At 31.6% G+C, this 60,948-nt stretch overlaps 1 protein-coding gene and 3 long non-coding RNA genes across 12 annotated transcripts; 1 reads left to right on the top strand and 3 right to left on the bottom strand.

Annotated features, from left to right (window-relative positions):
* Positions 1 to 3,086: 3,086 nt before the first annotated feature.
* LOC136070435 (uncharacterized) lies at positions 3,087 to 4,726 on the bottom strand. Its single transcript, XR_010631670.1, has 3 exons — positions 4,533 to 4,726; positions 4,365 to 4,417; positions 3,087 to 3,629 (listed from the first exon to the last, which is right to left on the bottom strand). It is a non-coding gene; the product is annotated as an uncharacterized LOC136070435 (long non-coding RNA).
* A 2,352-nt stretch (positions 4,727 to 7,078) lies between these two features.
* LOC111990203 (uncharacterized) lies at positions 7,079 to 9,409 on the bottom strand. The gene is made up of 3 exons (XR_002880618.2): positions 9,084 to 9,409; positions 8,872 to 8,924; positions 7,079 to 8,101 (listed from the first exon to the last, which is right to left on the bottom strand). It is a non-coding gene; the product is annotated as an uncharacterized LOC111990203 (long non-coding RNA).
* Positions 9,410 to 11,811: 2,402 nt separating this feature from the next.
* Positions 11,812 to 34,175, bottom strand: LOC111990202 (uncharacterized). 8 transcript variants are annotated; one of them, XR_010631363.1, is made up of 13 exons: positions 33,768 to 34,175; positions 33,555 to 33,607; positions 30,224 to 32,735; positions 29,865 to 30,022; positions 28,991 to 29,070; positions 25,444 to 25,619; positions 24,512 to 24,752; positions 22,589 to 22,741; positions 19,006 to 19,058; positions 17,782 to 18,159; positions 15,458 to 15,561; positions 12,639 to 12,711; positions 11,812 to 12,493 (listed from the first exon to the last, which is right to left on the bottom strand). It is a non-coding gene; the product is annotated as an uncharacterized LOC111990202 (long non-coding RNA). The 8 variants fall into 8 exon arrangements; XR_010631366.1 differs by lacking the exon at positions 28,991 to 29,070 and adding an exon at positions 12,864 to 12,964; XR_010631362.1 differs by lacking the exon at positions 28,991 to 29,070 and having other exon boundaries at positions 29,865 to 30,047.
* An 8,965-nt stretch (positions 34,176 to 43,140) lies between these two features.
* Positions 43,141 to 53,119, top strand: LOC111990211 (cell division cycle protein 27 homolog B). 2 transcript variants are annotated; one of them, XM_065779555.1, is made up of 15 exons: positions 43,141 to 43,230; positions 43,349 to 43,464; positions 43,660 to 43,706; positions 44,488 to 44,585; positions 45,350 to 45,672; positions 46,002 to 46,157; positions 48,762 to 48,975; positions 49,321 to 49,547; positions 49,728 to 49,793; positions 50,027 to 50,146; positions 50,447 to 50,523; positions 51,210 to 51,329; positions 51,477 to 51,696; positions 51,794 to 52,075; positions 52,649 to 53,119. In XM_065779555.1, the coding sequence occupies exons 2-15, from the start codon at positions 43,357 to 43,359 to the stop codon at positions 52,733 to 52,735; spliced, it is 2,145 nt and encodes a 714-aa protein (XP_065635627.1). In that variant the 5' UTR covers positions 43,141 to 43,230; positions 43,349 to 43,356; the 3' UTR covers positions 52,736 to 53,119. The 2 variants fall into 2 exon arrangements, with proteins under 2 accessions (XP_065635627.1, XP_065635631.1); XM_065779559.1 differs by having other exon boundaries at positions 52,575 to 53,039.
* The last annotated feature ends 7,829 nt before the right edge of the window (positions 53,120 to 60,948 follow it).

The following is a 60,948-nucleotide window of genomic DNA, read 5'->3' as shown; positions in this document are numbered from 1 at the left end:
ATTTGCTTTTTATGGTTCAATACACAGCTATATTAGATTTCATTTCGTTATACTAATAATTTGTTTTTTATTGTTTAATTTGGTTATTTGGTGTCCTAGAAATTGTGGGAAAATGAAAAAGAAAAAGAGTAAAGTTTGAATCTTTTTTCTTTTTCTTTTTTTTTTTTTTTTTTTTTTTTTGTGTATGGAACTTGGGATGTAATAGTTTAAATTTTTTTTATCTTAATATTTTAAAGGAAACTCTAATTCTTCAAAGCACATCAGCTTAAGTAGATTGTTGTATTGTGGCTAGAATTTTTGTGTTTGGGACCTAAGTTGGCCTGTTTGGTTGACAAATAACTTTGGGGATTATTTAGCTTATGAGAAATTTTTTGGTATTTTAGGAGTGAGGAAATTCAAAAAATTGAGTTATTTTTAAATTCCATTAGTACCTAGCTTTATGCTAACTGTTGTGAGGATAGAAAAATTAATTGGTTCTTGATTTTTGAATACCTATCTTTAATACTGTGTACATTAACATTAATTGGATTTTTAGTTTTAGATTTTGAATTATGCTATTTTTTCAACAACTTGATTTTCTTTTTTTGAATATCTAGAATACTATGTACATGAGTTTTAGACAAATCTTAACAATACTATTTCTTTTGGATTTTACTATTTTTTTCCTTATTAAACACAATATGATATAGTTGATGTGTTCCAATGAAGGTAGAAGCAATTGCTATTTTTGGGCATAGCAACTGATACAATTTTAATAGACATCTTCTCCGAGGTAAGAACAATTGGCCGAGTTAGCAAGTTTACAATTCGTATACGCTCTATTTTTGATTTTCTATGGGAATTCAAAACAATAATAATTGAGTGATTTGTATAGGGACACATTGATAAATGTCTGTAGTAGACATGGGTGGAATCAATGGCATATCACTATTTGACAATTTGGTGGTCTTTGATGGAAATTGATATAAGTGAGATCTATTAAATTTGATCATTTTGCTGAAGTAAGGTTTGTTTAATATGTATTTTATTTATATACCTTATTGTAAATAAGTTTTTGTACGTGATGATTCTAACCTATAAAACTTCACTTTACTTTTCTTTTTCTTTTTTTTGTGATCTTATTCTTTTTTGTTGGCAACTAACTAGACATCACTTTTGGGAATGAAGGATTTAGCAATTGGTACGAAGGTTGCACCTCAAAATTTAGAAGAATTAAAATATAATACAATCTCATCATGGGAAGAAAAATAGAAATCTAATGTTGTGTTGGCATGTCCCTCCATTATTGGTTTTCAAATATCATATCTATAAAATTAAAAAAAATAAAATAAAAAACCAAAATAATAGAATGATATATTTGTAAAGATAGAGAGTTGGAAAATAATTTTAGAAATAGGTCAAGTTTTTAGGAGAAAACTATCTTCAATAAATTTTAGAAAATAAATTATGAATTGTATCATATTACAAAATATATATTCCCACGCATCGCGTGGGTCTGTGACTAGTCTATATATTACTAAAAGCTGAAGCGTAGTGTTTAATGTTGCTACGCTCACATTGAGCCACATCATCAGCCACGTCATCATTTTTTATTTCCAATTTTTGTTATATATATTTCTTAAACATTTTCTCATTTAAGATGACTTAAAAACTCCATTATTGAAAATTTTAAATATCTTTTAACCATTATTTTTATTATTAATTTTCCGAAACTCTCCCTCCCTTTTACCTCTTCATCTCCCCACTACTTTCTTCCTTAATGTCATTCTTTCTCTACCTTTTTGTTTTCCTTTATTTTGACTCTTCTTATTCTCAGCATCTTACTATAAATTTGACATTTCTCTTTTCATTCTATGCATAGTTTTCTACACAAAAAAGGTTACCTCTCTCTCTCTCTCTCTCTCTCTCTCTCTCTCTCTCAATTTGTTTTTCATTTTTTGTTTGATTTTTTTTATATTTTATTTTCATTGCATCAATCCTTTAGGTTGATGAATTTTTGTGTTAATTAGAATTCTATTTTGGGTTCATGCAATTTAGTTTTGTATTTTAAGATGTTATCTTTTATATTCTATTTGATTAAATATTATCCTACTCATTATACATATAGTACTATATAATAATATAATGTTATTATATTACATAGAATAACTTGGATAATTTGATTAAGGTTGCACCTCAAAATTTAGAAGAATTAAAATATAATACAATCTCATCATGGGAAGAAAAATAGAAATCTAATGTTGTGTTGGCATGTCCCTCCATTATTGGTTTTCAAATATCATATCTATAAAATTTAAAAAAAATAAAATAAAATAAAAAACCAAAATAATATAATGATATATTTGTAGAGATAGAGAGTTGGAAAATAATTTTAGAAATAGTTCAAGTTTTTAGGAGAAAACTATCTTCAATAAATTTTAGAGAATAAATTATGAATTGTATTATATTACAAAATATATATTCCCACGCATCGCGTGGGTCTACGACTAGTATAAATAAAACTCTACGCATTCTACGGGAGTGAAAAAATGTTATGATATGGAAATGAAGCATTTTCCAAAGCTTTAGAGTTCTATTTTTTTTTTTGTCCCTGAAATATCATACAAGATTTCGATAAATAAAGCCTTCTAGCAGTCAAGCTCCAAACCTACTTCTATTTTACATTGAAATAAAGCAGTGTCCAAAGCTCTAAAATCCCATTTACTATCAGAAAACGCTTATTGAATTTGAAAATGCTCTGATATATAGAAAGTTACAATCTGAGTGACTAATATCAAAATTATTTGACTCAGCCAAATGTTTCATGATTCAGTGACTTCAAATGTCCAATTAGCCTCACAACAACAGGAAACCGAAGTAATTCAAGCACGATAGGGTTTAAAACGAAACTACCAATTAGTAGTTAAATTAAGATTAGAATTTAGTAAAAATGTATCTATTCAACTCTATTACTGAACGAATATTGTAACAAACTTACCAAAATTTGTTGTAAGTAAAATCAATGCTGTTGTGATTAAGCAGGATCTATTTTTTCAACTCTCCACATGCAATAACAATTCCATAAAATCCAGGCTTTGACATTCATGATCTTACTTTCTTAATACACTGTGTTTTTCATTTCATAATAATAAGTAAAGAGATAGTAAAACCATACATTGTAATGAAAAATATTTACAGACATCTGGTAAATCACTGATCTGACTTGTATGAGACAACTAACATGTACAATCAATGGTTTGAGGCTAGTATAATCCATAGTAATTAAGCGTACTGTACGCATTATCTGACAGTGATATTGATCGCCACACAAACACAAAAACAACTGCAACAACAAAAAGATAGTGACATTGTTCACCGGCTTCGTGTGGCTCACTGGAAGAAATAGATGGTCAGTAATTTTCCTTGTGTCTGACAGGCACTAGGAATCTTCTTGGGATATCTTGAGCATGTGAACGAGCAAGCAGTGGTCAAGCTAAAAGCAAGCATCATTACCAACCGTTCTGATCAAAGACGCTGAACTGTTTTTCTTTCGAGAAGCAAAGTTCAAGCTCTTTGACGCTATGCTCAAGCCAAAGTTAACCAATGCTTTCATGTCGATTCCTTAATTGCATCTCGTAATCAACACAAAGCTGATAAAGAAAAAATATGTAAGCACATCCTGAATACATCATACTTATATATTTCATATAGGTATAGACTATGAAGTACTATCTAGATAGATCTAGTAGATTGTAATTAAGATTTTTTTTTTTTTTAAATGTTGCTTTAACAGATCTAGTAGAATTTTGTGAAAATTATGTTGTTTGCCATCATTTATATATATATATATAAATTAGCTTATTTGCCTATCAAAATTTTTATAGCCTCGATTTAACGGTATTTTAACTAACTTTCAGCAAATAAACAATTAAAAATAACAAAAGATACATTGAATCACACATAATTCCTAAAGTTGCAGTCTTTAGTCACTGAAATTAAACAACATTAAGTAAAAGAAAAAAAATTCCAAAACTTTATCGGCAATGAAAACGTGTCAAATGATTTTATTTGGCATAAAATACACTACCGATCTATAATTAAAAAAAATAGTAGATTTGGAAATTGTAGTTGGTTGTTCATATTAATTATATGCTAATTATGTGCAGATCTAACTTCTAAGGTAACAACCACCTGGAAAGCCAAAGCATAATTCAATAAATTGAAAAATATCAAAATAATCTAGGGTTTATGTACCACAAGATGGATTTATTAAATTGATTTATAGATTTACATAGAAGAAAAAAAAAACGTTTTTTTCAGAAATTAATATATCACAAGCTTTAGAATAATGGAACCAAAAGAGAAAGGTTACGATAGATCTATACCACTGGTTATACAATCCCACCCCATCTGGCTGCATCCACGAATGTTATAGGGACTGAAACCAAAGTTCAAAAACACGTAACATCAGAAAATTATAGCAACATATATGAAACCATTTGTGCGCATTAAGATACGTGTTTGTGATAGCTAGGAAGCAAGAGATTACTTACTTTGAAGATGAGCCATAATGTGGAAATCTGGTAATTCGCTGATTCGCTGTGAGCACAAACTTTTCTGTTCATGCTGCTGTTTGATTCTCTTCTTGTTTGAGAATATGAGAATTTCTCCATTCTCCTCCATTGGAGTTTACCTACAGATATCTATATACTACTCTCTGTGATCACAATGGTTTCTATGAGAGTTGAGAAGTGAAGAAGAGTGAAGCATGGTGAGGCTATTTTATAGCGTGTTTGGTCTGTAACGCATACTTCTCATACTTCGAGAAACTACGGTAATTTCTAGGCCAACCCCCAATTGTACTTATCTTTTTGAGGGTTCGATAGTACAAGAGGAAAATTTGAACCCTCTTTGGACCAATATTATACTAATCTTACCCCTTAAAATAATAAAAATTATCTTAACTCTTTTTTTTAAAGAATCAATTCTCAAAAAAGAAAAAAAAATGTCCTACCTCTAAATGTGCTGCTGGATACTTGACATAATCAGGGCATATTGTAAAACGGCATTAAGCATTTTTTTACATATAATCAAAATATATTATAAAACTGCATTAAGCATTTTTTACGTATGTTACGTGAATTAAAATTTTAAATGATACGTGAACATTGTTTTTTGTAAAAGGTAAATTTTAGGTTTATAGTATTAGGTTGGCAAATTGTGAGCAAACTTGTGTCACTTTTGTCCTGTAAGTTTATTTGAAGTTCAATACGTGTACCTATGACTGCATGAGAGGTTTCATAATTGTTGGAATCTCTATGTTTGGTATATCGATTGAGATTTTGACACATAACTTACTAAATTGATCCGTTGAGATAATAATCCAATTATAATCTTGAAATAGCCTAATCAATTGACACAACTCTTTAGGGTTTTGTGGATTCCAAGTTAAGGTATAAAAAAGACTTAGATGATGTGATTTCAAACTTTGGAAAACTGTGTATTGCACAACTAAGGTGAGGGTTAATCAAGTTCTCACAAAAGCATCACCTAGTAATCAAGGAATTATTCAAGATTTTATGATCAAGTTGAAATTGTTAATGAGTAAACAAAAGAAGCTTCAAGAGGATTCTAAAAGGTGTGAGTAGGTGTTCACGTTAGAACAAAGTCTATGATAGAGTAGTCCTTGGTTTTGGAGCTATATTGGAGCTATATGGTCACACCAGTAAGTCTGCTTGAGTACGTTAACAATATATTTACCGTTAAATATGTTGTAATCTTCCATCATTTTATAGTATTTGTTACCTTGAGGTTGGTGGATAAATTCTTGAAAAGTTTTTCTTATCTAATAGTGAAAATTAAAATTTTTGATTGAAAATCATAAGGTAGGGCAAAATCATCATTTCACAAGTCTAGGGTTAAGGGAAAAAAAAAAACCCCCATTTTACAACATGGCATAATTCAAAACTTGACCAAACACCAAATTCAAGATGAATTGAACTTCCAAAGGAAAAATTGTTATTTTTCACACAAAAAATTGGGAACTTTATTCTGTAAATATCAAAGCATAAATTCTCATTAGTTGAAAAGTAATCATAAAGTAGTAATGAGAATAAAATAAAACTTAGGTACAATTGTTATGTGCCGTACATTAAGTGTCCAAAAGACTTATCTTGAAGCATTGCTTCATTACATAGAAGTTCCTTAGTTTATAAGCAAAAATTATTTCCCCGAATTCCTTGTGTGAATTAATTAATTAATACAGTAGCACAATAAAACCTAATTTGGTTATGTTTCCCAATTTGGTTTCTTGGAAACACACCAAATTTGTCTTCTACTTTTTGAGCAAGTTCTTCACTCTCAATCTTTTCGACCTGTCATCCAATCTTTTCATTCCTAGATAAAAGTTTCAAATTCATATCTCTGACCACATCTTCCCACTATTATTTTTTCTTATTTTAGAGCTCCTTACATCATATTTTAAACAAAGAAAAGTAGGGATATTGTTAGGAATTTAGTGAAAATCGTGACAAAAATATATGATGAAATCAAAATTTCGTCAGGATTAATGATGCACAAGATGAACTAAAAGATCTGAAAGTAGATTTGAATATTGGAAGCGTAATTTCAATTTATTGGATTGTTTTGGTTGTAATTGATTACTAATACAATATTTATTTAAAAAAATTTCCTTGTATGCCTTTAACATTTTTTGAAGAGCAGTTTAGAATATTCTTACTCCTCATCTACCACGGATTGCCCATGTAAAAGAACGTTACATTCTGTTTGTTTCAGCAATGATGTTTTCTAAAAAATGAGTCATTTTCCAAAAAACATTTTCCATAAAACTATCTCAATTTCCTATGTTTGGTAGTAACCTTTAATGAGTTGAAAAACAATATCATAACTTCCCGTATTTAACTTGCTATGAGATATAGTTGTTTTCTAAAAAAAATTAGTAGAAAACGATCTCTTAAAATAAGCCACACTTTTTATGTTGACTAAAGATAGTTTTCTTTTGACTAATTTATTCTAATGTTACCAAACACTGAAAAATACGAAAAACTACACATTGTAATGAAAAATAATAACAGACATCTGGTAAATCACTGATCTGACTTGTATGAGACAACTAACATGTACAATCAATGGATTGAGGCTAGTATAATCCATAGTAATTAAGCGTACTGTACGCATTCTCTGATAGTGATATAAATCACCACAGAAAACAACAACAACAATAACAAAAAGATAGCGATATTGTTCACCCACTTCATATGGCCCACTGGAAGAAATAGATGGTCAGTAGTTTTCTTTTATTTCTGCACTAGACATCTTCTTGGGATATCTTAAGCATGTGAACGTGCAAGCATCACTACCAACTGATAGTACATTTTAAATTAAATATGTTGAAACTCAAAAAAACTAAAGAAGAATAAAGAGATGAGTTAGAATAAAATTTGTTAAAGAAAGAGTTACTTGTATGGAAGTTAGATTAAATAAATTAAGAGAATTTTTTTAAAAAATTAATAAATAACATGTAGGTTATGTGAAGGATTGGAAGACTATATATACAGCTATGCTATGGACTAAGTTCATATCAAGAGTGAACAAAGAAAATAGTTAAAAGCAAAGAGTGTTGTGTGAGAGAGTGAATTCAATAATATTCCTAACTACCTGAGAAATTTTGGGCCAAAGAAATGTGTTCTTCTGGTGGAGCTTTGGGTTTGAACACTTTGTGCAGAAGCTATTCTAGCCATACAACATTTGTTGGGCTGTTGTATCCTGGAGGAGACAAGTCAGAGAAGGTCTGCACCGATTACAAAGTTTAGCCAACCAAGGGCTTGAATCTCCTTAAAGAGAGCGAGTGCCGTGTCTCAGTCCAAATAGCGTTATGTAATTTCTCTCTTTAAATTAATAATATTCAACGTACTATTCAGTTTCTCTTAGTGTTGTTTCCATTATTATTGTGTTTGCACCAACACCAACCATTCTGATCAAAGATGCTGAATTGTTTTCCTTTTGAGAAGCAGAGTTCAAGCTCTTTGACCCTATCTTCAAGCCAATGTTAACCAATGCTTTCATGTTGTTTCCTTAATTGCATCTCTTAATCAACACAAAGCTGAAAAAGAAAATATATTTAAGCACATCCTGAATATTTGGTACTTTCATATTTCATATATAGGTAAAGGAAAATTTATGTGATAATTGAGACTATTGAGTAGTTAATGAGGAAGTATTAGACATTATGAAGTACTGTCTAGATAGATCTAGACATCTAGTAGATTATAATTCAGATTTTTTTTTTTTTTAATGTTGCTTTAACAGATGCAAGCCTTGTAAGAAATTTTAAGAATTATTGAAAAATATGTTGTTAGCCATCAATTTTTTATATTAAAAAAATAGCTTATTTGCCTATGAAAGTTTTTCATAGTCTCAATGTTCTTTAGGCACAACGGTATTTTAACTTACTTTCAGCAAATAAAACAATAAAAAAAAATTTACAAAAGGTACATCGAATCACATGAAATTCCTAAAGTTGTAGTCTTTAATAACTGAAATTAAACAACATTACATAAAAGAAAAAAGAAAAAAACAAAACTTTATCAGCATTGAAAAGGTGTCAAAACATTTTATTCGGCATAAAATACACGACCGATCTAAAAAATAAAAAATATTATAATGCAGATCTAAGGAAACAACCACCCGAAAAGCCAAAGCAAAATTCAAAACAGTGAAAAATATCAAAATAATCTAGGGTTTATCATTGATGTACCATTAAATTGAATTATAGATTTACATAGATGGAAAAAAAAATACTTTAAAAAAAAATTTTAATATATCATAAGCTTTAGAATAATGGAACCAAAAGAGAAAGGGTAAGATCTATACCATTGGTTACATAATCCCACCTCATCTGGCTGCATCCATGAATGTTCTAGGAACTGAAACCAAAATTCAAAAGCACATAACATCAGAAAATTATACCAACATTCATGTACATATGATATCCCATCGCATATATATTGAAACCATTTGTGCGTATAAAGATATGTGTTTGTGTTTGTGTTTGTGTTTGTGATAAGAAGAAAGAGATTGCTTACTATAAAGGTGAGTCATAATGTGGAAATCTGGTAATTCGCTGATTCGCTGTGAGCACAAACTTTTCTGTCCATGCTGCTGTTTGATTCTCTTCTTGTTTGAGAATTTAAGAATTTCTCTATTCTCCTCCATTGGAGTAATGTACCTACAGATATCTATATTGCTCACTCGCTCTTTGATCACAAGGGTTTATATGAGAATTGAGAAGTGAAGAAGACTGAAGCATGGTGAGGCTATTTATTGTGTGTTTGCTTTGTAACTTACGCTTAGCTTTGTAACGTATGCTTCTCATACTTCGAGAACGCACGATAATTTCTAGGCCAACCAACCACCAATTGTAGTTATCTTTTTGAGAATTCAAGATTTGAACCCTCTTGGGACCAATAGTACTTTTAAAATTTTCTTTAAAAAATTTTCTTATAATTTTTAAAAATAATAATCAATTATATTACTTTTTTTCTTCTCAAATAAAATATAAATTATATATATATATATATATATGTCCGTGTGTGTATGTTTCCTTTTAGATGTACAATTCATGTGCTATTGGATAAGTAACATAATAAAAAATTATATTACCTTTTATATAGGACAAAGCATACGGACAACACTTTAGTGTTGTTCCTTAAGTTTTTCACTTAAGATTGAGTTATGTGGCTACTTAATAAAAAAATACAATTCCATTTCATGAGAAAAAATCCACATGACAAAATCTTAAGAGATAAATCTAAGGATCATCACTTAAGTACTGTACCTAAGTTTTGCCCCTTATATATATATATATATATATCATGTAATTTAAGATTTTAAATAATATGTAAACATCGTATTTTGTAAAAGGTAAATGTTAGGTACATAGTATTACGTTGGCAAACCGTGAGCAACCTTGTGTCAAGTTTATTTGAAGTCCATGAAATGTGCACATGTCTACACAAGAGGTTGCAAGTTATGAAATCTTGACACATAGTAGATCAATTGAGATCTCGACACATAGTTTACTAAAGTCAAGCTATTGAGAGAATCATGCTGTCAAAATCTTGATTTTGCCAAATCAAGATTTTTAAGGTTTGAAGCTTTCAATGTTTCATGGATTCCAATTTAAGTTATAAAAGGAAACCTAGAGAACAGGATATGAGACTTTTGAGAGATGTGTATTGCACACTTAAGGTGAGGGTTAACCAAGTTCTCACAAAGCATCACTCTATGATGAAGGTTTTAAGATTATTCAAGATTAGTTGATCAAGTTGAAGTTGTTGCAATGAGTCCATAGACAAGTTGCTACGAAAAAGCTTCAAAAGGGTTCTTAAAGGTGTGAGCACATTCACATTCAAATAAAGTCCATAAACGGTCTCTGGTTTGGAATTGTGTGTGGTCACATCAGTAAGTTTACTTGAGTTAGAAATAGATTTAGGATTAAATGTGTTATAATCTCGATTCCTAAAAAAAAAAAATTGATGTAATCTTCTTCTTTTTTATTTTATTTTATTTTGTACAGTTGATTTGTTTCCTTTAGGCTTGTGGATAAATCATTAGAGATCTTTAGGTTTATGGATTAAATGTGTTATAATCTCGGTTCCTCAACCAAAAAAAAAAAAGATATAATCTTATTCTTCTTCTTCTTTTTTTACAATTAATTTGTTTCCTTTAGGTTTGCAGATAAATCATTAGAGACTTTTTCTCCTCTAGTGTTTTCTCTTCATCACCATATCACGTGCCTCATTTAATTTCCACTATGTTTACTTTTTTTTTTTTTTTTTTTACAATATGGTTATGCGATTGTTTAGCCAAGGTTTGAATCACTTTATCATAATTGGTTAACTAAATATTCTTGGCTTTGAAATTGGTTACTTGGTACAACTAGGTTCTAAATCCCCAACTATAAAAATTCAGTTTTCTGATTGAAAATCCCTAGGTAGGGGCAAAACCATCATTTCACAAGTCTAGGGTTAAAAAAGTGATTTTACAACATGGCATAATTCAAAACTTGACCTAACACAAAATTCAAGTTGAATTGAACTTTCAAGGGCAAATTTTTTATTTTTTGCATAAAATTTGGGAACTTTATTTTATAAATATCAAAGCTTAATTATCATTGGTTGAAAAATACTCATAAAGTAGTATTAAGTATAAAATAAAACTTAGGTAAAAATTTTATGTGCCATACATTAAGTGTCTAGAAGACTTAAATTGAAGCATTGGTTCAATACACAAAAGTTCTTAAGTTTATATGCAAAAATTATTTTCCCGAATTCTTTGTGTGAATTAATTAATTAATATGGCAACATAATAAAACCTAATTGGGTTATATTTTTCAATTTGGTTTCTTGGAAACACACCAAATTTGCCTTCTACTATTTGAGCAAGTTCCTCACTCTCAATCTTTTTGACTTGTCATCATGTCTCTTTCCATTCCAAGATAAAAGTTTCAAATTCACATCTCTGACTCCACCTTCCAACTATTTTAAACAAAAAAAAAGTAGGGATATTATTAGGAAATTTAGTGAAAATCATGAATAAATATACGATGAAGTCAAAATTTAGTTGGGTAGATTTGAATATTGGATACAGTATAATTTTTTGGGATTGTTTTGGTTGTAATTAATTTCTAATACAATATTTTTTTTTTTAAATTTCCTTATATGCCTTTAAGATTTTTCGAAGAGTTGTTTAGAATATTCTTACTCCTTGTCTACCACAAACTGCCCATGTGCAATTGCTTTCAATGACGAATTGAGAGTTAAAAAATATTATAAAAACATAGAAGTTAAAAGTTAAAAAGTAAAAACTTTTTGTAAGAGGTGAATGAGGTAATTGCACTAGGGTAATGTCCATTACACACACCCACTTACACAGTTACACATACCATACACACACCACTTATGCACAAAAATTGGACTTTATGTCCCAATTTTAATTCAAAAAAAGTGCGTGTGCGTGTGTGTGTGTGTGTGTGTAAGTCATTGGTTCCAACTCATCCTCTTGGGTCATACAAAGTAGCAGAATAAGTATGAACTCTAAATACCATACACTCTTCAAAAACTTTAACCACTGCATCATGCTGCTTCCTGTATGGCTATGAATGACCCAAAGAAAAACACTAGCAAGATGACTAGCCGATAGTTAGTCAATTATCTGTCTAGAAGACTTAAATAAAAGCCTTACTTCATTACAGAGGATAGTTCCTCATGGCTAAGCATATGACAAAATTGCTGGGCATCTTCTTTGGGGCTTCGTATGCAGGTACATGATGTTCCAGCCAGGTATGCAGGTACATAATGTTCCAGCAGGATATTTGGAGAGATCGTTGTTTTTTTCTGCAAGCACAACCACCAACCTCAGCCTGAAGTGACACTCTGCCATGCAAACATGGGGGCAAAGTGTTCCATGCGGCAAGCGTGATGGATCATATTCCCTGAAATTAACTCAATAAGTCAAATAAAAGCTATGATGTTGTATTCATCTTTCTAGTGCTCAAATACATTTCTATGGTGTGATTGATATTCCAAACCAACTAGACATTGATTGAAATAGCTCTAAAAATCATGGTTGATCCCTGCCTCTATGTCTTGCAATGTCTTGTTGCCACCAGCTCTCTCTATCTATCATTATGCCAAAAAGCATGGCTCAACCCTGCAAGATATGGGAAATCAAATAGGGAGAGAACTAGGGGAAAGGTCACAGGCACTCAAAGTAATCTGTGCGACTTAATCAAAATATTCATAAGGAAACTAACTAGCCAAAATAATAATAGCAATGCACTATTACTTGGTCATGAACTTTACCTAGTCATAGCTCTATCGAATAAGATCCTATGGCAAGTTGTTTATATTTTGTTTGGGCGGATTGTTTTGAGATAATGAAGGCTCTGATACCATTTCTGTGCCTGTACTCAATTTTAGAGGTGTCATGTGGAAAAGAAATAGAAAAGTAGAATAAATAATTGCATATGGACCACAAAGATTTACATGGTTTAACTTTAGACCTACATCCACAGGTGATGGTGTTGAATAGAAAGTTTAACAGAGAAATAAGAAAAAGGAAAGAGTGGTGCAAAACACTTACAAAACCTAAACCTCAAACATACGCAATGTGATATTTTTTGCCAAATTACTAAGACTGGCTCACAGAGAAAACATAGAGCTGGTTAACAGATTTGAGTCGTTTGGATACCGCTTATTTTGCTGAAAATTGAAAACAATGTAGCAAAATAATTTTTAAATGTGTGAATAGTATCATGGGGCCCATTTTTAATGAAAGTTTTGGTGAAAAAAGAGGTTTGTAGGTTCCGTAAACAGTGCACGAGACCCACTGAAAGTACTAAATGTGCTTCTCAATGAAGAAAAAAAAACGTGAAATGCTAGAAAACGCAGACGCACTCAATATAATCAGTACCCAAAGGGGTACTTTCTGTGGAGACAACTCAAACCAAATAGGACTAGGTGACTATTGGCTTTGTATTACAAGACAAGAAAGCTAACTGTCTATCAATGGGTTATACTTCCATGTGGTACACGTAAGGCTAGTTCAAGCCAAGCATAAACTTGATTTATTATAAAATCAGTAGTCATCATCAATCCAACACAAAATCATAAGCAAAAAAAAAAAAGGCAATCACGTTGGATTTAGAAGTTATATGTATGCCTCTCACCAATAACACTCTAATTACTATATCCAACTTATTTTATGGAAATTCATCTTAGAAACTAGCAAACACAGTTTTAAGACAATCTTTCTATTATATAGAATATCAACATTAACTTTCATATTTACTGAATTAGTGAATCTTAAATCCTGCTAAGACTACAAAGAGTTGTCACCAATGATTACATTGATTTGTTATATTGAAATTGCGAATATAAGAATTTTAACTTGATATTAATAGCGTATAACATATCTAATGAATAATTCTTTCAATTTTTTCAACTTCTTTGTTGCAAATGTGTGCCAAGACTTTCACATGTGTATTTATTTTACAATGTTTTCTATATTTGTTTTATTATTTTGATTATGAATGTTGAGTCGTCCTTATTAAGATTTATTAAGTTGAAAACTGCTTTGGGGAGATTAACAAGTGTTTGAGCAAAAATAGCATGATTTTATGAGAGGCTAATCGGAGAATGAAATAGGTGACTACATTGAAGCCTCAATTCGAAGACACTTAAATCCAATATATATATATCTCTCTCTCTCTCTCTCCCTGACCTTACTTTAGCTTTCCCAGCATACCTAACTGACACCAATACAAGATATTCTGTTTTTCATTTTTGATAAATAAACCAATTACAAGAATTACATTCTTAATCCAAAAGTATGACAAGTTAAAAGTTAAAGCTGCCCAACTTTCAGAACCAGATGCGACTTAATCTTTCTACTTTGTCTAGTTGGGAAAATGAATTCCTTTGGTAAGTTTTATGCACAAGCTTTATTTAAAAAGCTAGTGATAGAATAAATTTCTGGTATAAACAACAGCAATGGCATACACATGAGATTAGTACTTCTTAGAGGCTTGCACCCTCTTAACATTCCAAAACATATATATGGGGGGAGGAACTATCCATGGCATGCTCCAGATCTAAGATATAATTATTCTTAAGTTGAATTTATTACAAGTTCCGGCTACAATCCTACAACATTGATAGAAATTCTTGCACAAACCAATATAAAACAAAAAACAAAATTAGGGAGTTATACCCTCTCTAATCTACCCAATTTTTTTATTACCTAGAGGAATAGGTTTTCCCTTAAGAATCAATACAGAGGTCTATCTTTTATCTTTTCTTCTTTTTTTCCCTAACAAAAAATATTATATTTAGTATTCTGACGCCAATAATAATTTAATATATAAAAATTCACTCCCTAAATGGAAAATTTTCAGATTACACAATAACTCACCAAAAGAGTCCTTGCAAACAATAAGGAGATGTGAATATAATAAAAAATATAAGAAATAAAAATCTCAATTACTCAGTCAAACAAAGTTGAAATGATCTTGGATTTAAACTGCTAAATAAATTAAGAAGGATGCCCAATCTAGAATATGGCATTATCCTACTTTGGAACTCATTCTCAAAAGCAAGCACTGATATTGTAGTATGCCATGTTGTGTACAAGATTGATGTATTAATTGACTTGTAATGGATACAAGACTGCAAGAAGAGTACAGAAAGGGCACGACATGTTCAGGTTTCTATAGGAAAACATGAAGAAGTAAAGTGAAATACAACAATGAAGATGATATTGCAAAGTATATCCAATATATATTAATTACTCTAGTGTTAGCCAATCCTATATATAAGAAGTGCAAAAATAAAGGGGGGTGAGTACTTGAGGCATGCATGCAAGATAAATTTTATTAATGTCAAAATTGATTACTCACCAGAGCCATGCATATCACATGTTTAGGCAAACACGATCTCTTTGAAACTGATTTTACCATGTTTCGTCTTACTGATCTTTCTGCACCAATTACCCCCCGATCTACTGTCAGCATCATTATGCACGCCAGAAAGATTAAAGAAACAAAGAGGCCAACATGAGTTTCAGTTGTTATAGTATGCTAAAATAGGAAGATTATATGTCATTTGTAATGATGGGTTATAAACTTATAATTATAGTCCAAATCAGTCCCAATAATGCAAAAGGTAATATCATTACAGAGAACTATCCATAACTGTTGTACCGAGCAAATATGTTCTTCATAAAAAAGCAAAAATACACTTGAATCTGATAAAATAAACCAAGGTTCCATATAATCAATATCTTTATTCTGCTTTCGGTGCATGCAATAATATACAGTTCTTCAAGTTAAGGCACAATTTTCACTAGGAAGATGATTGTAGATTACTAAATTACACAGCATATATAGTTTCAATTAATGTGCACTTCTCGCTTTATAGAAATGCATGAAACTATAAATGAACACTAGGTGTTCAAATTAATACATAATATAAGTACCATAAGATTCCTTCTTCTTTTTTGCCAAGAATTTGATTTCATTTGACAGTGCCAATCATTGCATTCCAGAAATTCAAATAATGAGACAGAGAGAGATTTTCATTAACTAATCAAATAAATTAAAACTTCCATTTGACGTCAAAGAAAAAAAGAACATTATCTCCCGAATACAGGTGTACAAAATTGTTCACCAATTTAACAGTGATGTTGTTTCCTAAACCTGCACATGTTTATTCACCGAGACAATCTCCTGGTGTCAAGCAATTGCTGGCACCAGCAGCCATTTTATCAAAACTAATACTATAGTTACAAACTATTTTACAACATTTTTACAAACTATTAATGTAGCAAATTCTTATTAGTTTTAATATGGGTCCACTACTAACATCACATTTATGTTTATCAATGATTATTTGAAAATTACTAAAGCCATATCAGCAGTTTGTAAAAATGTTGTAAAATAGTTTGTGTCTGTAGCATTCCTCTTTTACCAAATTATATTAAAACCATTATGGAATTAAAAAATAGCCAGCATTAAAGAACAAACGAAAAATTGGGAGAAAAAAATCTGACTTTTGTGAAACTTTAGCACCAACAGCCATTTTACCAAAACTATATCCAAACCATTATGAAATGTCATTATAGAAAATTCGAAAACTTGAAGAAGAAAAATTGATTACTTTTGTGAAACTTGGAAAGACTAAGCTCAAAACTGCCAACATGCTATGTAAAGTTGCAGGTTAACCACCATAACCACATCGAATGACTAGGTTCAACCAGTGTACCACAAGATGTGTAAACCACACTACCAGTGACACCATATGTGAAATATTTGGACCAATTAAGTGAACCTTGTATGACAAAAGTAGTTCTAGAACCTCTCTAGCACCCTTCTCCCTGCTACACAAGCTACTTTAAAAACCTTCACTTGGGTCCTTTTAGAAATGAGAGGAAATAATTTTTATTTTTATCTTCTTTCTAATGCTTCACTACAAATAGCATTTTTTTTTTTTGGGGGTAAACCAGCACTACAAATAATGAATAAACTTGACTCATTCCTGGAATGAAAAATGTTATGATATGGAAATGAAGCATTTTCCAAAGCTTTAGGTTCTATTTTTGTCCCTGAAATATCATACAAGATTTTGATAATTAAAGCCTTCTAGCCCCAAACCTACTTCTATTTTTCATTGAAATAAAGTGTTGTCCGAATCTCTAAAATCCCATTTATTTACTATCAGAATGAAATGAGGATTGAATTTAAAAATGCATTGATATAGAAAGTTACAATCTGAGTGACTAGTATCAAAATTATTTGACTCAGCCTAAAGTTTCATCATTCAGTGACTTCAAATGTCCAATTAGCCTCACAACAACAGGAAACCAAAGTAATTTAAGTACGATAGCATTTAAAAAGAAACTACCAATTAGTAGTTAAATTAAGATTAGAATTTAGTAAAAATATATCCATTCAAATCTATACTAAATCAATCTTGTAACAAACTTACCAAAATATGTTGCAAGTAAAATCAATGCTGTTACGATTAAGCAGGATCTATTTTTTCAACTTTCCACATACAATATCAATTTCATAAAATTCAGGCTTTGACATTCATGATCTTCCTTTCTAAATACAATGTTTTGTTCATTTCATAATAATAAATAAAGAGATAGTAAAACTACACATTGCAGCGAAAAATAATAGCAGACATCTGGTAAATTACTGATCTGACTTCTAAGTGGCACCTAACATGTTCAATCAATGGTTTGAAGGTAGTACTATCCATAGTAATTAAGCGTACTGTACACATTATCTGATAGTGATATTGTTCACCCGCTTCATATGGCCTACTGGAAGATATCGGCAAGTTGGTCAGTAGTTTTCGTTGCGTCTGACAACCTTCTTGGGATATCTTGAGCATATGAACATGCGATCATCACCACAAACGTTTCTGATCAAAGAAGCTGAACTGTTTTCCTTTTGAGAAGCAGAGTTCAAGCTCTTTGATTTCATGTGCAGGCCAAAGTGAACCAATGCTTTCATGTTATTTCCTTAATTACATCTAATCCTTTTCCTTTTTGTTTCTTGGATGTCATTAAGGACAGATCTTAAACAACGCAAAGCTGATAAAAGAAAAAATATGTAAGCACATCCTGAATATTTGATACTTTCATATATAAGTAAAGGAAAATTTATGTGATAGTTGAGACTATTAGGTTGTTAATGGGGATGTACTAGACATTATGAAGTACCATCTAGATAGATCAAGTAGATTACAATTAAGATTTTTTTTTTCCTTTTTTCTTTTTTTAATGTTGCTTTAACAGATACAAGTCTTATAAGACATTTGAGAATTTTGAAAAATATGTTGTTTACCATCAGTTTAAAAAAAAAAAAAAAATTAGCTTAAGTGCCTTTGAAAGTTTTTTATATCCTCAATGTTCTTTACGTACAACGGTATTTTAACTAACTTTCAACAAATAAACAATAAAAAATTAACATTTTTGTATAACGGTATTTTAACTAATTTTTAGCAAATAAACAATAAAAAAAATTAACAAAAGGTACATCGAATCCCATGAAATTTTTAAAGTTGTAGTCTTTAGTAACTGAAATTAAACAACATTAAGTAAAAGAAAAAAAAATTCCAAAACTTTATCAGCATTGAAAACTTGTCAAAAGATTTTGTTTGGCATAAAATAAAATAGTAGATTTAGATTTTGTAGTTGGTTGTTCATATTAATTATATTCTAATTAAGTGCAGATATAAGGAGACAACCACCCGAAAAGCCAAAGCATAATTCAAAACAGTGAAAAACAATTAAAATGAATTGTAGATTTACATAGATGAGAAACACAATTAAAATGAATTATAGATTTACATAGATGAAAAAAAAATTAAATTAATATATCATAAGCTTTAGAATAAAGGAACCAAAAAAGAATAAGAAAAAGGGTAAGATCTATACCATTGGTTACAGACTCCCACCTCATCTGGCTGCACTCATGAATGTTCTAGGAACTGCATCCAAAGTTACAAAGCACATACCATCAGAAAATTATAGCAACATGCATGTACATGTATATATATATATGATATATTCCATATTTCCATCACATATATGAAACCATTTGTATAAAGATATGTGTTTGTGATTGTGATTGGAGGAAAGATATTGCTTACTTTGAAGGTGAGTCATACGGTGGAAATCTGGTAATTCGCTGATTCGTTGTGAGCACAAACTTTTCTGTTCATGCTGCTGTTTGATTCTCTTTTTGTTTGAGAATATGAGAATTTCTTTATTCTCCTCCATCGGAATTTACCTACAGATTTCTATATAGGACTATTGTATTTTTCACTCCCTCTTTGATCACAAGGGTTTCTATGAGAATTGAGATGTGAAGAAGACTAAAGCATGGTGAGGCAACTTATAGTGTGGTAGGTTTGTAACGTATACTTGGGTATGTAACGTATGCTTCTCATACTTCGAGAAACTACGATAATTTCTAGGCCAAACCCCCAATTGTACTTATCTTTTTGAGAATTCGGTAGTACAAGATTTAAAAATAGTACTTTCAAAAGTTTTTTAAAGAAACACTTCTTACAATTTTAAAAAAATAATAATCAATTATCTTACTTTTTTTTTCTTCTCAAAAATAAATAAATATATATATATATGTGTGTGTGAGAGAGAGAGAGAGAGAGAGAGAGAGAATCTCACCTTTTTTTTTTTGAAAATACTAAATATTTTTAACACACACGGAAATATGAGAGAAGGTTTTTAAAGAAACTTACAGTAGTGTATCTCACATTTTAGATATACAGTTCATGTGCTACTAGATACATGACATAATAAAAAATTATGTCACATTGTATACATATATCATGTAATTTAAGATTTTAAATAATAAGGAAATTTTGTATTTTGTAAAAGGTAAATGTTAGGTTCATAGTATTAGGCTGGAAAATCGTGAGCAACCTTGTGTCTTGTAAGTTTATTTGAAGTCCCAGACATGTGCCCATGTCTGCACACAAGAGGTTGCAAGTTATGAAATCTTGACACATAGTAGATCGATTGAGATCTCGACACATAGTTTACTAAAGTTGAGCCATCGAGAGAATCATGCTGTCAAAATCCTGATTCAGCCTAATCAAGATATTTTTAAGATTTGAAGCTTTTAAGGTTTCATGGATCCCAATTTAAGTTATAAAAGGAAACCTAGAGGATAGGATATGAGACTTTTGAGAGATGTGTATTGCACACTTAAGGTGAGGGTCAACCAAGTTCTCGCAAAGCATCACTCTGTGAACGAGGTTTTAAGATTATTAAAGATTAGTTGATCAAGTTGAAGTTGTTGCAATGAGTAAACAGACAAGCTGCTACGGAAAAGTTACAAAAGGGTTCTTAAAGGTGTGAGCACATTCACATTCAAATAAAGTCCATAAAGAGTCCCTGGTTTTGGAATTGTGTGTGGTCACAACAATAAGTTTACTTGAGTTAGCAATAGATTTAGGGATAAATATGTTGTAATCTTGGTTCCTAAAAAAAAAAAAATTTGATGTAATCTTCTTTCTTTTTATTTTATTTTATTTTATACAGTTAATCTATTTCCTTTAGGTTTGTGGATAAATCATTAGAGATCTTTTCTCATCTAGCTTTTTCTCTTTGTCACCGTATGCCAAATTTAATTTCCACTATGTTTACTTTTTTTTTTCTTTCTTTTTTTTCTTTTTTGCAATATGTTTATGTAATTGTTTAGCCAAGGTTTAAATCACTTTATCATAATTGCAGTGGTGGAGCCATATTGGGATTGAAGGGGGCCTTCCCCAACCCCCCCCCCCTCCAATTTTTTTTTAAAAGTCAGTAGATACTATATATATATATATATAAGAGTTATCTCTTCTTAAAAAAAAAAAAGTAATACCATCATACACCTTTAATGCGATGGTCACTTCACAAGTATAAGTGTTTATGGGGTGTTGAGGGCAAGTGGGGATTCAAGTCTCTAAGAGGGAGTTCACACACATATACACATAGATTAAATAGAGTAAATTTATAAAAAAAAAAAAAAAAAAAACAAAAAAAAAGTATAATAGTTATCCATTATTATGCCCCCTTCCAGTTAACTTTTTTAATATATTTATGAATACATTTTAGATTCATTTAAATAGGACTACAATTATGTACAATTTATCACTAAGTTAATTAATTGGACAATCAAACACTGATGATAAACACAAGATTGTTTTAACAATCGAGAAGTAAAAAGAGAATTAAAAAAAATCTATTTTTTTGCTCTAACCTCATTGAAAAACGACTTACTTTGGAGTTTGACAGAAAGGTCTCCTTCTTTGTACTCAATAAATTTCATGGTTTTATAGTCACACAATCACACCACCAGAGAAGGTTGTTCCCCTTTTTATTTTTTGCACACTGTTTTGCTTTCTCTCTCACCTTCTAGAGAGCTCCACCACTCTCAGTGGTTTTCTACCGGCGGCGCCAGAACCTCTTCCCCAAATTGCTCCCTTTAACTCCTCTGCATTTTATACCTTAATTTCTATCTACCAACCACCTTTTCTAACCAATGCATGCCATTGGCATCCGCTAAAACTTAAACTTCCAGTCTTATCACCAACCACTCCCCATCTTTACTTTCTCCTTCTGTACTTTTGTACCCATTCTTACCTACACCTAGTACAAACTTCCTTCTCATATCTCCAGTTTGGTCCCCACTTCTTCTAGATTTCTGTCTCCTTACTATCACTTTCTTTATTCCTTATTCTTCTTTCTCCCGGTTAGTGATCTAAGACTTTTTTTTAAACCTTTTGTCTTGCTCCCTGCTTGGTGCATGCCCTACTATGGTCGGCATAGCCAGGAATTTTTATATAGGGGGCTGATTCGAATCATGAAGGTTGAAATTAACGACGATGAGTATTATTGTTTTATGGATAGTCTATATTTTTAGATTGATATGGACCTTTTTTTGAGATAAACTCGTCGGATTTTATCTTGTTTATTGATAGAGAATTCACATATTTATTTACGTGATCTTAGATCACGATCTATCTCTTCAAATTGAATTCTTAAACATTTGGAGAGGTTAGGGTGTTCATCATGCATTGAAGTATCAACATTTGTTTCTATAGTCATAGATGCCCTAATTTCTAAATTACTAACATCTTTTTTCTTAAAGAATTCATCAATTATTTTTCGTTTGCTCATAACTCTTTTAACTTTAAGAATATGACTCAAAAATTAACCTGAAAAGAAGTTTAAAAAATAAAATTTTAATTAGAAATTTTTACTTAGTTATATAGATGTTGTTCATACTCAAGAAAAAAAAAATTTACATTATAATTTAAACATACAACCCATTTTTAATACAATTTTAATTAATAATAACCCCTCAAATAAAAACAAAAATTAAATACACAAGTATTGGTACACAACATAAACCAAACAATTTAACAATAGTCATAGCCACAGCCACATCCACAGCCACATGATATTTAACTAATCAAAAATAGGTAATAAATCAAAACAATTTTACCTTAGAAACTTTATCTTCACAAATTGCAAAAATGGGTCACCCATGTGGCAATGCCTACTGCCTCTACCTAACTGCCTCCAACTTTAGATCTTCCCTTCAAGTCTCATCACAAACAATCTCTCCATGCCTTCAATCATGTATTTCTCTAAAAATCTATGAAAATATAAAGAGCATGTGAATATTTAGGTGTAGATAGTTGAGAAAATAAAAAAAATACACTAAAAAGAGATGAATGTCTAATGCTTAAGAAAGAGAAGAAAACTCACTAGTAACCAAGTAGTCACCAAGTTTCAAAACTAAAACTGATGAAGAAAGAAAAAATTGGTCAGTATTTTTTTTGTTTTTTTTCGAACTATGAGTATAGAGAACTGGAGTTTTGGGGGTTGGTAGATAGGCAACGGTACCAGTGCAATTGAAAGTGTATCAAAGAAAACAAAACAAAAGAATAAGAAGTAAAAAAAAAAGAGATTTCGTGGGTCAGTGAGTGGATTTTTTGAAATGAAGAGAAAGTGAAGTTTTGTTTTTAGTGTTTGGACTTAAGCGGGTCAGCTTGTTTTATTTGGAGTACATAAAGTGATAAAACCTAAAACTAAAGCTGGGATTGGGAGAATATTTGAACTGGGTTTGGGAGAATAGTTGAGAATTGAGCATGGGAGGCGGGCTGTCCAATATTGGGAGGGCCCAATTTTTTTTTCTACCTACTCTAATAGAAATTTTTTTTTTTTTTTTTAAGCAGGGGCCGGGGCCCCCCAAGCCACTGTGTGGCTCCGCCCCTGACTTTGGCAGACATGTATGCACCCAATGAAGGGGAAGACTTCATCTCAACTAGAGAGTTCGGCTGGACAGATGGTAGTAGCTCAGAACTAAGTTTGGAAGATCTTGATGGGGAACTAAATCAAGATATCTTTGAGGATCCAGAAACCCCCATCGCAAGACATGGCCCTATCAATATATGGAAACCCAATAATACACTTTGGAAGCACAACCTAATAACCAAAATTCGGGGGAAACAATTATACATATCTCAGCCCAAAGCCCAAGCCCGAATCCTAACGACCCAAGTTTTATGGAAGCAAACCAACCCACCCTTAACACACCTGACCAAAACACTACTCAATCACACTCTGACCCAAACTCTACCCAACCGAATCTATCTCACATTACTTCAACCCTCGCCCCCTCAAACCGTACACTCAACATTATATTTTAAACCAAAAAAATAAAAATAAAAAAGGGAAATTATTAGGAAATTTAGTGAAAAATCGTGACTAAAATATACGATGAAGTCAAAATTTAGTTGGGTAGATTTGAATATTAGACGTGGTATTTCAATTTTCTGGGATTGTGTTGGTTGTAATTGATTTCTAAATGCAATATTTTTCTTAAAAAAAATATCTTCATATGCCTTTAAGATATTTTGAAGAGTAGTTTAAAATATTCTTACTCCTTTTCTACCATGGATTGCCCATGTGCGATTGCTCTCAATGGCTGAGATTGAGAGTTAAAAAAGATTATAAAAACATAAAAGTTAAAAGTTAAAAAGTGAAGAAGAAAAAAATTAAAAACTTTTTGTAAGAGGTCAATGAGGTAATTGCACTAGGGTAATGTCCATTACACACACCCACTTACACATATCATACACACACCACTTATGCACAAAAATCATGACTTGAAATCACAATTTTAGTTCAAAAAAGTGTGTGTGTGCACGCGCGTGCGTGTGTAAATCACTGATTCCTACTCATCCTCCTGAGGCATACAATGTAGCTGAATAAGTATGAACTCTAAATACCATACACTCTTCAGAAAGTTTGACCACTGCATCATGCTTCCTGTATGGCTATAAATTACCCAAAGAAAAATACTATCAAGATGACTAGAGGATAGTTTATAATTTCTAGAAGACTTAAATAGAAGCCTTACTTCTTTACAGAGGATAGTTCCTCATGGTTAAGCTTATAACAAAATTGCTGGGCATCTTCTTTGGGGCTTCGTATGCAGGTACATGATGTTCCAGCCAGGAATGCAGGTACATGATGTGAGATTGTTGTTTTTTTTTTTGCAAGCAATACCACCAATCCCTCCCTTGGCTTGAGAGACACTATGTACCATGGAAACATGGGGGAAAAGTGTTCCATGCGGCAAGCGCGATGGATCATATTCCCTGAAATTAACTCAATAAAGTCAAATAGCTATGATTGTGTATAATGTCAAATTTGGCTACATGTTGGCAGTTGTCAGCATACTGGAACAATTCTTTTATCCTAAGGGAAATTTAGGGAGATGTGATAGATTCTGCCATCAGAAGAACAAGATGTTTATGACTAACACATCTGAAAAGAGACACATATGGCTGCATATAACCTTACTGTTCGTTGTTGTTTAATTTATGAATCAAGCCAAAAGTAAATATGTAAAGCATAGATGTAAGACCTGAAGACAGTGCACACGCTTGTTTGTTTAAGGTCTAGTACATCACTGTTTGGATAAGATAGGAGGTCATTGTGATACAAAAGTCTCTTGAACACAGACATTTTTAATGATTCTTTCTCTCTCTTTCTCTAAAAACATTTCTTGGAGTCTCCATCTGCCACCCACAAGGACTTCGGTATGAAATAAGAAATATAAGGAAATGAAAGGAAACCCTTTATTTCATGCTGGATATCTCACAGAGGACTAATGTATTTATAGCAATGCTATTTGAGTTGCCTCATGGCTTTCCCAAGCGCTAGCAAAATTGTTAGGTCAACCAGCCATTTAAGGATGATCACATATTGTACGGACCATAAAATTTCTTACTGAAAAATAAGGTGAAGAATTCCTTAATGGAAAAGAAATAAATAATATAGTTATACCAGTTGTAATGCATGGTATTCCAGCTGAATTCCACAATTAGATGTGGCTGAAAAGGAGACTGCAATATCCTCTAGGAATCAATTTGTCGAGTACAAATTACATCCTTTTCACCTTCCATGTACACTGCACTGCACCAGCTGTCCCGTCACTGGCAAGTTTTATATTCATGGCCTGCCTGTAAAACAAATAGATTCCAAAAGACTATTCGTCACCCTCATTCTTCAGCATGGCCTAAATTCTATCACTCTTCAAAATTATATAATCAATCATGGTAAACAAATAAATGAATTTGGATATAAAATTGTTTTGTGACAAATTGAAAGCAAGAAATTTCTTTAAATATCAATAACACTAGATTGAACATTCATATGTAGCATCTTACTATATGTGGCACCACAGTTGACACAAGGTAATTTTTAAGTTTCCAATATTGTCCACAGTGAAATTTTTGGTATTTATTTAGTTTCCAAATTCAAAAACACTAGTTGAAATCTATGGAATATGATTGATTGAACTTTATATGACAAAGGCAAAAACCTACCTGAACTCTTAGATTATCAACCTTAAGCTTAGTACAGAAAGCTATAATGGTGGGTACTGGTCTCATTTTATATATACAAGAGACATAAAGGTCATGGATCTACTTTTTTTCCTCTTTAAAAGAAATTAAAGTTGTAGCTTCAAGGGAAAACATTCTCTTTTTTCTCCCCATTCTGTTCAACTGAACTCAGTCCATAAACTTGCATTTTTTCACCAAGGATGGAGGATTTGTTTAATTAAAGTTATTTTATACATTCTCCCCCAAAAAAAAAAAAAACACTCAAATAAATTGGCACATATCAACTTATCATCCAAATTGGTCTGAACACATGTAGTGTAGACTTGTGACTGAGAAAATAAGTGTTAGAAGTATATCTATCATTTAACCATGAAAGACACCAATACTCACTAAAGTTGGATAGCCTTGAATACGTCCATTTGATTAGAATGAAGAATGGGGTTTCTGAAATTGGCAACATACTTCTATAACAGTTTTCTTAGATATAGTAATGCAGTCCATAGAGATAGATATTAAAAACATATTCCACAATTTTTTATAGTATAAATTATATTGAGAACATATTCCACAATGAATTAAGGTTTGAGCATGAGTTCAACAACCTCTAGAACAAATCAAGAAATCAACTCCCATGGTTATAAAATTATAAATGCATCCCAACGCCTTTCCAACACTTTGATGAATGGAAATAGACATCATACCTCTGCAAGAAAGATAAAAAAAAAACTACTACGTTCCATGCAAGCAAGTCTGCTGTGGAGCAATCGACACATGGCATAATAGTTTAAAAAATTAACATAGTAACCAGAGTATATTACAAAGGACTTATAGAGCTCACTAACATTGGGCTGCAGTACACTTTACAATTCAACAAAACAGGACACATGCACTAGAATCTATTCAAAGAATATTCAGCTAGAAGCAAGATGTAAAGGTCTACTTTTTGCGAAATTTCACAGGACACATTCTTCATGCTTCCCTCACTCACAACTATGACCTTTCAACTATGCAAAGAAAATACAAAATTAGTGTTTACAAAACCTATTAAGTTTCAAAACTTTCTTATTTGAAGAGATATATAGTGCTTAATGAATCTGCGACTTGAGTACTGGAATATATATGAGATCATGGACAACAAAGAGATTACAATGAACCGAATATTAAGCGCGGGTGGTTTTACATACCTGTATGCTTTGACAGAGATTTAAGCAAAGAAGCAGAAAGTTTCCTTCTTAAATTTCTTTGATATCTTACCCTAAATACTTCCCATATAAGTCTCTCTTCTCTCTCTCTCTCTCTCTCTCTCTATATATATATATATATAAATATAGATGGCCAATTTTTATAGTTTAGCAATCTGCATTTGGTTAGTTGAGTGGGCCAAGTTAGAAGATAATATGGCCAACTGCAAAGCATTCATCAAAACATTTTTTTGAGAGGTGCATAGCATTTATCAAAACATGGGTTCCTTTGATGCTGTAGTCATCTTTTAAGTGCTCAAATACATTTCTATGGTGCGATTGATATTCCAAACCAACTAGACATTGATTGACATAGCTCCACAAATGATGGCTGACCCCTGCCCCTATGTCCTGCAATGTCCGGTTGGTTACTGTTGCTATGCAATATGCACATGATTTTTAATGCCTGTGACTTTTTGCCACCAGCTCTCTCTATGTATTATTATGCCAAAATCCATGGCTCAACCCTATGTGATATGGGAAATCAAACAGGGAGAGAACAGGGGGGAAAAGGTCATAAGCACTCAAAATAATCTATTGCGACTTAATCAAAATATTCAAAAGAAACTAACTAGCCAAAATAATAATAGCAATGCACTATTACTTGGTCATGAACTTTACTTGGACATAGCTCTATCGAATAATATCCTATGGCATGTTTTTTAAATTTTGTTTGGGAAGATTGTTTTGAGATAATGAAGGCTCTGATACCATTTCTGTGAGTGTAATCAATTTTAGAGGTGTCATGTGCGAAAAATAAATAGAAACGTAGAATAAAAAATTGCATATGAACCACAAAGATTTACATGGTTTGACTTTAGACCTATGTCCACAGGCGACTGTGTTGAATATAAAGTTTCATAGAGAAATAAGGAAAAGGAAAGAGTTGTGCAAAACTCTTACAAAACCTAAACTTCAAATACACGCAATGTGATATCTTTTGCCAAATTACAAAGACTGGCTCACAGAGAAAACATAAAGCTGGTTAGGAGATATTCTGTGGAGACAACTCAAACCAAATAGGACTAGGTGATACTATTGGCTTTGTATTACAAGACAAGAAAGCTAACTGACTATCAATGGGTTATACTTCCATGTGGTACGCATAAGTTATTCAAGCCAAGCATAAACTTGATTTATAATAAAATCAATGGTCATCAACAATCCAACACAAAATCATAGGCAAAAATAAAGGCAATCAGGTTGGATTTAGAAGTTATATGTATGCCTCTCTCACCAATAACACACTAATTATTATATCCTAATTATTTGATGGAAAATCACCTTAGAAACTAGAAAACACAGTTTTAAGACAATCTTTCTATTATATAGAATATCAACATTAATTTTCATATTTACTGAATTAGTGAATCTTTAAATCCTGCTAAGGCTACAAAGAGTTGTCACCAATGATTACATTGATTTGTTATATTGAAATCGCGAATATAAGAATTTTAACTTAATATTAATAGCGTATAACATATCTAATAAATCATTCTCTCACTTTTTTCAACTTCTTTGTTGCAAATGTGTGCCAAGACTTTCACATGTGTATTTATTTTACAATGTTTTCTATATTTGTTTCATTATTTTGATTATGAATGTTGTGCGCTTACTAAGACTTTAGTAAGGTTGAAAACTACTTTGGGGAGATTGACAAGTGTATGAGCACAAATAGCATAATTTTATGAGATGTTAATCAGAGAATGAAACAGGTGACTACATTGAAGCAACTGCTGAACATACCTCAATTCGAAAACACTAAAATACAAAATCTCTCTCTCTCTCTCTCTCCAACCTTACTTTAGCTTGCCCAGCATACCTAACTGACACCAATACAAGATATTCTGTTTTTCATATTTGATAAACAAACCAATTACAAAAATTACATTCATAATCCAAAAGTATGACAAGTTAAAAGTTAAAGCTGCTCCACTTTCAGAACCAGATGTGACTTAATCTTTCTACATTGTCTCATTGGGAAAATGAACTCCTTTTGTCAGTTTCATGCCCAAGCTTTATTTAAAAAACTAGTGACAGTTAGAATAAATTTCTGGTATAAACAACAGCAATGCCATACACATGAGATTAGTACTTCCTAGGGGCTTGCCCCCTCTTAACATTCCAAAACATACCTATGGTGGGAGGAACTATCCACGGCAAATCCAGATCTAAGGTATAATTATTCTTATGTTGAATTTATTACAAGTTCCAGCTACAACATTGACAGAAATTCTTGCACAGACCAATATAAAACAAAAAACAAAATTAGGAAGTTATACCCTCTTTACTCTACCCAATTTTTTAGTTACCTAAAGGAATAGGTTTTCCCTAAAGAATCAATGCAGAAATTTATCTTTTTCTTTTCTTTTCCTTTTTCCTAACTAAAAATATTATATTTGGTATTCTGACACCAATAATAATTGAATATATAAAAACTCACTCCCTAAATGGAATATTTTCAGATTACACAATAACTCACCAAAAGATTCCATGCAAACAATAAAGAGATGTGAATATAATAAAAAATATAAGAAATAAAAATCTCAATTACTCAGTCAAATAAAGTTGAAATGATCATGGATTTAAACTGCTAAATAAATTAAGAAGGATGCCCAACCTAGAATATGGCATTATCCATTTGGAACTCATTCTCAAGAGCAAGCACTGATATTGTAGTATGCCATGTTGCGAACAAGGTTGGTGTATGCTTTATTGACTTGTAACGGACACAAGACAGCAAGAAGAGGACAGAAAGGGCACGATATGTTCAGGTTTCTACAGGAGAACATGAAGAAGTAAACTGCAATTCAACAATGAAGCTGATACTGAAAATTATTACCAATATATATTACTCTTATGCTAGCCAATCCTATATAAGAAGTGCAAAAAAAAATGGGGGGGGGGGGGGGGGGTGGTGTGGGTACTTGAGGCATGCATGCAAGAGAAATTATATTAATCTCAAAATTGATAACTCACCAGAGCCATGCAAATCGCATGTTTTCAGGCAAACATGATCTCTTTGAAACTGATTTTATCATGTTTCTTTAGAACAACAATATGGTCTTGTCTTACTGATCTTTCTGCATCAATTAACCCCTGATCTACTGTCAGCATCATTATGCATACCCGAAAGATTAAAGAAACAAAGAGGTCAGCATGAGTTTCAGTTGTTATAGTATGCTAAAATAGGAAAATTATATGTCATTTGTAATGATGGGTTATAAACTTATAATTATAGTCCTAATCAGTCACAATAATGCAGAATGTAAAATCATTACAGAGAACTATCCATAACTGTTTTACCAAGTCAAATATGTTCTTCATAAAAAAGCAAAAATACACTTGAATCTGATAAAATAAACCAAGGTTCCATATAATCGATATGTTTATTCTGCTTTCGGTGCATGCAATAATATACAGTTCTTCAAATAAGGCACAATTTTCAAGTGTATTTTTTGCACAGCATAGTTTAAATTAATGTGCACTTCACACTTTATAGAAATGCATGAAACTATAAATGAACACTAGGTGTTCACAATAATACAAAATACAAGTGCCATAATATTCCTTCTTCTTTTTTGCCGATAATAAGACTTCATTTGACATTGCCAATCATTGCATTCCAGACATTCAAATAATGAGAGAGTGATTTTCATTAACTAATCAAATAAGTTAAAACTTCCATTTGTCGTCAAAGCAAAAAAGAACATTATCTCCCGAACACACGTGTACAAAATTGTTCACCAATTTAACAACGACATTGTTTACTAAACCCGCATGTGTTTATTCACCGAGACAATCTCCTGGTGTCAAGAAATTGTTGGCACCAGCTGCCATTTTACCAAACTATATTAAAACCATTATGGCATAAAAAATAGCCAGCATTTTAGAACAAGCAAAAAATTGGGAGAAAAAAACCTCTGACTTTTGTGAAACTTTGGCACCAGCAGCCATTTTACCAAAACTATATCCAAACCATTATGAAATGTCATTATAGAGAATTCGAAAATTGAAGAAGAAAAATTGATTGCTTTCGTGAAACTTGGAAAGATTATGCTCAAAACTGCCAACATGCTATGTAAAGTTGCAGGTTAACCACCATAACCACATCCAATGACTAGGTTCAAGCAGTGTACCACAAGATGTGTAAACCACACTACTAGTGTGACCATATTTGAAATATTTGGACCAAGTGATCCTTGTAGCACAAAAGTACTTCTAGGACCTCTCAAGCATCTATCTCTCTGCCACACAAGCTACTTTAAAAACCTTCCCTTGGGGTCCTTTTAGAAATGACAAGCAATAATTGTTATTTTTATCTTCTTTCTAAGTTTGGCAAGGTCTTTTGATTACATATCTTCTTTTATTTTCTTTTGGGGGAAAACAGCACTACAAATAGGCAGTATATATAAACTCAACTCATTCTACTGGAATGGAAAATGTTATGATATGGAAATTAAGCATTTTCCAAAGCTTTAGATTCTATTTTTGTCCCCAAAATATCATCCTAGATTTTGATAAATAAAGTCTTCTAGCTCCAAACCTACTTCTATTTTTCATTGAAATAAAGCATTGTCTGAAGCTCTAAAATCCCATATATTTATTATCAGACTGAAATGAAGATTGAATTTAAAATGCTTTGATATAGAAAGTAAAATCTGAGTTAATAGTATCAAAATTATTTGATTCAGCCAAAAGTTTCATGATTACTTCAAATGTCCAATTAGCCTCACAACAACAGTAAACCAAAGCAATTCAAGTACGATAGGGTTTAAGAAGAAACTACAGAGTAGTTAAATTGAGATTAGAATTTAATAAAAATGTATCTATTCAATTCTATTACTGAATGAAACTATAACAACTTAACAAAATTTGTTGTATGTAAAATCAATGCTGTTGTGATTAAGCAGGATCTATTTTTTCAACTCTCCACATGCAATATCAGTTCCATAAAATTCAGGCTTTGACATTCATGATCTTACTTTCTAAATACAATGTGTTGTTCATTTCATAATAATAAATAAAGAGATAGTAAAACTACACAATGCTATGAAAAATAATAACAGAGATCTGGTAATCACTGATCTGACTTGTATGAGACAACTAACATGTACAATCAATGGTTTGAGGCTCCTATAATCCACAGTAATTAAGCGTACTGTACACATTATCTGATAGTGATATTGTTCACCACACAAAAACAACTGCAACCACAAAAAGATAGTGATATTGTTCACCCGCTTCATGTGGCCCACTGGAAGAAACAGATATATGGTCAGTAGTTATCTTTTATTTCTGCACTAGACATCTTCTTGGGATATCTTTAGCATCTGAACGTGCAAGCATCACTACCAACCATTCTGATCAAAGATGCTGAACCGTTTCCTTTCGAGAAGCAGAGTTCAAGCTCTTTGACGCTATGTTCAATCCAGTGTTAACCAATGCTTTCATGTTGATTCCTTAATTGCATCTCGTAATCAACACAAAGCTGATAAAGAAAACATATGTAAGCACATCCGGAATATTTGATACTTTCATATTTCATATATAGGTAAAAGAAAATTTATGTGATAATTGAGACTGAGTAGTTAATGAGGATGTATTAGACATTATGAAGTAGTATCTAGATAGATCTAGTAGATTATAATTATGTTTTTTTTTTTTTTTAAATGTTGTTTAAACAGATATATGTCTTGTAAGACATTTTAAAGAATTATTGAAAAAAATGTTGTTGCCATCAATTTTTTATATTTAAAAAATAGCTTATTTGCCTATGAGAGTTTTTTATAGCCTAATGTTCTTTAGGTACAACGGTATTTTAACTTTCAGCAAATAAATAATAATAAAAATTAACACAAAAAGTACATCGAATCACATGAAATTTTTAAAGTTGTAGTCTTTAGTAACTGAAATTAAACAACTTTACTTAAAATAATATAATAATAATAATAATCCAAAACTTTATCAGCATTGAAAACATGTCGAAAGATTTTATTTGGCATAAAATACATGACCGATCTAAAAGAATAAAAAGTAGTAGAAGGTTGTTCATATTATATGCTTATGTTAATTATGTGCAGATCTAAGGAAACAACCACCCAAAAAGCCAAAGCATAATTCAAAACAGTGAAAAAATTCAAAATAATCTAGGGTTTATCATTTATGTACCATAAGATCAATTTATTAAATTGAATTATAGATTTACATAGATGGAAAAAAAAAAAAACTTTTTTATTAAAATTAATATATCATAAGCTTTAGAATAATGGAATCAAAAGAGATTAATAAAAAAGAGTAAGATCTATACCACTGGTTATACCATCCCACCTCATCTGGCTGCATCCATGAATGTCCTAGGAACTGAAACCAAAATTCAAAAGCACATAACATCAGAAAATTATAGCTACATTCATGCACATATGATATGCCATCACATATATATATATATATATATATGAAACCATTTGTGCGTATAAAGATATGTGTTTGTTTTTGTGATAAGAAGAAAGAAATTGCTTACTTTGAAGGTGAGTCATAATGTGGAAATCTGGTAATTCGCTGATTCGCTGTGAGCACAAACTTTTCTGTTCATAATGCTGTTTGATTCTCTTCTTGTTTGAGAATATGAGAATTTCTCTATTCTCCTCCATTGGAGTTTACCTACAGATTTCTATATTTCTCGCTCTCTCTTTGATCACAATGGTTTCTATGAGAATTGAGAAGTGAAGAAGACTGAAGCATGGTGAGGCTATTTATTGTGTGTTTGCTTTGTAACGTACGCTAATTAGCTTTGTAACGCATGCTTCTCTCATACTTCGAGAACGAACGATAATTTCCAGGCCAACAACCCCTAATCGTACTTAACTACAACCCCCAATCGTTCTTATCCTTTTGAGGGTTCGGTAGTACGACAGTACAAGACGAAAATTTGAAAATGAGAGAAATTATTATAAGGAATTATAACATCCACACGGTGAATAAATGATGTGGTTTATTATTCTATTAAAAAATTATCATTTATTTAAAATTGTTGTTAGAAAATTTTTTTAAACATAAATTAATTATTGACTCAACAATTTTAAACAAGTCAAAATTTTTTAATGAAATGGTGGACAAGTGATATGGTCTACCAGAAGACTATAATTTCTCAATTAGTAAGCTGGAGGATTGTTAAAGTGGTCATAGACATACTAGTATCTATGCAAATCTGTAAGTGAGTTTTCTAATAAGTACAAAAAAAAAATTAAAAAAAAATTACCAGGTAATGTCGCTTTACATAATCTAGTATGTAACTCATGCTTACGCACATGATTAATGATTTGTAGTAGTGCTATTAATGTTAGTTTGAGTTATTAAATATATATAACATTAGTTTGACTAGGATATTTAGAGGTACTAAAATGATTTTTCCTTACAATTTTAATGAAATTGGTTACAGCAAGTTTCCCATTACACTATTGTTATGTATATAATTTTGAAAATCACTATTGGATACTACATATATACGCTCGGTTTGTTTTGACAATAATGTTTTCTAGAAAATGAGTCATTTTTCAAAAAGTGTTTTCTATAAAACTATTTCATTTTCTTATGTTTGGTAGTAATCTTAAATGAGTTGAAAATTTTTTTTCCTAGTTTCTCTTATTTAGCTTGCTGTGAGATGGAGTTGTTTTCCAAAAAAAAAAAAAAAATTAGTGAAAAAAAATCTCTTAAAATAAGCTGTACTTTTTATGCTAATCAAAGATTGTTTTTCTTTTACTCATTTTTTATAATACTACCAAACACTGAAAAACACGAAAAATTATCTTTATACATTGTTTTCCGTCAAATCAAACGGAGTAATATCAATCCATTATCACTGTTTGTGAAATTTTACTAAATAAAACACAAAATAAAAAAAAAAAAATTGGTTCAATAGTTTCTCCTAAATTAAATGAAGATAGGTACATAGAATTGTTTAACTCAATTACAGTTTATTATATTCAAGAACTTCACATACAAAATATCGAAATAGAAAAAGCATAAAAAAAATATACTCATTAGTTCAAAAAAAAAAAATCTAAACAATTTAATTTGTATGAAAAGCTAACAAAGGCAAAATCTAATTTTGATTTTAATTAAGTTTTCTCTAAGTTTTTGTTTTTATATATATATATATATATAAGCTAGGTTTATTTATATTGGACTCCTCGTTTTCTTCACTAAATTAACTCACTTAGCACAAAAATTTAAAAATACATATATTAGATGGGACATATGGCGCAAAATTAAACTATAATTTAAATCTAATTTTAACACTAAATTAATTCACTTAGCACAAAAATTTTAAAAATTAGATTAGATGAAACACATGGCAGAAAATTAGACTCTAATTGAATTCCAATTTGAAGTCTAGTTGGATTTTCCCTCAGTTTTCACTATTAATACATACTAGTATGTAACCCCATGCTTACACACCTTTTATATATATATATATATATAAGCTAGGTTTATTTATATTGGACTCCTCGTTTTCTTCACTAAATTAACTCACTTAGCACAAAAATTTAAAAATACATATATTAGATGGGACATATGGCGCAAAATTAAACTATAATTTAAATCTAATTTTAACACTAAATTAATTCACTTAGCACAAAAATTTTAAAAATTAGATTAGATGAAACACATGGCAGAAAATTAGACTCTAATTGAATTCCAATTTGAAGTCTAGTTGGATTTTCCCTCAGTTTTCACTATTAATACATACTAGTATGTAACCCCATGCTTACACACCATGACTTGTCTATTGTAGTGGTGGTGTGAGTTATTAAACATGTAGAACATTAGTTAATGTAATTTAATTATGACATTGACATATTCAAGATTTTATCATTTTAAAACTACTCATACATATTTTTCTTTTTTTGGAATTCAATTAGATTGTTGGACGGTTCATATTAATGGTGATTGTTGGAGTTGCTCTCTATATGTTTGTCATAATGTTTCTATAATTGATTATTTACCACAATTTGATATTTTGGTTTTGGCCTTCGTATCATGGTAAGAGCTTATTGTTTTGTCAGTTTCTTGCACTTCGTTTAAACATACGACCATTAAATGAAAGATATTGAAAATTTGAATAGTTAAACTAAAATTGGAAATGGTTAAGGATTTAGATTAGATACTTTTGAAGAAAGTTTCAAAGCAATTTTTTGAATTATTTTTTCTGCTTCTTTATCAAAAAGTACAAAAGAAGTTGTCATCTTTCTCTTGGATTTAACTGAATATAATAATGAAAGAAATAAAAAATGTAATAAACTTATTTTTCATCTATAATTAAAGCAATTATCATTTTGGTTTCCTATGCAATCATTTTCATAGCTATATAATATAAGTAATGATTAATTTGGTCTCTTAGCACACAAAAACATATTATTTTACCGCTTTACTTTTCATTTGCAAAGCTGACATGAGGTATAATTCCACCCAATTTCTACTTCTATGTTTACAATATTAGCGTAGCAACTAAGAAACCTTTCATGCAAAATCATTTATTGGATTAGTTTTAGTTTACATAATAAAGATGTATTTGAAATAATTCAAGATAAAGAAAACATTTACTCCTTAGGAGCCTTCCAATGGTTTAATTTCTACCAATGACAACGCAGTTTGCATTATCAATCTAATTCAGATTTTGGTTTTTTGTCACATGCTAGAAAATGTTGAACAACATTATCTTCTTTATCCTCAACAACTTTATATTTGAACATTGTAAGAGATGAATTAAAAAAAAAAAAAAATACATTGGTAATCCATCATATATAGATAACTAGCTTGTAACCTCATACATATGCATGGATATACTTAAACATATATGTTGGGGGAACCACAATTTAACTTCCTACAACTACTCTAAAAACAGGCTCGCGTGGTGTGATATCAAATGCCATAAAAGATTTGAGTGTATCTTCCTTATCACCAATTGATTTTGAGACAGTATGACACAGGTCACGGTCTCATAAATGGTATCAGAGCCAAGGTCATGGGTTCGAGTAACGGGAGTGTCATTGTAAGGGAGGGATTGTTGGGGGGACCATAATTTGACTCCCTACAACTACTTTAAAAACAGGCTTGCGTGGTGTAATGTCAAATGTCATAAAAGATTTGAGTATGTTTTTCTCATCACCAATTGGTTTTAAGGTGGAATAACATAGCTCACGGTCCGACAATATACAATAAGATGCATAATATAATTCCTATATATAATTTAAATACTATTGATAGTCATTTTTATATTTTGTTAACTCTTAAAAAAATTTTGTATGGATATTATTAGGTATCAAATGTAAATTATCCATTTTTTTTTATTCATTTATTCTAGACTCTTTGTTTTTTGTATTTAATAACTCACTTGAATTAATATTTATAATGTGGTCCCACATTTTATTCTAAAATTAAAAAATAAAACTCTTTAAAAATAAATAATTTAGAACATATGGTGCAAAATTGGAACTCTAATTTGGAATTCTAGTTTAAGTTTTTCTCAACTTTACCTATTATTATATATATAGATATTATTAAAGTAAATGTCTATTAACCTATCAATAAGCTCAGAAATCTCTATAATTTTGATTAATTAAAATGGAAAAGAGGTGAAGTAAAATATTTGGGATTTACTATAATGCTTTATATATATGAAGTGGTTATTTGATGAGCCAGGAGAAAGGTACTGATCTTTAGAGTTGTGAGAATGCCTTGCAAATAAAAAAAATATATATTTTAAAGATGTTAACAGCACTATAGAAAGTGAAATAAATTTTTTTTTTAAAAATTGTTATTACAAAAGATCACAAATTTTCCAATTATTACGTTTAAAGATAACAAAAGGAAAAACACCCACAAATACAAACCCAGCAAAATTAAAGCACTTAAAAGTATATAGAGTAAGAAGCAACAACGTAAAAAAAGAAAAATAAAATTACAATCAAGTCCATGGTTGTGGAGGAGGAGGACCTATGTGAGATCATGTGCGGCACTAAAGTGTGTCCAATCAACTATTAGACAACCATTGCAGGAGTGAAAGAAAAAGGGTTTGAAGGAGGGGTAGACCATAGAGGGAGGCTAAGAGATGGGCTTTTGTTGAGCTTGAATGTGATTAAAGCACATTTAATTGGGAACAAAAAAAAAATCAAACCTAATTTAATAAAAATTTGTTTATTATTGGATTACTTTATCATGAATCCATATTAATTTAAGTGAACATAATTTAGGAACGTGTATAATTTTTAAAACCACGTTAACATTATTTTTTACATAAATAATATAGATTTCTAAAATTTATGTTTATGTGTAGAAGAAAACATAAAATCAAAGGCATATATTTTATTGTATTTTACTAATCACATGCTTGCATGATAGGCGGCAATTTCTTGTTAATCACAACATGAAACTCTTGTGCACAATTGCAATGTAATACCGATGTTTTAGATTAATCCTCCTATCATTTAGTGGAAGTCATGCAAGAGGTTAGAAGATGAGCAAAACATATTTTTCACATAGAGGTTTGTTCTAGAGGATTTTGATGATTTGTACCCAAGTGTTACAAATACAAATACATGAATAATACACAAATATAAAGAATATAATAGTAACTAAAGTCAAAGTACAAAAACTTTTACCTTGACAAAATAATGAGCTTCAAATTTCTATTTACCATAACAGGAACAATCGATGAACCTACAAAACCCACCGAATTTAATACCTAAAAAAATTCACCTTCCCCAAAAAATAACACTACCACAGTGAAATCAAAAAGATCTAATTAAAAAGTAAAACATGAAGATCCTACCTCGTATTGGACATTGTGTTTCTTAGAATCCTTGAAAGGAACATAGAACTTAGCAAGATGGGTCTTTCCTTGCTTGTCTTGTAATAGTATCATACTATTAGTATGAATCTTATATGCCAAAACCAAAGATTTTGTTATTGAAAAATAAAAAATAAAAATGAATGTTATAAGTGGAATACAATTCTTGAATATAGTAATAATAAACCAAATAAAGGAATAGAGCATATGGTAATAAAATTTAAAAAAAAAATGATATAGAGCAAAAATCCAAGTTACAACACAAATTCTAATGGCAGGTTGAAGTCTTTGTGAGAAAGGAGATGAAAAGCAATGAGTTTGAGTTAGTTTGGTGATTACGTTTGAATGTTAGTAATGTGATCCTTGGAATTCGTTTTTGGCACAAGATGGAAGAAGTAGATAAGTTGAATGAGGGTTGTGACTTGTGAGTGGAAAATTGAAAGAGAGAGAGAGTGAAGGGGGATGTAGTTGCATTTTATTCTATCAAGAACATCTTAACCATAGATATTGTATCAAGATTGAAGCAGATGACTAAAAAATTTCATTCATTGAATCAAAATTGTTTATTCAAAATAAATACTTTGATGGATATTTATGGTGTGGTCCCCACATTTGGCACCAAAAAAAAAAAATGGAAATCTTTAGGATAATTATGGTGTGATTCTTGCATAAATCTAGACACATGGCGTAAAATTAGAACTCTAATTTGGAATTTTAATTTGACTTTCTCTCAGCTTTACTTATTATTTTATATATATATATATATATATATAGATAACTGCATTTTATTGGTTGGGAGGTCAAAGAGGACCGTTTCAACAATTCTCCCCATGGACCTAATAATATCTCCCTCTTAGGTTAGGACCAATAGTATACTAGTCTTATCCCTTTAAAAAAAATTTATCTTACTACTTATTTTTTTTTTTTAAAGAATAAATTGCCTTACCTTTAAGATTCTAAAAAAAAAAAAAACATAAAAATTGTTTTACCCTTAAGATGTAAGGTTCATGCGTTGTTGGATACTTGATATAATTGAAACATGTTATAGAACTGCATTAAGCATTTTTTGCATATGTTATGTTATTTAAAATTTTAAATGATACATGAACATTATTTTTTTGTAAAAGGTAAATTTCGGGTTTATAATATTAGGTTGGCAAATAGTGAGCAAACTTGTGTATTGTAAGTTAATTTGAAGTCCAACAAGAGGTTTCACAATTTTTGAAATCTCTACATATAATATATCGATTGAGATCTCGAAACATAACTTACTAAAGTTGATCCATTGTGATAATAATGAAGTTATAATTTTGAATCAGTCTAATCAGTCGTTACAACTTTTTAGGATTTCATGGATTCCAAGATAAGGTATAAAAGAGACTTAGAAGATGTGATTTTATATTTTCAAAAACTGTGTATTGTGCATCTAAGGTGAGGGTTAACCAAGTTCTCACAAAAGTATTACCTAGTAATCAAGGATTGAAGATTATTCAAGATTTTATGATCATGTTGAAATTGCTATAATGAATAAACAAAGAGGCTTCAAGAGGATTCTAGAAGGCGTGAGTACATGTTCACGTTCCAACAAAGTCATTGGTCTTGGAGCTGTGTGATCACGTCAATAAGTCCACCTAAGTTGACAATATATTTAGCATTAAATATGTTGTAATCTTGCATTATTTTATGGTAGATTTGTTTCCTTGAGGCTGGTGAATAAATTCTTGTAGCATTTTCTATGTCACCATATCACACGCTTCATTTAATTTCTGTTGTTTTTTTTTTTTTTTTTGGTTGCAATATTGGTGTGTGATAATTTAATAAAGGTTTGAATCACTTGAGCTTATTTGGTTCATTAAATACTCTAGACTTTAAAATTGTTTAATTTGCGCAAATGGGTCTAAATCTCTAATGGTAAAGATACAATTATTTGATTGAAAATCATAAGGTAGAGGCAAAATCATAATTTCACAAGTCTAGGTTAAAAAAAAAAAATTCCAACAAGAGGTTTCACAATTTTTGAAATCTCTACATATAATATATCGATTGAGATCTCGAAACATAACTTACTAAAGTTGATCCATTGTGATAATAATGAAGTTATAATTTTGAATCAGTCTAATCAGTCGTTACAACTTTTTAGGATTTCATGGATTCCAAGATAAGGTATAAAAGAGACTTAGAAGATGTGATTTTATATTTTCAAAAACTGTGTATTGTGCATCTAAGGTGAGGGTTAACCAAGTTCTCACAAAAGTATTACCTAGTAATCAAGGATTGAAGATTATTCAAGATTTTATGATCATGTTGAAATTGCTATAATGAATAAACAAAGAGGCTTCAAGAGGATTCTAGAAGGCGTGAGTACATGTTCACGTTCCAACAAAGTCATTGGTCTTGGAGCTGTGTGATCACGTCAATAAGTCCACCTAAGTTGACAATATATTTAGCATTAAATATGTTGTAATCTTGCATTATTTTATGGTAGATTTGTTTCCTTGAGGCTGGTGAATAAATTCTTGTAGCATTTTCTATGTCACCATATCACACGCTTCATTTAATTTCTGTTGTTTTTTTTTTTTTTTTTGGTTGCAATATTGGTGTGTGATAATTTAATAAAGGTTTGAATCACTTGAGCTTATTTGGTTCATTAAATACTCTAGACTTTAAAATTGTTTAATTTGCGCAAATGGGTCTAAATCTCTAATGGTAAAGATACAATTATTTGATTGAAAATCATAAGGTAGAGGCAAAATCATAATTTCACAAGTCTAGGTTAAAAAAAAAAAACATTTTACAACATGGCATAATTCAAAACTTGGCCTAACACCGAATTCAAGTTAAATTGTACTTTCAAGGGCAAATTGTTATTTTTAGCACAAAATTTGGGAACTTTATTCTATAAATATTGAAGCTTAGTTCTCATTGGTTGAAAAGTGCTCAGAAAGTAGTATTGAGCATAAAACAAAACTGAGGTACGGTTGCTAGGTGCCGTACACTGTTGTCCTGAAGACTTAAATTGAAGCATTGCATCATTACATAGAAGTTCCTAAATTAAATACAAAGATTTGATAATATAATGACAAACGAAACCCTTTTTCCCAAAATTCTTGGTGTAAATTAATTAATTAATACGACAGCACAATGAAATCCAATTTGGTTTCTAGTGAACACACCAAATTTGCCTTCTACTATTTGAGCAAGTTCCTCATTCTTAATCTTTTCGACATGTTGCCTTTCAGTTTAAGATAAAATCTTCAAATTCATAACTCTGAACTTACCTTCCCACCATTTTATTTCTTCTTATTTTAGAGCCTTTTACATCATAGTTTGAACAAATAAAAAAGGTTGGGATATTGTTGGGAAAAACCACAAAAATAAATGTGGATATTTTTGTTTTGAAAAATAAACCACTCATACTAGTGTAATAGTGAATAAAATATACGGAGAAGAATTTAAGTCGGGATTAATGATGTAGAAGGTGAACTGAAAGATTTGAATGTGGGATGTGGTATTTCAATTTTTTTGGAATGTAATTAATTTCTAATACAATATATATTTTTAAATTTCTCTATATGCCTCTAAGAATTGTTTCAATGGGCTCGCAAGCCCAGCAGGCTTTAAAAAAAGATTTGGACTATCAATCTCAGTCAGCCTAAACAAAACACTATATATAAATAAACAAAGGGCCCATACAAACATCCAGGCCCCCAAATAATATTTTATGATTGAGCCCTAACAAATTTCCCTCATTGCTCTTTCCCAAAATTTCGAATTTTGAACACCTTCACACTCTCACTCTCGGACACAGACACAGAACACAGAGAGAGAGCGAGAGAGACGTTGTTTCTTGCCGTTGATGTTGGGCAAAAATCAAAATCCCACATCGGATTTATACGTTAAATTTGGTGTTTTTTTTTTTTTTTTTTTTTTTTTTTTTTTTTTTTTTTTTTTCATGAAAAACCCTTTTGTCATTAGCAAAAAATATTGGTGAAAAAATTGAATAAAAAAAAAAAAGAGAAACAAAAACTGACTTCTTTGACATCTGGGTTGTGAAAATTGCAGACAAATTTGCAATTGTTAGCTGGGTGTTATTTGAACAACAATCAATCTTATTCTGCGTATCACATTTTAAAAGGTATGTATGTATGTATGTGGTTTTTTGATTCTTATTAATTAATTGATTAAGAATGTTTTTGTTTTTTTATTTTTCAATAAGTTTCTTATTATGTGGTTTTATTCTTATGTGAATGAAGGAACACAAATGGCTCAATCCCGGTACTTGTTTGCGATATCATGCTTTCAGATGGATCTTCTTAATGAGGCCGAAGCCGCGTTATGTCCTCCTGCCAATGACCCTAATGCTGCCGAGGTTGTATTTTTAATTTTACAACCACAAATCAATAATATTCTTAATCATTGCATATGTTTTCTTCAAAATTTGGGGTGGGTTCGATCAAAATGTAATGCTTTGGACCCATTAATTTTGCTATGTTTGTAGTTGTTTGCTTCGCTTCTGATGATGACTTACTTGCTCATTTTTGTCTGTCTTCTTTTCTTTTTGCAGATTCCAAATGGTGCAGCTGGTCATTACCTTCTTGGGCTTATTTACAGGTTGCTCTTTTTTAGTTTTTGTTTTGATAAGTAGGTTGGGCTTTTGTTTTCCCGCATGTCAGTCTTTTTGTGAACTTCCAGAGTTCTTTTGCTTGGTAGAGAGACAAGGAATAAGTCAGTTTGAGACAGACATTGTTTACTTATCAAAAATGAAAAGAGAAAAAAGAATGAATGGGACATAGGACACCCTTAAAGCTTGTTGGTTTCTCTCATATGGTTTTTTGAAGTGGATTGTCTATGAAGTTTGCTTAAACTTATTATAAAATTCACCAGTCTATTAATGTTTCGCATGACAGAATATCAAGTGAAAGACATATTTAATTAAAGTTTTCTTCTTGCTGCCCTAAGATATGGACTCACAACTGACTATAAGTAGTTGGAATACAATGACACATTCTCTTATTTTGGTTGGCTTCTATTCTTTAATTTATTTTAATTCACTGGCATCTCTAGCTTATTTAAAGTCTTGGATCGAAGTAGTGCTTAGACAATGTAAACAGGGTTGTTAACCCCCAGTTAATTGAATTTCATTGCCATATTATCTTTTAACCTCCGTGATCCATATGAGTAATATTTCCTTCATCTTACAACTAGAATAGTGAGACTGAATTTCATTCAATTCTCATCTTTGAATTTCCAAATTAACATAAATTCTGTTGATGGTTAGTTTTTATTCATGCATAGACTGCATGAATATGTCCATTTATATTTACTTCAATTTTACGAAAGTTCTTAGTTTAGCATATTGGCTGCTTACTATTGGGATTTTATTTTGTTTTAGGTATACTGATAGAAGGAAAAGTGCTGTGCATCACTTCAAGCAGGCATTATCTATAGATCCTCTAATGTGGGCTGCATATGAGGAGCTTTGTGTATTAGGTTTGTACAAAAAATACCTGCATGGTTTCAAGTTCTTTAACTGCTGTGCTACTGGCATAATATATAACTTCACGCAGAAACCAATCGGTTAACTCTAAAGGCTTAGAAACTTATTTTTAGGAATTTCAGCTAATTTGAACTCAGTGAAAAAGAAATTTAAGGTCATTATGGTTGGTGAAGTTCCATATCATCAAAAGAAAAAGAGAGTTATGTAAAATATCATGGTTGGACTGCTGCCCTTGGTAAGATTCTTACTAATGATAATCTTTGCCACCGTAAGGTCTGTGTGATCAAGTGGTGTTACATGTGTAAGAAGGCTGGGTAGGCGGTTGATCATCTTTTCCTCCAGTAAGTATGCTAGTGATCTGTGGTCCCTGATTTTTGTTTATTTGGGGTTCAGTGGGTTTGCCTCATCGAATCATTGAAGTGTTGGCCTGCAGGAAGGGGAGATTGTTAGGTGGGGTGTTCTGCTTGGTGTGCAGTACCTTTGTCTCTTCTTTGGATGGTTTGAAGGGAATGTAACTGTATAGAGCATTTGGAGGTTTAGAAAGGCCTTCAATGGAGTTGAAACTTTTCCTTCTGTGTCCTTTGCATGAGTGGATTGCTGTATCCAATCATTCATCTCACACGTTGCTTGTTTTGATTGATAGTTGATGTTCATATAATTGAGAGATGTAGTAGTGTTATCTCAGTAACCTTTGATGTTTGCTCTCATACTTTTGATCCATATTTAATTCAGGGCCTTTCTCCTTTGATTGTTTTAGGTGCTGCTGCTGAAGAAGCAACTGCAGTTTTTGGTGAAGCAGCTGCTCTTTGCATACAAAAGCAGTACTTACATCATGGATCAGCTTCCCAAAGCTTGCACATCTCAAATGAGGATCGTAACTTAGTTTCTGGCAGGAACTTTGGCCAAGGAGCTGATGATGCCAGTCCAAGGCAATTGAAACACATGCAAGGAAATAGCCTAAGAGATATTCCTGGCAATTATCATGGAGCAGCTGCATTGGGAGGAGCTGCTAGTCAGCCTTCAAATGGAAGTTCATCAAACATATCATTCTATAATACTCCTTCACCAATGGCCTCACAGGTATAAAAATGGAAATTACACCTCATAATGTTATAGCTATGTGTAAGGTTTTACATCCCTTTTTATTTTGTGTATTAAAGATTTAATCACTACTATGGTTAATTCCTTGAAACTTTAAATGAAGTTAAAGTGTTTGTTTTCCTTATAAAAGAATAACTCTCTTCCTTCCAAAAAATAATTGTTTTTGATGCTGCTTGTTATAACTCATGGTACTGAAGAAGTGGACTTTTTTTCTCTTGTTTCTTTAGCTAATATATTGTGTTTCTTTACATCTTCATTACTTTGTATCTCCTTTTTCTGTAAAGATTAATCAGCCCTATATTTCACAGTTGTCAGGTGTTGCTCCACCGCCTTTGTGTAGAAATGCGCAGCCAAACGGCCCAAACCCAAGCATTCTCAATGCTGATAGCTCTCCAAGGTCAACTGTAAACTCTACTATTCAAGCCCCTCGAAGAAAGTTTGTGGACGAAGGAAAATTACGAAAGGTTATTGATTTGAATATTCATTTATTTATTTATTTTTTAAATTGTCACTCAGTTTTCATTTATATAAAAAAGTAATTATGTATTTCACTGCTTTCATATGTCATCTCCTTTACTTAGAATATAGTGATAATTAAATTAGCAGTAATTCTTTATTATAAATTATAGTCTAAATTATGAATTTTCATGTATACATTTTTGAAGAACTTTTTTGTAATAAATAAATTCAATAAATTATTTGGTCAGATTTCCAGAGTGCATTTATTGTGCATGAAACTAGGAATTTTATAGGGTTCATTAGTAACATGTCACGAAGTTACTTATCAAAAAAAATTAGTAACATGTCAGGAAGTTAAAATTGGGCAGGGGGAGTCTTATCAGCCATGGACTTTACACATTATCTAGAAAAGCTTGGTTCAAGTTTTTTAAGGTATTAGTTTTTTGAATTTGTGAAGTTGTGAGGTGTGAGCTTTTGTATATTAATTTACCCACCAAGATCATTTTGTTACTTGGTTTTGCCTTTATAAATTTTGTTAGAATAGTGGTTTAGGTGATTAAATTTACCCTTTCTTATTAGTTTATGCTTTTGGGATAAGTGGCAATTTTTTATGGTATTAATGTAGGCAGTAGTAAGTCTGATTGTTGCCTCCTTTTAATCCCCATTCAAATGTTCGAAAATTCCACGTGTTGGACTCCACTTATTGAGCGAGAGTCTAGACCCACACGTGAGAGTGTTAGAATGATGGTTATCCACCCTTTCCTATCAACTTAAGCTTTTAGGGGTAGGTGGCATTTGATCATCTTCATGTATTTTGAGGTTATTCAGTTGTTTCAGTATTTATTGCTTTTCCTTGCCTTTTAGGTATGGAATTTGAGCTCATAGTAGTTAATTTTGCCTTTTGGGTTGATACAGTCCTCAATTCATTACATAGGTTGCACCATTGTACTTTAATATGTTGGCTTAACTTGTCTATACATCTTATGGCATCTTTCTGCCTTATGTTATCAAATTAGTGGGTATGGTTGTCTTCTTTGTATTTTGGTTGACATTTTCTTTTTGTTCGTCATACACTATATTAGGATGGGGAAAGAGGAGAGGGGGGGAGTATCTATATTAGGATGGGGAAAGAGGAGAAGGGGGGAGTACAGGGGAAGGGGGTGGGGGGTTTAAATTTTCCTGTTTGAAAGTTTTATAAAGGGAATAAGAGAGGATTTGAAAGGGTTTTAATGGATATCTTACCCCTTCAAACCTCTTATTTTTAATTCCCCCACATTGGGGGAATTTGGAGGAGGGTTCCAGTTTTATTAAAAAATTTCAAATTTCCAATTTTATACCTAGTGTTTTATCAAATTACTAACTATATCAACCATCTACACGATCAAAATTCTCTCTTTCTTCCCTCGCATTTAAAGTCCTCCCTTGGTTCTCAAATGTCTTAAATATTATACCTATCTAAGAACAATGTCGTTGACCAGTTTTGTGCCCTCTCAATTGTCTTTTAGCCATTAAGAGTTACTCACACTGCAGTGTAGTAACAAACTTCACTTTTTCAAGGACAATTATTTCAATTTATACCCTGGAAGAAAATCATTGGTCTGTCTCAAACCATCTTAAGCAAACATCTGCCCTTTTTTTGGATAGAAAGTTCAAGAGAAGACAGGAGCACAAAAACATGTAACATAACAATTTGAAGGACAAAAAACGAAGTAGTAGTAGTTTGCTTCTTGAGAATTATAGGAACAAAAGTTATGAACCAATGCATATGTGTCCCATCCAGTTATTAAGTCTTTTATAAAAAAAAAGGGACAGAATAAAATTTAGTTAATAAAAAAAGTAACTTTAATAGAAATGGAAAAAAAAGACTTTTTTCTTTTGTTTTGTTTTCTCCAGCTGTGTTATCTTAATTCAAGAGTCTCACATTGGACAGTAAATAAGCTCTTGTTACTTTGTGCCAAATGGAAGGTCCTAAGCTCTCTCTCTCTCTCTCTCTCTTCCCTTGAGCTTCCTTCTACTAAATTAAAGCCTGAAATCGATCTCTTTTGTCAGCCACAGATCCACTACTTTCTCTACGTGGTGCTTACAGATATATTAATAATATGGTTGTATATAATGGTCAATCACCCTCCTTTACTTAAACATATATTTTATGCTTTGAAATAGAGTTTGGTGCAATATAATTAATATGTTCATTGGTTAATAGTAGAGTAACACAGTTTGGTTAGTAATTTTCTTGTATAATTGCCTATCACAAAAATAGAACATGGCAAAATTATAATTTTTTTTTATATTTTTATTTTGTTTATTTTATATGTATTTTTGAAGAGAAATTTCATGTAGATAATATCAAGTAATGATCTCTTATGATTATATCTGTTTGTTTAATTTTAACCAAAAAAGGGTACAATCATCAATTTATATGATGTCTTACCCTTTCCTCTCCTTCCCACATTAGTTTTTAAAACATCCAAACAAAGAGGAGGGTCTCTATTCCCTTCTCTTTCCCTTAATTTTTAAAACATCCAAACCAAACCTCTCCTCTCCCTCCAAACTTTCAAACCTAGTCTAAGTCATTTGAGCTTGTCTTATTTTATCTCCTTTGTTTTCAGATTTCTGGGAGGTTATTTTCTGATTCTGGCCCTCGACGAAGTACAAGACTTTCTGGAGAAGCAGGGGCCACGAATGTGAGTGCAACTATGGTAGTTGGAAATGGAACTAGCAACTCTTCTAAATATCTTGGAGGTTCCAAGCTGAGCTCTATGGCATTTCGTGCTGTGACAGTTCGTAAGGGTCAGTCATGGGCTAATGAAAATATTGATGAAGGTAATGAATCTCTTTATCTTCTACTAAGTTAGTGACATATACTGTAAAAATGATGATTACCAGTGCAAAAACGATAATCTTCCACTGGTATTCCTTTACATAATTATTCTCTACCACATGGTTGAAAACAATAGGATTTGATTTTTCTTAAAAAACCTGATAATGGGAACTCAAGTTTTTAATTGCATTGTGGATGCAAGAGTTGTTTCCTATAGATTGTGGTTTGGACTTCCAATATATCAATCTGAAGTTGGCCTTATGTGAACTTGATTTCCTTTCATTACGATATTTTGCCTAATGGCTATTTTACTGATACTCTAATCATTCTAATTTGATCTCATTTAGGGATACGCAATGAGGCTTTTGATGATTCTCGTTCAAATATTACATTGTCAACTTCTAGTTCATCTCCCTCTGGTGATACTAGAGATCTTGAACAAGAAGGAGCCACCATTCCAATTAATGGAAGTATCATGAATGGCTCAAGAGTTATTAGTGGTGCTTCAGAAATAATGGGCCTTTTGAGAACACTTGGGGAAGGCTACAGACTTTCCTGCTTGTACCGGTGCCAGGTATTGCATGTTTTTTCTTGAAGAAACAACAAAACATACTAGTTATATAAATAGGAAAAGATGATTGGAAATTTTTTTATGAAAATAATGGAATTCTATTAGAAATCGACACACAGAAAAAAGATGATTTTATATACCCTGGTTTATGTGTAATTGTATGACTGCTTTTGGGTTGTACAGGAAGCACTGGATGTCTATCTTAAACTTCCACACAAGCATTATAATACGGGCTGGGTGCTTTCTCAGGTAGTTTTGTAGTTCAAAATTCTATACTTGACCCTTTTCTGGACTTGATACTTTTTATCTACATTGTGATACAAAAGTTGACTATTTATACAAATGCATGGATTTTTTTTTTATTATCAATGAACTGGTTTATTTACATGCCATTGATTCCTAAATGACTCTTCTGCTAGAACATTAGAATATCTGCATAATACTGACTATTTGGCATGTTATTGTTCATGTTTCAAATGCAGGTTGGAAAAGCTTATTTTGAATTGGTAGACTATTTAGAAGCTGATCGGGCTTTCAGTCTTGCTCGCCAGGCATCCCCTTACAGTTTAGAAGGAATGGATATATATTCTACAGTACTTTATGTGAGTTTTGACCATATTGTACCTGAGGAAAGAATTCTTTTTTCCCCTGTAAAATGGAAGGGGGGTTGTCCCACTCTTAAAAGGATGCAATCTGAAAATTTACTTCCTTGGATGGGTAACTTAGCAGAGTCAGCTGACTGCAAGCAGGGGGCTTAAAATCATTGTTCTGCTTCTTAGTTTGTCATTACTATATAGTTCTCTCGATCTATTATCTATTTATCTTGCATTTATGATAATGTATGCTTGCAGTAAATTTTTTTTCCTGTTGCTTCACTGACAGTTATACTATCTCCATTGCAGCATTTGAAGGAAGATATGAAGTTAAGTTACCTGGCTCAAGAACTTATATCGACTGACCGCTTAGCTCCCCAATCTTGGTAGCTTTGTCAACTCTTTTCAAATTACAATGTGCATTCTAGTCTTTAGTTTCTTATAAACCTGCTCAGCATTGGACTTTTTCAAGTATTTTTAATACTCATACTTCTTATGTTCAGAGCTATTTCTCCCCTCAAATGTTGTTATTATTATTATAATCATTATCTTTAATCTGGTGTTTAAAGTTTGGCTCTATGCAGTATAATCTGTAATTATCTCATGTCTTACTGAAACTGATTTTGGTTGTTTGTTCACTCTGGTGGACCACGTAATGAGTTCTCAATTGTAAATTGTTGTTATTGTTCTTTATTACACTCTGAAATATTGAGATATGGAGACTTCTATTCATATAAGTGTAATTTTTTCCTGCATACTTGTTAGTGGAGGGATGGGAAGGTCGTTTGGCATTTGTCTTTCAGTTTTTCCATGAGTCGTGTTTGTTACTGCCCTCCTGTTATATGTTATGGCAACTACTCGTAGACGTTTGGTGATTTATTGGTTTTTTGGCATTGATCACCTACTTTTCATGCTGCTAGTAATTTGTCTTTTCAATTTGAGGGTCAAAGGCCAGGATTAAATAACAGCGTTATTATCATGTCCATTGTTATCCATGGCCGTATTCAGAGTTCTTAGTTGTTTCTATCAACATTACCTTTTCTTACATGTTTTGTTCTGAATGGACATGCAGGTGTGCTATGGGAAATTGCTATAGCTTGCAGAAAGACCATGAAACGGCTCTGAAAAATTTCCAGCGAGCTGTTCAACTAAATCCAAGATTTGCATATGCACACACCCTTTGTGGCCATGAGTATGACAGTTTCTTCCCTACCTGAAACCCCAATTTAACTCATAAGATTGAAAATCTTGTACAGTGAACTTGTATTGATGGTTAATTCTTACTTTTTATTATTTCAGCTAGCTATTTATGATCTTGCAATTGTTTCCTCAACTGCAGATATGTAGCTTTGGAGGATTTTGAAAATGGAATTAAGAGCTACCAGAGTGCACTTCGGGTTAATGCAAGGCATTATAACTCCTGGTATGGGCTTGGAATGATATATCTTCGCCAAGAGAAGTTTGAGTTTTCGGAGCATCACTTCCGAATGGCGTTCGATATAAATCCACGTTCTTCTGTTATAATGTCTTATCTTGGCACAGCTTTGCATGCCTTAAAGGTTGGATCACTCTCTACATTTTTCTACTATTATTTATGGCTGCTGAAGCAATATTGTATTTGAAAGCTCTCTTAATTGTGTTTCTATTATCCAACAGAGAAGTGGTGAAGCTTTGGCGATCATGGAGAGGGCTATCTTAGCCGATAAGAAGAATCCTCTTCCCATGTATCAGAAGGCTAATATACTAGTGAGCTTGGAAAATTTTGATGAAGCTCTAGAAGCCCTGGAGGAGCTTAAGGAGTATGCCCCTCGTGAAAGCAGTGTATATGCTTTGATGGGTAGGATTTATAAGCGGAGTAAGATGTATGACAAAGCGATGCTTCATTATGGTCTTGCTTTGGATCTGAAGCCGCCTGCGACAGATGTTGCTGCCATTAAGGTGATTGACTTATTTCATAGCTAATTGTTTCTTTTAAACTTGGATATTATTGTTTTTTTTTTTTTGATAAATAACTTGGATATTATTGTTGTTATTATTGAAATGCTACTTCAGAACCAATGGTAGTGTAGCCTTGTGGCATTTCTCCTTTGGGAGGTTTCGGGTTCGACTGAAATTCGGTGCTAGATTTGTGGGGTTAGAAATTTTCTTCTATTGTTTGTAGAAAAAAGGTTTAGTTTTCCAATTGCACAAGCACGTTTGTCATTCAATTTTGCAGTAAGATTAGTCAGACTATCTGCCACAAATTATGCGTTTTGGCTCTTTATTTGTATCTATACCATTGATGCGCTTCAAAAAAAAAGAAAAAGAAAAACTCAATCTTTTATTTTGGGTTTGATTACTTCACAAAAAGATTGCATTTCTTTTTTGTTCTTTCAGTAAGTGCAGAGAGCAGGGAACTTTTGTTATGTTCATTTCTTACTTTCTAATCTTTTGACAGGCTGCCATTGAGAAGTTGCATGTACCTGATGAAATAGAAGACAATTTGTAGATTTACTTGTCCTTGATGTGCAGAAATGGAGAATGATGCAAATTATTCGGCTCAGATCATTTGGTTCCAAGGAGTTTGGCCTGCTTGTGCTTTCGATGGATGATGAATAAAAAAGCTTAATGCTTGAGGCCTGATTTTTCATGCTGGTATCCCATCTAGTTGGCAGATAATGTGGAAGTAACCTCATTTTCTGTAGGTGATTTACACATAACAGAGGAGTTCGTGTAACAAAGGTATTAAAAGATGCCATACGTGTATGGATACTGGTATAATGATGCCAGAGAAGTCTTGTACCATTAGTCTGTATTACTTGTTCATAGTTGTAGTTGGCTCTCCTATTCATTGATACTAGGGCATAATATTCAATATATTTAAATCTGTTGTTTATCAAGGCACATAGCCAGATTGCTGATCCGCACCCGTTTCTTATGATTTTGCACTCATCCTGTACCCTTTGCCGCACTTAGTTGTATTTGGAATCGTACCCTTTTACACGAGTTGGTTTATTAATCATTATAGCTCAGTTGTAACTAATGCTAGAGGCCCTTGAGGCACACATTCCATCGAACAACTCAAGTTTTTTAGAGTCAAAGTGAAACGAAGGCCATTACAATCATTATAATTGTGATTTCAAGGATTGTCGTTTTAGCCAATCGTCTACTGGGTCTGGATCCACTATAATACAAGGGCACCAGATGTGGGGTTGAGCTTGCTTTAGACTTTAATTATATGTTATAACATAGATTGCACTGACATAACACTACAATCTCCAAGTCAATTAATTTGTAAGGAGTTGATGATAAAATTTTGAATTTAAGGATTTGAAATAGTTTTATAAAGCTGGCTATTGGAGCAATGGTTCCCACTTTTTGTGACATGGCCTGGCTAGCTGGTTTCTTTGATATTAGGTTATCACTCATATAGTTGGGTTCAGCTTGGAGGCAAATTGAGCCTCAGCTTCAGCAAGCACAGAGTGGTTGAGTGCTAAAAGCCTTGAGCAAAAACAAAGTCAATCAAGAATCTCCCATGACATATATATACAAATTTAGGTAGGAAAAATAATCAAAGGGGTTTATATTTTTTGGGCTAAGGCTTTGCTGTTGTTGTTGAAGGGTTTACATTATTTTCTTTTTAAATACAATTGGGATACAAGGCTTTGTTGTTGTTGTTGTTGAAGGGTTTACATTATTTTCTTTTTGAAAACAATTGGGTTTTGTGTTATCAAAGTGATCAAATTAAGTGGAGTGAGAAGGAAAAGTGGGACAATATAAAGAAGTTTACATAGGCCTAGAAGAAATTGGAGACAAACAAAGACGTGTATACTAACACTAACAAAAGAGAAATCTTGAACGTCTAGAGCATAAATATTATGGAAGCAGACCTATAAAATGGAAAATATCTGAAAGCAATGCAGCTCTAATGGTCAAAAAGTTGATGTCTTACATATACCATACACGGCATAGAGCATAATTTGAACAAAGCTACAATAGAAAGCCCAGTTTATAGCTGTTAATATATGTACTGAATGGTAAATTAACTATAAAACCTCAACGAATAGTCATGACTCATAAGCATGTCCAAAAGGCGTGGTTTCATGTCTGTTCACACAATTAGATTAGAACTTCGCATATGTAGCCAACACGTGGAGAGTATGGTAAGATAATTACAACTTCACAAAGCCAGAATACTGCTCCAAAAATCCAAGTACTAAGTGGCTGTTTGTTTGCACTTTCCCAACCCAAAAAGCACTTTTTGAAATCATAAATATAATATATGCGTTTGGTAATGTCTAAAAAATTACTTTTTAGAAAAAGTTGCGTTTTGAAAATGTGAAGAGAATGTGTGTTTTGAAATTGGAGCTGTTCAGAGCATTTTCCAAAAGCCCATGCGCGTTCATAAATCCCTGTATTCAGTTACCAAATTGTACTTTACATTTTATTGAAAATCTAATTTTACCCTTTGATAAATCAAAAGATAACACTCACGCCAATCTCCCTCATCTCTTTGCTCTGCCCTCTGCCCTCTCTGAAGCTCACTCACGCCATCCTCTCGTCTCTCTCCTCTGCCCTCTTCGTGCTGCTACAAGCCTCTCTTGTCTTTGTCATCTGTTGACTATAAGCATATCAAATCCTTGGGCGTTTCGGGTTTGGTGCACGTGTATATGGATGATTGTATGTGACCAAGGTGGTCTAGAACCTGCAGCCTAATCCTTCAGCATTGGCGGTGCGGCAGGTGTATGGGGACCTTGGGACGGGCATGAAGGTGGTTGTGATAGTGCAGCAGCAGCATGTGTATATGGATGTGGGTGGTACGTGCAGCCAGAAGGGGTTGGTGGGGTTGGGGGGTGGGGGGGTTTGTGGGCATTGAGCAATTCATTGGGTTTAGCATTTGACACGACATATATGGGCTGCCCTTTACTAGAGGAGCACCATGGTTCTTCAAACACATAACCTTGAAAGGTCCTCACAGTATAACTAGTAATCAGTGGAAGATGATGAATAGGCTTTGCCTTGAACTGAATACAGTATTTCCAACCGACACCCATCTGTACCAACAGCTTCACAAGTCTCACATACTCAAAATCTGTACCTTGCAATTAATATTCATGTTCCAAAATAAAAAAGAGCATACTTATAATATAACCATAAAATAATGGCAGTGTCTATTACACACTTGTGTGCGTCCTTACAAGTGGGAAATACATTGAAATCGTGACTCTAAGTCACATTTTTAAGTTTGCAAATGTGACTTAGAGTCATGATTTCAGTCTATACTTGTGTGGATGCACACAAGTGTGTAACAAGTTTTCCCCTAAATAATTAATACATACTTATTGAGAAAATTAAACTAACCTTGATTTCATTGTAGCGCTTTAATTATCAACATCCACATGTATTCAGAGCATATTATGCATTCATGCTCAGCAAGCTGCAGAACAAACAAGCAAGTTTAATTAATTAATTATTAGTTTTAGTCAATCAAAACCCTTTTTTTTTTTACCATATATGTGTATGTGTGTGTGTGTACCTCCATCGCTGTGGACAATCTGGGATTAAGGAGAAGAAAGAAAATGTCACTTTCAGGATACTTAGATATAGTTGCTTAGGTGCATACATTCATTACAAGTCTAGAAGACTTAAATAGAAGCATCTTCGTTAGGCTAAGCTTATAATAAATTCGCTGAGCATCCTCTTCTTGACTTCGAATGCAGGTACATAATGTTCCACAGTTCCAGCCGGATATTTATTGAGATCGTTGCTTTTTTCTGCAATCTCTATTACCATCCTCTCCCATGGGTGAAGAGACACTATCTGCCAAGCAAACATTCGGAAAAGCATTCCAAGTGCAATGGCTTGTATTCCCTGAAATCAGCTCAATAAAGTTAAATAAAAGCTCTAATTATGTACACAGTCAAATTTAGCTGAATGTTGACAATCGTCAGCATGTTGGAACAATTCCTTCATCCTAACTGAAATTTAGGAAAATGTGATAGATCTCGCCATCAAAAGCACAAGATGTTTATGAATTATACAACTGAAAAGAGGCACATATTGCCCCAGACAACCTTACTTTTTGTCACTGTTTAATTTATAAATTAAGTCAACTGATTTTTATATTTACATTTTTAATGTCTCACATTTTATATGTATAGCTTTCTAATGTCTCACCTTTTCTTAGGTCGAACTTAGACAAACTCAGCTTATTTTTCTCTTACCAAATTAAGCTATTGTAAAATTTACTGAAGTTTAAAACAGACTTGTAGACAAAAAATCTTGAAAGACAACGAGCAAAATTTAATGTGTAAAAATAAATGTCAGCTAAATCAAGTAGTAAAGTTTGTTGTCATTAACCGTGGGACTTATTATCCAATTCTACCTACATAAAAAGAGGCAAGATCCCTCAAGCTGTGTAGCCCATAGACTGGCTAAAAGAAAAGGCTAGGATGGTGGGTATTTGTCTCATTTTATATATACAAGAGACTGAAAGATCATGGGTCTAATTTTTATTTTCCTCTATACAAGAAATTAAAGTTGGAGCTCTAGAGGGATACATTCTCTTCTTTCTTCCCCTCCTGTTCAACTGAACTCTGTCAATAAGCTTGCCTTTTTTTTTTCACCATTGATGCAGGATTTGTGTAACTTTAAATTTATTTTATAAATGTAGAATGGGCTTGCTGAAATTGGCTACATACTTCAAGTACACTTTTCTAAATAGTAAAGCAATTGATAAAAACAGATATTAAGAACATATTCCACAATATTTGATGGTATAGGTTGTATTAAGAACATATTCTACAATGAATTCAGGTTTTAGCATGAGTCGAGTAAAGTCTAGAACAAATCAAGAAACCAACTCCCAAGGTTGTAAATAGACACAGTAACACTGCATGTAAAAACATAAAGCTAGCATGTTCCATGCAAGCTAATTGACCCTGGATCTATCAACACATGGCATGATAGTTAAAATAAATTAAAATGAAAACTTCTTCAAAAATTGGAAAGACAGAAAAGAAGACTAGTAGATATTTAATAAGAAAAACCAAATACTGAAAATATATTGTCTATCCTTCCACGTAGTACCCAGATTCCCAGAGCATATCCCAATAGACTTGTAGGACACAGTTACTGGGGGGCTGAACACTTTACAAGTCACCAGAACTGGGCACATGCACTAGAATCAATTCGAAACATATTCAGCTAGAAGCAAGATGTACATGTCAACTTTTTGTGAAATTTCACCTTGGCTTTACCATTTTTCATGCTTCACTCAGTCACAGCTATGACGTTTCAAACTGTACAAAGTAAATACAAAATCAGTGTTTAAGAAAACAACTAAATTTCAAATTTGGTGTTTCTGAGAGAAACATAATGCTTAATGAATCTGAGATTTGAGTACTAAAAAATAATGAGATGCCATTGCCTGACAAGGAAAAGATTTACAATGAACCAAATATCTTCAGACCAGGTTGTTTTACATATCTGTAAGTTTTGACAAAGATTTAAGTTTGGATCACCAAAGAAGCAGAATGTTTCCTTCTTAAATTCCTTCGATATCTTACCCTACATACTTCAGATATATAAACCAATCTTACAAGAGGAAAAAAAAAAAAAAAAAAAAAAAAATTTTGCAAGAAACCATAAAGTGCGATTTGCAAATTTTCCGACTCCCTTGGGTTCAGCAATATGCCACATCAATTTAGTTAGTTGAGTGAGCCAAGTTAGAAGATGAGATGGCCAATTGCAAAGCATTCATCTAAGCATGGGCTCCTTTGATGCTGCAATCATTTTATTAGTGCTCAAATACATTGCTATGGTGTGGTTGATATTCCAAAACCAACTAGACATTGAAGGACATAGCTCTACAAATCATGGCTGAACCCTGCCTGATATGATAATCATACATACAGAGCGCTGGTGGCAAAAGGTCACAGGAATTGAAAATCATGTGTCATACTGCATAGCTACGGTGTGGTTCCAAATGGTCAATTCTGGCTCCCAAATTAATGATATTGCAGGATCTTATATAAATAGAAGTGGAAAAATCAAATAAACAGTCACACATGTACAACATAAATTTATGTGGTTCAACCTTAGACTTACACTCACAGATGGCAGTGTTGAATAGGAAGTTTCACATCTATATCTATATATATCTAAAAGCTGAAGCGTAGCATTTATTGTTGCTACGCTCCAGTTGAGCCACATCATCGCCATGTCACAAAGTTTTTATTTTCCTTTTATTTATTTATTTTGGGTTTCCACTTCATATATTCTCTTTAATCAATCCCATTCTCTCTCTCAACTCATCATCTTCCCATCAAACAAACGGCTAATGTTTATACTATTAGTGAATTTCTTATTGAATCCAAATTCCCTTAAATTCAGCAATCAATCATTCTCTCTCTTTGACTTATCATCTCCTTATCAAAAAAACGGCTTCTTTCCCCCCATCAAAACATTCAATTGCCTCCCTTTGGATTTAAAACCCACTGATTTAATTTTTTTATAAATAGGTTTTGAATTGCTTACTTTCCCTTCCATCAATCACCAAATTACAACTAGAATTAGAAGGTCTATTTGAGGTCAGTTTTTCTTTCTCTTCCCTTGAACTTCTTTCTTTTTTGCGGCAATTTTTTTATGATTTGTGTTGGATTTTCTTTTCTAGGGTTGTAAATACCATGTTTCTTTTTTCTTTTTTCCAATTTTCAATTGATAGTCTATCTCTTTGGATTCATGTTTACAATTTTTCCTTAGATTATTATGTTTTACCCATTAAAATTGTTAGTGTCCAAAAGAATTGGAATGCTTTTTATTGATTTGGTACATGATTATTTGCCTCCCATTTTTTTATTTTATTTTTTGAATAGCTTTGTAATTTTTAAATTAAATACTACATAAATTCTTGCTACTTTTCTTTTAATCTCATCTAAATCTATGCTAATTTTTAACGTCTTAGGATAACTTGGAATAGGAAACAAATAACAAAATTATGATTGATAGGTATGGACCAAATGTTGTTCCTCTTTTTCTTTGTATTTGGATTATAACTTATTTTAATATGGTTATTTTCATTAATTTTTTGAAAAATTACAATGTAAAGGTTTGTATTGGATTTTCTTTTCCAGGGTTGTAAGTACCATTTTTTTTTCAATTGATATTCTATTTCTTTGTATTCATATTTACAATTTTTTTACATAATTTTGTTTTACCCATTAAAATTGTTTGTGTTTAAAGAATTGGAATGCGTTTTATTGATTTAGTAGATGATCATTTGCCTCTCATTTGTTTATTTTATTTTTGAAGAGCTTTGTAATTTTTTAAATTAAAAACCACATAAATCCTTGCTAATTTTCTTTTAATCTCATCTAAATCAATGCTAATTTATAACTTCTTAGGACACCTTGGAAGAGGAAACAAAATTTTATGATTGATAGGTATTGGCCGTATGGTGTTCCTCTTTTTCTTTGTATTTGGGTACCATTTATCTTCTCAAAAACAAATTCTTACAATTTATAACTATTGCATCCATTTTATAATTGTGGACATGCATGCAATATTGCTTTATGTTTCCATGGTAATACTAATGTCCATTACTTTAAAATTAAAAAATTCTCTCAATTGAAGCATATACCTCAACGTGATCTCATTCTTATGAAATCTTGCAACTTAATTCAAATCATGCTAACCAATATATATATATATATATATAAATAGAATGATTTTGTATAGGCCAACATGAATTAAATCATATTACCTTAGTAATTAGCTTAATTAAGCTTATCTAATTCTTAAGAAAAAAAACCTTAAACTTATATCTTATATCTTATTGTTCGATTTGGCTATGATATGTTGCACTTTAATTCATCATACTCCTTAAATATTCAAAAATATAATAGAAATAATATAATAAATAAAATAGATAAATACAACAGGAAATCAACTAGGCATTTCTTTTGTACTACAAATTTCACTATTATAATTCTTAAATAATATGTACTTAAATATTCACTATTAGATCTTTTAGAAATACAATCAATTTTTTTTGCCTTCCTATATATTTCTTTGATCTAATTGAAAAAAAAAATCCATAAAATTCTCATTTATGAAGGAAATAATTTTCTCTGATAAAATTTTTGGGAAAAAAATAATGAATATAGAAGTTTTAAATTTTTCATAAACCTATATGGTTGCCCAAAAGTCCTCTATTCAGACTTACTATTATGTTACTACATTGGATTTGATGAGTTCTTTTAAAAAGAAAATATTATATATATATATATATATAACATTAACTATGCAACTTACCAGTTATAACAACATTTTTCAATTACCAAAACATACAANTTTTTTATTTTATTTTTGAATAGCTTTGTAATTTTTAAATTAAATACTACATAAATTCTTGCTACTTTTCTTTTAATCTCATCTAAATCTATGCTAATTTTTAACGTCTTAGGATAACTTGGAATAGGAAACAAAACAAATATTATGATTGATAGGTATGGACCAAATGTTGTTCCTCTTTTTCTTTGTATTTGGATTATAACTTATTTTAATATGGTTATTTTCATTAATTTTTTGAAAAATTACAATGTAAAGGTTTGTATTGGATTTTCTTTTCCAGGGTTGTAAGTACCATTTTTTTTTCAATTGATATTCTATTTCTTTGTATTCATATTTACAATTTTTTTACATAATTTTGTTTTACCCATTAAAATTGTTTGTGTTTAAAGAATTGGAATGCGTTTTATTGATTTAGTAGATGATCATTTGCCTCTCATTTGTTTATTTTATTTTTTGAAGAGCTTTGTAATTTTTTAAAT

This window comes from Quercus suber, unplaced genomic scaffold (assembly GCF_002906115.3).
Source record: "Quercus suber isolate HL8 unplaced genomic scaffold, Cork oak 2.0 scaffold_13, whole genome shotgun sequence".
Classification (NCBI taxonomy): domain Eukaryota; kingdom Viridiplantae; phylum Streptophyta; class Magnoliopsida; order Fagales; family Fagaceae; genus Quercus; species Quercus suber.
Note: the sequence above shows the minus strand (reverse complement) of the source record. Positions and strands in the feature narration are given on the sequence as shown.

Bases quoted from the DNA above. Each gene is read 5' to 3' on its own strand.
- LOC111990211 (XM_065779555.1), top strand. From the start codon at position 43,357: ATGGCTCAATCCCGGTACTTGTTTGCGATATCATGCTTTCAGATGGAT. The intron at 46,158-48,761 runs GTTATTGATTTG...CTTTGTTTTCAG, and splicing joins ACGAAGGAAAATTACGAAAG to ATTTCTGGGAGGTTATTTTC. The intron at 50,524-51,209 runs GTAGCTTTGTCA...ATGGACATGCAG, and splicing joins CGCTTAGCTCCCCAATCTTG to GTGTGCTATGGGAAATTGCT.